Source organism: Amphiura filiformis, chromosome 3 (assembly GCF_039555335.1).
Source record: "Amphiura filiformis chromosome 3, Afil_fr2py, whole genome shotgun sequence".
In the NCBI taxonomy this organism is placed as follows: Eukaryota; Metazoa; Echinodermata; class Ophiuroidea; order Amphilepidida; family Amphiuridae; genus Amphiura; species Amphiura filiformis.
Window position 1 is genome coordinate 62,121,066 of NC_092630.1, and position 72,089 is coordinate 62,193,154.

Here is a 72,089-nt window from a genome sequence, read left to right on the forward strand (position 1 = left end):
TTACAAATCCCGTGGAATTTAATAATAGTCACGTATTTCCTTGTACGGCGATCTTAACGAAAAGCCCGAGACAAATGGAAAAAGCAAAGTCTTGAATATTCCGGATTATTTCTTATCCATTAATGACTTTCATTTCACTTACACACTGGTTAAATGGTTTAAACATAATTCATTTGTCAACATAAAGAAGGCTTCTCGTCGATTGGTCAATTGTCATAACTTACTGTCATTTTTTCACTATGTCTATCTGGTAGCAAAAGCGTTGAACACAAGTTCCCAACCACACAAAAATTCAAGCTTTTTGCGGCTTGGTCTAGCACCATGCCATCACGCGATGTGAACTAATTTAATCAATTAGCTAGAAAACCAATTTATTCAGAGCCACGTAAATGGTTATAGAGCGCAAACTCGTCTCATTCCAAAAATTACAACTAACCTTCAAGCCCATATGCAATTATAATATTCGAGTCATTCCAACTAGAGAAAATTTTAGAGCGCATGTGTTCCTCTATTGCTGTTGCGACGGAGATATTTTCAGGTGTTCACGACGAAGATGCTTCCACAAGTTTTCATATTAAAAAGCAACCATTCAATTTCTGTATTTGGTGGATAAAATCAGCTTTACGATGACAAATTATACAAATGTTTCCATTTATCAAGAGCCTGAAGACTATGGTCCAGTGAAGTTAGCTTTACGTGCTTCGTTTGCTTTTGTAACTGCTATCTTATCCATTGTCAGCAACGCCATCTGTCTTGCAGTATTGCCGCGCGTAACCAGCCTACCCAAAAACAACAGATTGTTTCTTTTGTCTCTGACAGCTTCCGATTTCGGCATTGGTATCGGTGCATTTATTTACATTGTTCCTGCGGCATATGGGCAATGGATATATCCAGATATTTTGTGCGATATTACGAGTTTCTTTATGAGCGTCTTTGGAGCCGTTTCGATCATATCTCTGATATGTTTAACAGTCGATAAGTATATTGCAATCACGAAACCTTTACGCTATCATCAACTGATCACCAGAAAAAGGGTACTGGCAGTAATAGTGTTCACATGGGTCCTTTGCGCTATTGACATTCTTTGTGTATACACGCCTCTTCTTGTAGGACCTCCTGTTTCATATAAGATCAGTAGAGCTGGTTGTGGACCAGAGCTTGACAATTCCGACTCCAATTCAATCATTCTTACCATTGTTATTGGCGTCAGCACTGTATTGCTACCGTTGATATCTATCAGTTTTATATACATACATTTGTATCGTATTACTCGTCAACAGATTCTTGAATTTCACAAAAGACATACTCTGAGTTCAGACGATAGCAAGAAGAAGTCTTCTCTTAGCGGGGAAGGAAAAGCTATTCGTATGTTTGCAACTATAACTGCAACATATGCTATTGTGTGGACACCATACTTTATCGCTCTTACGTACACAAATTTGTCAATGAAGACAGTACCGTGGTTGGACTTTATAGCATTTTGGCTCGTGATATCTGGAAGTTGGTGTGACGCAGCAATTCTGGCGGGAATGAGCTCGGCTTTCAGAAAAACTGCTACAATCTTGTTGAATAAGTGTCTCTTACGTATTGGTATATCTTCCCAATATAAACGAACCGTGCCCTTTGACGATATGAACGCAAGATCTTGCAACACTATTAGTGATACCTTGCAGATAACAGAAGTTGAATCGATAGAAAAATAAAAATGAAACACATAATTCATTCTTTAAAATATGATAAAAAAAATCGAGGATAACTCTGGAGTATATTTCAAATCATGTTACACAATTATGAAGGTTAAAATAATATTGTATTTTTGTTAAGTTGTGGAGGCTTAAGCTATGTTTATTTGTATTAAAGCGTTATACAGAAAACATTTGTGCGTTAAAAATGTCCGGTTATACATAGACATAAACGGTGTATAAAGGGAATAAAACGCTTTAATAACACTCAAAAACATTTTTAAAAACGTAACATTCTAACATGATGTTTTTCAAGTGTTGACGAACTTTGCAAACATATTGTCAAAACATATTCTACAACAACGTTTTGGTAACATTAAAGAAAATATAGGTATACCCATATACACCCCCACACATTCCCACACATATGCACCAGTGCATAACTTATATATCTGCATGTATGTACGACCAAATTATAAAATTTACATTAATGTCCCCGTTTTACTGGATTCACATTGGATAAGTTGCAATTTCCATACGCCGTGATCGTACGCGATAACTATTGAAATCACTCGTAGTGAGGTCCCTTACTATTTTAGCCAGTTTTGAAGATTCGGCACGTGCGCAGACAACGCAGAGAATGAACAAAATTGGTACGTTTTACAAGTATATTGAAAACAGTAAATGGAATTGAACAAGCGAAGGAAAATCCAACTATACTAATAGTATAGTTAGACTTTCCTTCGCATTACTATGATTCATTTTGTTTATTATAATAAAGCAACAGTGAGGTGTGAAAAATTTGACGTGTATTCCATATCGCACAAATTGTCAATTGAAATGCATTGCTTTATTCTTATATTGATGTTATGTTATTTTACTGAATATTAGAGAAGCGAGACCAATCCATAAAGATGTAAATAATCATAGTCGTATTTCAACCTACAAGGAATGTCGTATTTTATACGAAATTATTTTATCTTTGGTTGTCAATATTTTGAATGAATTTGCTTCCGTCCGATAGTCAGTAATTTCCGGTTTGCATGATAATAATTCTAATAATAAAATCAAATAAAAAAAATTATTTGGACCCATCTCATGAACCGCAACACTTTTTGAGCTGAGAATATATGAAATTTTCCTCAATAAGAGCCATTCATATGTTACATTTCATACTGCGAATAATTTGAAATATCTTCAACATTCCAATATTTATGGTAACCCGTAGCTATGATAAACGTCACTATTCGGAGCAGTAGGAGTGACGTAATAATCGGATTAACTACCATAGCAATAGATGAATACAATTTTAGACTATATCGCCATGCACTACAACGTTTACGTGGTACCTATGCATTGAACCATATCATACTGATAACTCGCACATGTAAGATTGCAGACATACACAGGTATGAGTGTAACCTGCTTGTAGTGCAGCGCGATATAGTCACAATTGTATTAATCTATGGTAGTTAGTCCGGTTTATTACGTCACTTCTACAGCAAGTATAAACTATAAGCATAATGTAGCGTCCGGAAATTTCCGGTTGCGCTGCTGGACCGTGGCCGTTCCCGGCAGGGGCTATTTTAACGTGCCTCCTGGCATGTTTCTTGAAAATCTCTATTTTTGCGAGCCGCTAGTATATCGTCAATCCGCCCAATGCTTTGCTCACGACATTGATTACAACCAATACAAGGTCTAATAGCTTTCCGTTTGCCAACGTACGTGTTATGGCATGGGTGTGTAACTGCACCGTCGGGCGATGGTAACAAGGGGGAGAGAGACGGGTTAATAACTGTACATTTGAACCCCGTTATGTTGTTCATATAACTTGGGTATTGGACATGAAGTCCATGGTTATGGCTGGCAATCGTGGGTGCATGCGTTTTTATTATTGTACGAAATATTTAAATTGAGGCGGGCTGGAAACAGGTCGTGGGCGGGGACGAGAAACTAATTAATCTTTTCACTGGGCCTTACAGCAGGCCTTACTAAAACAAGGCGAACCACAAGTCTTGTCTGTTTTCACGATTTGGATAACCAAAGTAAAACAATAGTGGTTCTCAAACCACAAAGCTAGACCCTGGGGCTTTCGGTTTGTAAACAAATATGAACAATTTGGAAAAAAATACTCCTACCCTAGCCATCCACTAACCTCAACATACCCGGCTCACCACTATCCCATCTCAGAATTTCCTCACCCATACCAATTCCACCTCTACTACATATATAAAGGGTTCACAAAAAATAACTCCCCCCTAAAATTACAAGACATTTCTTTGCATAACTTGACATAGATTTCGTTGTTTTGAAAAATCTAAAAACCTGTGAATAAAGAAATCATTTTCCTATCCTCCCAAAGTTCTTTCATTAAAAAATCTTTTTGTTTTGGCCAAAAATAACCACATTTTCCAAAAATGATGCTTTCAGAAAAAGTTGCACTTTTCCACATCCTATACATTTAATGTACAAAAACATTCTCGATATCAATGTTTTGATTTATTTAATGGTGTTTTGGTTTTCTTTAATTTTTATGTATACGATTACCCCTCCCTTGTCTTTTGGTTATGTGATGTTGATTTATTTTGTTAATTTCATTTGATTTCAGGGAAAGGCTAACTTTCAGACCTTTTGGTCTTCCAGCCTTTTCCTCCATATGTACCGTGTTTATATATATTTTTTATGTAATGTCTTTGATTTTTATGGAAATAAAATATGAATGAATGAATGAATGAATGAAAACATGTACGGGTTTTTTTAGAAGATTTTATTGAGCCGGTGTTTCAAAAATAGTAAAATCAATTTTTTTAGTTACAAAACATTTCTTTGCATAACTTAACATTCATTTTGTTGATTTGGACAAATTTAAAAACCTGTGAATAGAGGCATCTTTTTGCTACCCTACCAAAGTTATCCCTTCTCAAAATCTTTTTTGTTTTGGTCAAAAATAATCACATTTTTCAAAAATGATGCTTTAAAAAAAGTTGCGCTCTCAACATATCCCATACGTGTAATGTACAAAACTTTCTGGGTATCAATGTTACGATTGATTTAATTGTTTTTTTTTCCTTCACCTTTTTGTCTCTGAACCCTTAGTCACCCATACAACCATCACGTAGTGCAAAATAATGATTTGTTGACATAAATGAGGATGTTGAAAAGTGCAACTTCTTCTGAAAGCAACATTTTTAGAAAACGTGAAACAAAAAGAATGTCAGACGAAAGAACGTTGGGAGGGTAGAAAAACAATTCCTTTATTCACAGAATTGTTCAAATCCACGAAATGTATGTCAAGTTATGTAAAAAAATGTTTTGTAATTTTAGGGGGGAGTTATTTTTTGTGAACCCTTTATATTACCACACCCTATCCTTACCTCACCTTACCCAGGTCGAGCACCTTTAGCCTTGGTACTCCTTACGGAGTTTTGTCATTGTGGGCCTAAACCCATATTATAAATTCAAAATATTACTTGTACAATGTATCTTTCTACATGTAGTGTGAGAAGAGAGAATGATCATGTACCAGATACGAGAAATGAAAGAGATATGCAAGTGATATCCCCATGGATCCCGAGATATAGAGCTCAGGATGGACACACAGACAGGCAGACAGACAGATAGACAGAAAAGTGGTTACAAAGTCTCATCCTGAACATAGTTTAGACTCATGTGACTCCTTACTGTGCAGCGATTGGTTGAAGGTGCCTTGTGCACTGTTTAGCTATAGCGCGCAATTCAAGCAATCTGATTGGTTGAAACCTTTAAAATACTCAACTCTGTTACCACAATAGCTGTAGTGCCCTGAGTGTTGACATTTGTATCAAAGACAGAAAGAGTCTTTGCAACACTTAATGAGGGACAATTAGATATTCTAAAAATATTTGGTGCCATTCAGCTGCTTGATTATTGGAGAAGTTGACCCAATTAAGTCTTCACAATGCAGTATTTTTGCTACTGAATTCTTCCAGGTTTTAATATATATCTTAGTGAAAACTCTGTTATCACAATAGCTGTAGTGCCCAGAGTGTTGACATTTGTATCAAAGACATCTCATATAACAGGAGGGATGACAGAAAGTGTCTTTGCAACACTTAAGGTTAGCCGAGAGTTTTTCATGCGCTTGATTTCAGAGGGGCGTAAGTTCATAACAGAAACAGCCATGCAGAAACTGAACAAGCGTACCGGGACGTAGGCCTACTTACAATAGAATATCGATCCACGGTCAAGACATGAAAAGGCTATGAAACTTGGCTTAGCTCGTGCCCGGAGCTCGGATGCCGGGGGGGTGGCACAAGCCGTTTTCGGCAATTTTCACAAGGATTTTATAAATTTTAAAATTGATTGGGGCACTTCGTCAAGCTACGCCCTGGAAAATGTGTTGATTTTGAATTTATAGCCTTGATATCTTTGATGAAATCAATGCTGCTATTCCCCTGATTACAATGTAGGCCGAAGGTTAGGCAAAAACAACAATATCAAAAGCAATTATTTGTAAATCGAATTTGGGATTAAAATCAACTATGAATTATATAAAGTGAAAAACAATCCATCACGATTCACTGCACTCAGCGAATCAATCAAATAAAAGTAAAAAGAAAGGAGCAAGAAAGAATAAAGAAATAGTGAAAAAGAGAAAGAAAGAGAGACTAAGAAAATTAACGAAAAAGAAAGAAAGAAAGAAAGAAATGAAAAAAAAAAAAGAAATGAAAAAGAAAGAAAAGAGGAAAGAAAGGAAGTAAAAATGAGAAAAAAGAAAAAAAAGGAAATTCAGCCACACGGAGACTCGAACCCACGAAAAAAATTCATATTAGATTCCCAGTCCGGAACTCTATCCACTCGGCCATATATCACCTCACGCAATTGACTGTTCTCAAAGCGGATGATATTTCTATAATTGGATGCAATTACAATGATTACAATCGCGTCCGCATTATGGCTCTTAGAATAAACACGCATGTCGGCGCTGAAATTTTGAACGAACTGATGGAGGAAAACCTCGTTTTTGCAAAACTAGCTTCAATTTGGAGTGAAAATCAAATGGAATAGCAATTGGCAGAATGTTGAGAAATAATGTAGGTATTCAGATGTCGAAATTAACGTCTCGTAATCAAGATATCGATAATTTCACAAACCAGCTTTTTCTCAAGCAAATTCTCCAAAATTTTCCTCCAAAACGGGCTTTTAAAATTTAATCGGTACTGCATTTGGTTCTTCCCCATGGCAACATTATTTCTTTGATCGATTTGTAATACAATACGAAAAGAAGAAAACAATCGCTCGGTGTGGATTTATACGGAGCGCACATTTGAAAAAAACCTCATGGAACGTGTTTTTGATCTTGTGAACATGGTGGTTAAAAATGCTTTAAACGAAGGATTTTCAAATTTATTCTAATAATTTGTATATAACACACACAAAAATGTTAAGCTACATCCAATGCACCAACATTTCACTCGCTGCGATATCTGATTACTGAGAAAACTCTGTTTTAGAGAACAACTTTATACGTCTTTTATACGTTTTTTATACGTCTCTTTGTGTAACCTTAATGAGGGACAATTAGATATTCTAAAAATAATTGGTGCCATTCAGAAATAATTGGTGCCATTCAGCTGCTTGATTATTGGACAAGTTGACCCAATTAAGTCTTCACAATGCAGTATTTTTGCTACTGAATTCTTCCAGTTATTAATAGCTTAGTGTAAACCACAATTTGGCATGACATTAAAAAAAATTAGTTCAGTACGACTAGGTGAGGTTGTTATTAGAAACCTTATCTATTATTCACAATTTGAGCTCAAAAAGTTTAATCAAAAAGTTCATTCCATAATTCAATAAAACTCTCTTGGTCAAGTATATGCTACTTAATTGCTATTGCACATCATCTTGCAACACTACTTTTTTTAGTTTTTTGCAAAATATGATACTTTTCGCTCACAAGAAAGTGGAATTGCCAGGGATCTGAGACATTTGTCTTTCTTTGTGGGCATGCAGGGAACATTGCCCCCCCTCCCATGACATATCCGTGTTTGTACTCAAATATTGAGACAAATAAACCTGACATACAAGAAGAATGGCATGGGTTCTATGTATAGGAGACCCCATGACTTGATGCAAGGGGTGGTATTTCTGCCCCATGTACATGAATTTTCTTGGGAGGGGAATAATTGCCAACACTTAATATTGGAGTTGTACAACAATTTGCAAATTTTATGTGAAGGGACCTTTTTCATTTACAGCTTATTTTACAAGTTGAACTGAAATTAACTTTGTCCTCAATATGCAGTCGTCAACGTCACCATTACATGAAGAAGCGTCCTACTCTACCCAAATGGCAGTTTTCGAAGGATGCTGTATTTCGTTTGTTCATTTGTTACCATACATGGCAACACTACTTAATGTTAATTGGAAGTAGGCCTATCCAAGTATTGAGCTCTATAGACACAAAATTATTGTTTGTGATTGAGAATACGTGTACTAAGCATAAGTTTCAGCTACAAACCAAGTAAAAACGTTTAAAATCTGATCTGCTTTCTTATCCCTTATGGTCAGGTTCAGAGACCTTTCTATAACACAGTTATCCAGTACGCATTCCGCCAGATGTCCAGCATTTAATTACACAATTCTGATACCACCCACTCCAGATATGGCGAATCACCTACTTACTAATTTACGTATTCAATTAGGTAAGACACTTAGGTTGAATTGTTGTTACTCGGCAAAGGGGCACATTTCCTGTAGTAATGGAAGGCTACAATAAATTACAGTACCTAAATAAGTTTAAGTGCAAGACGGGTGATACGTCGGGTTTTTTCGTCGGTTATATATTGATTATTGTCATTAACCAATCATGGCTATCTTCCGCGACCTTGTACATGATGGCTATCCATTTCTGCCTGTACTCCATTGCATGGGAGATGACACTGGGAGTATAGTCAAATAATATTGACTATTAGTTTCATCAAAAGTGCCCAAATTATAGGACAACAAATACCGAATATTTTCAGACTATTTTTTTAAAACGTTCGTTTAAATTTGCCATATAAAAGCAACACAACTTCCCCATACCATCTGATCCTTTGGGGAACAAATACCATCTTTAATACCATGTTTACACATCCCGTGGAATTTAATATTAATAGTCACGTTTCTCCTTGTACGGCGATCTTAACGAAAAGCCCGAGACAAATGGAAAAAAGCAATGTCTTGAATATTCCGGATTATTTATTATCCATTAATGACTTTCATTTCACTTACACACTGGTTAAATGGTTTAAACATAATTCATTTGTCAACATAAAGCAGGCTTCTCGTCGATTGGTCAATTGTCATAACTTACCGTCATTTTTTCACTGCGCCTATCTAGTCGCAAAAACATTGAACACAATTCTCCAACCACATAAAAAGGCAAGCCTTTGCGGCTTGCTCAGACACCATGCCATCACGCGATGTGAACTAATTTAATCAATAAGCTAGAAACCCAATTTATTCAGAGCCACGTACCGATCTCTATCCGTACATTGTTATAGAGCGCAAACTCGTCTCATTTCAAAATTTACAACTAACCTTCAAGCCCATATTCAATTATTATATTCGAGTGATTCCAACTAGAGACAATTTTAGAGCGCATGTGTTTCTCTATTGCTGTTGCGACGGAGATATTTTCAAGGTGTTCACAACGAAAATGCTTCCTCAAGTTTTCATATTAAAAAGCAAACATTAAATTTCTGTATTTGGTGGATAAAATCAGCTTTACGATGACAAATTATACCAATATTTCCATTTATCAAGAGCCTGAAGACTATGATCCAGTGAAATTAGCTTTACGTGCTTCGTTTGCTTTTGTAACTGCCATCTTATCCATTGTCAGCAACGCCATCTGTCTTGCAGTATTACCGCGTGTAACCAGCCTACCCCAAAACAACAGATTGTTTCTCTTATCTCTGACAGCTTCAGATTTGGGCATTGGTATCGGTGCATTTATTTACATTGTTCCTGCGGCATATGGGCAATGGATATATCCAGATATTCTGTGCGATATTACGAGTTTCTTTATGAGCGTCTTTGGAGCCGTTTCGATCATATCTCTGATATGTTTAACAGTCGATAAGTATATTGCAATCACGAAACCTTTACGCTATCATCAACTGATCACCAGAAGAAGGGTATTGACAGTAATAGTGTTCACATGGGTCCTTTGTGCTATTGACATTCTTTGTGTATACACGCCTCTGCTTGCAGGACCTCCTGTTTCATATCACACCAGTAGAGCTGGCTGTGGACCAGAGCTTGACAATTCTGATTCAAATTCAATCATTCTTACCATTGTTATTGGCGTCACCACTGTATTGCTACCGTTGATATCTATCAGTTTTATATACATACATTTGTATCGTATTACTCGTCAACAGATTCTTGAATTTCACAAGAGACATACTCTGAGTTCAGACGATAGCAAGAAGAAGTCGTCTCTTAGCGGCGAAGGAAAAGCTATTCGTATGTTTGCAACTATAACCGCAACATATGCTATTGTGTGGACACCATATTTTATCGCCCTTACCTATACAAATTTGTCAATGAAGACAGTACCGTGGTTGGACTTTATAGCATTTTGGCTCGTGATATCTGGAAGTTGGTGTGACGCAGCGATTTTGGCGGGAATGAGCTCGGCTTTCAGAAAAACGGCTACAATCTTGTTGAATAATTGTTTTTTACGTATTGGCATTTCTTCCAAACATAAACGAACCGCCCCATTTGATGATATGAACATGAACACAAGATCTTGTAACACTATTAGTGATACCTTGCAGGTAACAGAAGTTGAATCGATAGAAAAATAACAATCAAACACATAATTCATTCTTTAAAATACCGGTCTAAGAAGAAGAAATCGATGATAATTCTGGAGAAGTTTCCAGTCATAGTACAATTATGTAGGTTGAGATAATATTGTATTTTTGTCAAGTTTTGGAGGCTATAAGGGGTGGGGTATGAACGTTTGGACAGTATTTTTTGTGGGACATGAGAGCACATCAGACATATCGAATTGCATTCTGAATACGAAGAATGTCATTCTGATATCAAATAATTTTGATTTTTGAAATTCGCAATTTAATACACATTTTATGGCAAATCATTAAAATTGATATTTTTAATATTTAACAGTACTTGAAGTAAACTTTATAAATCTGATGATTTATACTTAAAGTGTATGTAGGTGGGATGAAAAGCCGACGATCAATTGAAAATTTTGACCTTTCGTATTGAAGATATGGATTTTTTTCCCCAAAACACCAACAAAAATTAGGTCTTTTTGGGAGGAAAATCCATATCTTCAATATGAAAGGTTAAAATTTTCAATTGACCGTCGGCTTTTCATCCCTGCTACATACACTTTAAGAATATATCATTAGATTTATATAATTACTTCGAGGACTGTTATATATCAAAATTCGAAAAATATCAATATTTTATAATTTGTCATAAAATTTGTATTATATTGTGATTTTCAAAAAATGAAAATTATTTGATATCGGAAAGACATGCTTCGTATTCAGAATGCAATTCGATAGGTCTGAGGTGCTCTCATGTCCCACAAAAATACTGTCGAAACGCAATAAACGCTCATTTTAGATCCCTTAATGGAGTATTTCGTGATCCTACCATCTTCTTTGTATTTTTGTGAACTTTTGAAGATTTAATGGATTATTTCGTGATCCTACCATCCTCTTTTCATGACATTTGTCAATCCACGAAAAAAGCATATTCCCAAAATTTCAGTTAATACCGATTTCTCGTTTTCGAGTTATGCATGATTATGTGTTCTTTTTTCCGGGTCTATGGCGTATTACACTACTCCATAGGCCATTGTGTTGAATTACGTTCTGGTACACGTACATGTAATTCAACTTTGGCACTATTTGTTTTTAAACGAATTAATCTGCAGAACATTATTTATACATAAACATTATGTAGTCGGAGGTTTCCAGTGGTATAAAAATATAATTTTTTGTTTGAGAAAAGTGGGGGATTGAGGCTATGGATCACGAAAATGCCCTTTTAAGATTTGTTTATATTATATTATTACATGATAAACTTACACACGCATAGAACACATACATAAACATAAAACGGTGTATGAAGATAATGAAACGCTCCAATAATAGTAATAGTCATCCTTAAAAACTTGCTACTTAACATTCTAGAATGATGTTATTTAAGTGGGGACAAACTATTTTTCAAACATATTGCCAAAACATATTTGCAATAACATTTTGGCAATATTTTGAAAATATTGGTACACCCACATTCAATAAATTTCTTTTTACTTTAAAACCATTGTTTCATGTACCGCATAATAAAATACAGTCATGGACGAAAGTTTGGAATGTTTTTTATTTTTTTGTATAACCGTGTTTTTAAGTTTAGATTTCTTACCATCAGTGACCCGTCAGCCGTTCAAAATGGATCACGTGTGTCTGGCAAGGTGTTAGATACCATTCCATATCGCACATTACCTAATGTAGGACAATTCGCTACTTGCACGGTTCCGCCATTATGCACTATGTGCGGGGAGAGCCTCGAACTGGCAGCATACATGAAAGGAAGAATTATGTAACCTTACACAGAACGTTATGACTAGTTCAATTCCCATTCATGTATGCTGCCAGTTCGAGGCTCTCCCCGCACATAGTGCATAATGGCAGAACCGTGCAAGTAGCGAATGGCTTCTAATGCCTGACCAATAAACCATCGGACATCCCTTTCGCAGTTATTTTAGCGACATGATTAACATGTTTACATTGGCATTTGAATTACTTATTTGAACCAGCTTTATTGTGTTGCAACTGTCTGTTGTATACGGTATTTCTGATCATGGGGTGCGAGTTGAGAGGAGATTTATACGGCTGCGTTATTGACTTATGTACTACAAACAGAAGGATATTGGTGCCACTTAAGGAATTACACAGGGTGCAGTTTCTAAAATTGTGAAGAGACGCCGAGAGACCGGAACTACTACACCTAGATCAAGGTCAGGTCAGCCCCGAATAACAACCGGTAGGGAAGATCGATCTCTCCTGAGACTTTGCCGCAATGGCCGTAGGAAGCCTGCATCTCGGCTACGAACAGAATGGCTGAGGTCCATAAACACGTCTGTTACCAGGAAACTTGTGAACAATAGACTGGTTTTTGCAGATTTTCGCGTAAGACGACCAATAAGAAAGCCGACACTTCTGCAAAGACATCGGCATGCGCGCTTGCGTTGCTCACAGAGTCACAGGAATTTACAGTAGGCCACTGGCGTAATGTGATCTTCAGTAACGAGGCATTTTGGAGCATTTTACAGTAAGTCGAAATCACACCTCTACATGCTGGAAGGACACATGAACCAGGACCAATATCTGCATGTTCTTGACACAGTTATACTTCCGTTTGCAAGAAGAGGCGTTGGGAACAATTTCGTGATTCAAGATGAAAACACTACGTCGCACAGAACCCGACGCTTGAGGGAATTCCTTGAAAATGAGAATGTAGAACACCTGGACAGTCCGGCTTTGAGCCCGGATATGAATCCTATAGAGAACTTATGGGCAGGAGTATCCCGCAGGCTAGGTAACATGGACAATCAACCAATCACCCTGCAGGAACTTAGACACGCCCTCATTGCTTGCTAGCGAGATATTCCACAAGAAACCTTGGAAAATCTGGTCGAGGGAATGCCATGTCGCGTATGTGACCTTGAGCTGGCAAGGGGGAGACACATCAAATATTGAGTTGTATTTTCTGTAGCAAGAGACTTATCGGAAGTTGTCACAGTGAGAGTTTAAGTTTTTGTTTGAACAATAAAGTTTGCTTGTGTTTTTAATCTCATTTTGTGATACAAATAGACCGCCAAAAAGTGTTGCAATTGTGTGATCCTTCCTCAGAATATTCTTTGTTTAATTGACATGTGTGATGTAAACATCAAAAGACATTTGTATCCTTCAATTAAATTCAACTGAGCACTACTCCAGAAGAATAAACCTGTTCCTAATATGATTGAAAACTGCATTTGATACAAAAATTAAAATATTCCAAACTTTTGTCCATGATTCTATGAGCCTGGAGTCTTGTTTTTACAGTTTTTTCCATTAGAAAAAATATTAACGTACCTATTTGCAATATTGATACGGAACGTGCCTTGGTTGGCGACATGGGTAAAAATCAATATACATACTCAGCTTTATTGTGTTTTATATTTTCTAGGCATGTTATAGTAATACACGACATTTATAACGGACGAAACAAGTCTGACTACAAAGCGAGACATTTTAAACACTTTAGCGGAGAATGTGCCTTATGGTGATAAATAAGGTAATTGTATTTTTGTGCTGAAATTGCTTCAGTCCGATGCTCAGTAATTTCCGGTTTGCACAATAACAATTCTTATAATAAAATTAGATTGGTGAAACAGTTCATGAAGAGCTCGGGGAAATCAAATCAATAGAAATTGTTACGGATAATAGTCGTGGCATTTGCAGAGAGAAAGGATCTGCACCTAAATTTGAATTTTGCTTGCTTACTGTCTTAGACTTATTTGCCACCGCTTTCTGTCTTTTCTGTCCGTTGTATCCAGTACACCCTCAAGTACACACAGCCATTGAATGTGAAAACAACTTGTAACTCTGTATTAATAACCTTTATACCCCTTGCCGTGCCAGTGACATTAGTGTGTTGATGCATCGTTTCTACCCAGCAAACACAAAACGTTTTCGAAATCATTCGCAAAATGTTCGAAAGGAAAACGTTTATATGTCGTGATAAAGGGTATAAAACGTTTTCATAACATTCATAACATAACATAACATTTTATAACTTATGGCAAATTGTCTAGCATAATGTTATTTGTTGTCAAAATATTTGGCAAGAATGTTTTCATCAAAATTTTTTATAATAACATTTTGGAAACATTTTGAAAATTTGGTTGTAGTGTGTTTTCATACCATATGTTTTCATGACCTTTATATAACCCGACATTTAATGTTATTATTAAAACGTTTTTACCTACCAAAACAAAACAGAATATAAATGTTCGGTTATATAAAGTGTATAAAACGTTTTCAAATCATTAACATTTTTTGATAACTTACTGCAAATATTCTATCCTGTTTCATATTTTGACACATTTCATGAATCACAAGATTTTTTGAGCTGAGAATATATGACATTTTTTCCAAATAAGAGCCAATCATGTGTTACCTTTCACACTGTAAACATTTGAAAAACATCCCCAAACTTTCCCCAATAACACCAAAACCAGTTAGGTCTTTTTGAGATAAAAATCCATATCTTCGATACGAAAGGTCAAAATTGTCATTCCAGCTTTCATTCCAGCTACATACACTTTAAGTAAATATCATTACATTTACAATGTTTACTGCGAGGATTGTTAAATATCAATTATTAATCATTTGACATAAAATGTGCATAATATCGCGAATTTCAGAAAATCCAAATTATTTGATATTAGAAGGGCATTCTGCATATTCAGAATGCAATTCGATATGTCTGATGTGCTGTCATGTCCCCAAAATCATACTGTCCAAACGTTCATACCCAAGCCCTTAACCCGAAGGTAATCTCCGAATCCTCTGCTATGAGCTGTGCAAGGGAGCTACAAAAAGAGTTGTTAGGTGCCTTAAGGGTTCGCGATGTATTGTTGGTCGAAGCAGCTAAAAAAAAATCGATTTTCATTATCTTTTTCAATATATTATTGAAAAATAACACTTTGATGTTTTGCAAAAGTTCATTCTACAAATCATATACTTTGAAAATGTACGTTTTACAAAAGTGTCGTTGTTTCAGACCTCTCTACAGCATAACTCAAGAGCCACAGAACCTACAAAAGTATATCTGTGATATTTGAATTCTTCTACACACTCGCTATGAAATAATCAATGCAATTTTTGCCAAAGCTCATTACCATTCGCAAGATTATGTGAACTACCAAATCGCAACAGTTTAAAATAGTTGCTAACCTTAATGACCATGTCTATAATGCAGCCACCAAGATAAGCCCGTCCGACCCTGATTCAACGCGATTCTATTTGGATCGACTGCCTAGGACGTTAGTGTCCAATTGCTAAATATCCGGTAATAAAGGAAGTTTTTTCCAACTTCCAGTTCAATGTCACGATAGTTTATCATTCTTTTAAAAGGTTCACATATTAGCTCAGATTGCTGCATTGTAATACCACATACTTATAGGTGTTATATGGAATGTACATATTTCTGTATTTGGTACAATCCCTGTGAAATACATAACAGGTATGTATATCGTTCCTGTATATCTAAAATATAATTGTTGGTATTAAATCATCATATTAACAAAACATATATATTGGTATTAAAATGAAAGTTCACAACCAATATTTTAGGTAAATTCGAGCAGTAAGAATTCGTGTCAAATTCTACAAGTGCAAAATTTGAAGCAAATTTAACCATATTTGACACAATTTCTATTCAAATGTTACTATTAAATTTTTTTTGAAATCTTACATTTAATTAGGAATCTATCGACTAGATCATTTTCAAATGTCCTGTTGGAATTGAACCAGGATAATCTATTCGTAGGACAAAGAAGGGAAGTGCAGTTTAGATAAAACTGTAATTACGTCTGGTGCCAACAAGAAAATACTTCCCCGAATACTATTTTCATATTATTATATTTCATATCTATCACAGATAATCATTGACCCAGACAATGTCAAGTCCACCATAAGATATTCATTTAGCCAGTTCGACTAAAGAGGTACACACGCACAATTATGGAAGACACACGCACAATAATGGAAAACAAACAAGACGATTCTGCTTCAACTGGTTATGCCAGACTAAGAGAAGAATTATCGAAAATATCTGCATCATCTTCTAGTAAACCGCATCGCCAGATTCTAATTGGTTCCGTGTTGGTGATACTCTTTACACTATGCGGACTGTTGGGTGGAATAATAGCACTCAGAGTTCATCTTCAGTTGACGTCGTCGAGCCTTGATCAGACGGAGGGACAGGTTTCTGCGTATAAGAATGTGATCAATAACCTCACGGCGATATTAGCGAGCAACGTGAATCAGGTTGGTGTGATTTTTTTTCGCTTATGAATTGAAACCAAAAGATCGGGATGATTTATACTGCAAACGGCGTTAAAATCAAAATTGGTCAAAACCAGTTTTTCTACACATGTATCTATTAGCGGAACTCTTTGGCCGCAGGAATTATAGACTCCTGGTTCGAACCCCGGTAGGAAACTTCTGCTTTACTCGGTTTTATATTTTTTCTTAATCCTAGGGTTTGTATTTTTGTTTAAGTCATGATATACGATTTCGGACAAATTTCAGTTTAGTTATTCTTTGCCAAAAATTATGAAAATATTTATAATACTAGTAAACAACTGCCATGAAGGTTTTCTGGTCATTTGAAGCAGAAATAATGAGGTAAAATGTAAGAAAAAGAAAACACCATGTCTTTTAAGGAATCAGTCAAATTTGAGAGTCTCTTTGATGTCTTATTAAAATAAGACATTAAAGGGACTGTCAAAGTTGACCGATTCTAAGTTGGTTAAGCCAGATCGAGGTATAAGTTGGGACATGTGTAAAAATATTACAAATATGCCAAAATCATTTAAATCGCATAAAAATTGTAGAGAAGACAGTGGTAAAAAAACCGTGTTGCATTGATATTTCAAAATAATTATGAATTACCGGCCTATGTGTACTTTTTTAGTATATCGAACGTCAGGGTAATTGTTCCTATAAACCATTGACCGTGAAACAAGGACTGGACAGGTCAGGAACTGAATATGCGGACAAAGGTTTGACGCGTTCTGACGGTCAATTTTTAAAACTTTATGAAACAGGGAAAGGCAAACCATCGGCGACACCGACGGTGTTTGGAAGACGATTCAGAAGGTATAAATAGATTAATTGAACTGAAAAAAATCTATCAAACACTAAGGTCATGTGTATAATGAACATCAGGATAATAATCATTTTACTGGTCATTTTGTATTATTGTTCCTAACGCCAATGACCGTGCAAACAAGGACAGATAATTATATTCCTATAAGTGTAGCCTAATATTTGACCGATGCTTTTCTCTCTCACTTTCATATTCTACAACAATCAACTGCTGTTACAAGGACGTGTGCAAGAAGCATCCCACTGATCATGCTCTTCTCGATATCTGCAACAATATTTTCTCCTCTCTTGCGCTTAATGATCACACTATTGAAATATTCCTTGACCTAAATGAGGACAATATTTGTTGTCTAAAACCGAACCAAAGGAAGTTGCACAATACAGCTTTTTTTTCAGTTTAGTCAATGTATTTCGAGCCATATTACTCATCAGTATGAACAAAAAGGCTCACTGACATCTACAAAGGTCAGTGACCAGGTTATTGTCAATAGCCTATAGTCGGATGTCCCTCGGCCCATAATCCCAAAACCATTAAACAGGTCGGAACAATAAATGGCTATGCGCGGCCGTTGAAGAACTGGTGGATTCGACCTACTATCATGGGGATATTTCTGCCATGAAGATATCGGGGCAAGGACAAAATAAAATTTGAAAGTTCCTTTGGGTCCACAACGAGCAGCATGGTATATGTTGCCATCGATCTATAGATTTGACTTAAAACTGTTGACTACTTGCCGTAGAAGGGATGATGTAACTGGATTAAGTACCATAATGGTAATATGTGAATTTTTTTTTTATTATATCGCCCTGCATTTCAAGCAGGTAGCACTCGGCACCTGTGTATGTCTGCAATCATAGATTGAATACAAAACTGATCTTTTCAAAGATACTAATCTTATAGGTGCGAGTGATCACCATGTTATGAAAATTCTATAGAATTACGATCAAGATCTTTATCCTTGTTCTTTGACATATGGTTCAATGGAGAAGTACCGCGTGAACGTACTCGTGCAGTGCGATATATACAAAAATTGTATTCACCTATTGCTATGGTAGTTAATCCTGTTACATCACTGCTACGGGGAATTAATATTCTCTAACATCAGTTGCATGTTTAATTTTATCCAGCATGGCCGTAAGCCTCAGTCTGCGTTTGTCAGTGAGCCAAGTGTGGTGTATATCCATTGGGGAGCCTCAAGCTGCCCGGAACCAGCTGAAGTTATTTATGAAGGTAAATAGCGTTTGGGTATTTCCTTTGCACGTAGATATTTATACCAGTCTCTTCTTAGTATAGCATTGGCAGATATATATTATATTTTTTGCAACTGATTATTCATAAGGGATCAAATCAAAACTCGACCGGTTCCGGGCGGTTTCGTCCGGTTGTCAGAAGTCATTGGTATATGAATGCATGAGTAGCAACCGCCGGTTTGTTCAAGTACATAACTTTTCCGTATACATAATGTTCATTATAAACATCTTCCATTGTCTATTGCAATATAGTTTAAACATGGGCTCATTAAAATGTTCCCCCTATTATCATGCAAATGCCAACTGGCTTTATGTTTCGAAATTGCCATGGGCCTATATTCATTCTTTAAGGCTGATTTGAAGGGGGGAAAACGAGGTCAAATTTTGAGCACAAACGCTCTTAGTCACCCTTCCCCTGGCCAACTGCAGGTCTTGACGGCAACACATGTTATACAGCTTATTCAAATATCGTCTATGTCGTTTTACATAATAAGCTACTATGCTACTTCTTGACTTATAAAATATAATTCAAACTGCATAAAATACCGGAACTGCTTCATATCTCTTCAATTTGCAGGCGTAACAGCATCCGGTAGCACTAATAAGAGCGGCGGAGGCAGTAACTATCTGTGTATGACCTTGAATCCTGATTATCTAGCACCAAAAGGAGGGAGACAAGGCGGTCGATCTTATATCTACGGAGCAGAATACAGAAACGGACACGACTATCAACCTCTAAATAACATTCACGGGCACGACGCACCCTGTGCAGCGTGCCGAGTGCGTCGCCGAAGTACCTTCTTGATGATCCCTGGTGCTACCACCTGTCCGACCAAAGGAAATTGGACCCTAGAGTATTATGGCTATCTTATGAGCTCTAGGACTGACTTTAAGAGATCAGAGTATATTTGCGTAGACTCTTTTGCGGAATCCGTGCCAGGTTCTAATGATGAGTTTCAGGATGGTGCCATTTTGTTTCCGGTTGAAGCTTATTGCAACAACCGTGCAAATGGTGGTCTACCGTGTTCGCCTTATGTTGATGGCTTTGAATTGACCTGTGCAGTTTGTACCGTTTGATAAACCCAAGAATCTTTTAAGTATTGTAACTTTAGATCGTCAATAATATATCTAACAACGTCTGCAAGGTTTGAGCTACTATTTCCATGGTTTGATAATCCAACGCATGTGAATCATGGACTTTTTATTATAATGTTCATGTATATGAGTCAAAATGATAGTCAACTCCATGAGTTTTCATGGTTTTGCTACAATGATCTATTGTTCCGAACTATACTACGTCACAATAATGAATTTTGAAGAAAGACTTTTAAATCATGCTAAATCACGCATCATGCACAAGAACATTATAAACAAATTTTTTATACTTTGATCAGCTCGTAATCGGCGGGAATTGTTAGGCTTTTACCACAGCTTACCACTACGCCGAAAAAATTAAAAGAATTGTATTGTTGACATTTCTGGTCTATATTATGAGTGTTAAATAAAGTAGAAAAAGTATATGACTTCAATCAATAAGTTGAGATGCTTCTAGTGAGATGTCACAAGGAAATTCTCAAAATAAAATATGTTGATATTAATCCGCGATGTTATAAGGCCCGCCGATTACGAGCTGATCAAACTATAATACGCACGTGACCCATGGGCACGATATACCAAGACCAGCAAGCGTGACCAAATCCTCATGCCATTGACCACAATACAGAAGAGGACAGGAACTGTTTAGACAAAATATCATTAAATTTAAGTATTAATTGAATTGCGTAAATATTACACATTTGTAATATTTTACCAAAAACAAAAAATTTGAAAGTATTTTACCGACGGAAAAAATATTTATCGACGGAAACGTTTACAATATAATCACAAAATAGACAATTTTTCTGCACAGTAATCTTGTGTTGTTTACCGCTTCGCGCTTTTGCATTCAAATGTACAGGAAGACCAACCGCTGTGTTGAGCTATATGGCAGCTCGGAGGTGGTCACGTGCATATTTACAAATACGTATTTATAAATGTAATCGAAGCATACTGATAATGTTATGTTCCTTATTGTTGTTCTTGCAATTAGAGTGAAATTAAGCACTCAATATGATTAGTATTGTCCAGGCCAGTGGAAGTAATATTGAAAATGATTGCATCATCATTATCAAATTAGCAAGGTGGTGTCCCTTATTTGGAGACACTTGAGATGATTCTACTCAATACGTTTACGTTTACTTGGGTTTTATTTTATCATCATGTGCATGAATTTTCCTGGGAGGGGAAAATAGCGAAACTTTTTGGCCTATTATGTGTCTTTTTGGCGGAACTTTTTGGCCTATTATGTATCATAGCGCAATACAGGGTGTCCCAAAAAAAGAGGACCCTCATTGCGCCCTCTTTTTCGCCTATTTCTGAAAAGTTGATCAAATATATTTTGTTAGCTTTAATAAACCAAAACAATTATTTCAATCGGCTCACAACTTTTGAAGATATGCCCTTTTAAAGACAAGTACAAACCTGTTTTTCACTCTGTCCACGGATAGCAAACAGGTGGTTGGTATGGGTCATGGTGTGGAGTGGCCTGCAAGATCACCAGACCTCACACCACTTGATTTCTTCATTTGTGGCAAAATCCAAGATCTTTGCAAACGTATTACTTCTATATTCGCAAGTATCCGGCGCACAAGGTTGGTACGCAACGCTGTTGATGCAATGAGGACTAGGGCTGAAACCTGTATTCGTCAAGGAGGCAACCAGGTAGAGGGCAGAGCAGCACAGTAAACTCACTTCAAAAGAACCAAAGACAAACTAAACAGCCCTTTAAAAGGCTATATTTTATTCCAAAAAGAGAAATGACTTATGTTATCAATAAAAAGAAAGCAAGAAACAATAAAGTAAGAAAGTAAGAAACATAATAAAACAAAAAGGCATAAAAAACCGAGAAAAACATAATTGCAAGTATAGCAAAGAAGTCCATCCCACATCAATTTCGCCCAAATTAACAAAATCCATAACCCATAAGCCCACCTGTAAAGCCCATTCCCTAAAATAAAGTTGTTATTTTATAAAGTTATCATCGAGGAATGTTTTATATTCATGCATGGTATATGCACTTTTCGATCTTTGAAGTAGCCAAACCTCCTCCGTGGACAGAGTGAAAAACGGATACATTTCTTTAAAAGGGCATACCTTCAAAAGTTATGAGCCGATTGAAATAATTGCTTCGGTTTATTAAAGCTAACGGGTAAAGGCTTCTTTACATACCAATATATACTTGATCAACTTTTCTGAAATAGGAGAAAAAGAAGGCGCAATGAGGGGCCTCTTTTTTTGGGACACCCTGTACATATGCAATACATGTGGCTTCCTTGACTCATTTCCTACATGATCAACCCTGCAGAAATAATCCGTATTATTTAAGCACATTTCCGAAACTGCAAAAGACGGGTTGAAGGCAAATTGTACAAATTTCCGTATTTTCTGTATTTCATTTCCGGAATGAACTACATACGAATGCTGAAATGCTCTTTCAACAATAATCCAAATAAAAGTAACATGACAAAGTATATATTTTTGTTTATTATGTATAAAAATATCCAGTGGAACCGTTTCTTATTATTTTAACAGGGAGAAATGCGAGAGAATTTTATTTCCTGGAAATCGTCAGTGATGGCTGAGAGGGATTGTCAAAATGGTCGACCTCAGTAGCGTAGCCATGAGACCTGTGAGAAATTTTTCCCCCTGTTGGATGCTGGTAGCCGTAATAATTAGAATTGTTAGGACTTTTTGTGCTTTTTAGCTCATTTTAACCCTGTTCGTCAAAGTCCCCCCCCCCCCCGAAAGTTGCATTGCCCCCCTCTTTGCTCCCCTGCAAAAGTCCTGGCCACGCTAGTGGTCGAACTATATTCCAGATAACCACAGTTGGGTAAGCTATGTCTTGCCTTCTTCTCAGTAAGCAGAAGAGCATCAAGGGTAATTGTCAAAAGTCAAAAGCTGCTCAGGCTCAATTCAGTTCGGGGGCACTGCTAATTCAAAGACGTCTCTGATATCAAAGACTCTTCAGTGCCGAGTCACCTGACAGTATCATATTTCAAAGACGTCTCATAAATCACATACTCCCTAGTCTCAAAACCCAGCCGCAAACGATATTGTGAACGTGAACTGGCGGAACGGGAATAATTTTGCGAGTAGGCCTAATCAGCATGATCAGGGTTGTAGCTAGCCCAAGTGTCTGCTAGCTCCTGCTAATTTTACTATCCAATTTATGAATTAAATCGCGGGCTCGGGATACACTCTTTCTAGTGAACGTGAGAAATCGGAGAATGCTAAAAAAAATTGTTGCTCTTTTTCATAACTTTGAGCTTAAATGCTGCAGAATAACTTTTCTCCCTCGACGACATTTTGCAGACTTTCAATTCTCCGGACACATCAAAATTCAACACGTGGTGATGAATGCACTAAACTTTTACATAGAGTACTCATACTTGAACTGCAACATTATAGGGGAGTAGAAAATTAATTGTTCAGGCTCGACTCATGGAAATAATTTCAACCAATACCAAGAAGAAACTAGAAACATTTTTTGTCACTGTTTCATTAAAACATTTGTATTTCTTAAAATTATTATCATCGTTATTACTAGAATTAGGCCTACTAGGCGTTTCCAGAATCCGGGACCGTTGGGGGGGGCTGAACTAAACAAAATTTCAAAAGGATGAACATCGGCGCGGCAGCCCCGCTAGGGGTGTCTGAGGGGCGATGTGCCCCTCCCCCTCCGAATTAGTCATTTTTTCAATGTGAAAGCCCCAATGGAGCCATTTGGTGTAACATGTTTATTGGTTATTTTCGGAGCATATATTTTTTTACAGATTTCCAACTGAGCCGCGAATTTTAGTTTTAGGCCTATATGAACACTCGTGCTCAATAATTCCTCCAATTCAGCCTAAGTTTAGGCCTTTCTATTTTGACGCAACGGGTGCTTGAGGGGGATGTGCTATAATAGGCCTATAGTCATTATATCTATGAAATATAGACGTATAATTCCTAACAAATTTCCTGCGGACCTGACTTCTGCATGGGTATGAACCTGCTCAATTAGGCCTATATGGATACTTGCAAGTTAGCTTTTTCTTTTTGGACGGAGAAGGGTGCCTGAGGGGGATGTGCTCCCTCAGAAGTTGGAGAATTATTTTAAAAAGTTATGAAAGGCACAATAAAGTCATTTGGTGTAAAAGTTTACACTTATTATTCGTATTATTTTGGGCATAACAGATTTCAACGGACCCGACTTGTGAGGGGGATATTATCCTCAAACTAAAAGCTAATTGGTGCATCATTTTGCATTAGGCCCCTGTTATTAACTTATTTTTCCGACCATCATGATTAAACATAGCCTATAGGCCATATATAACCATGTCATGATAATGCATAATATGTATTTTAGAACGGATTTCCAGTGGATGCGACTTCCGTGTCACAAATTTCAAGCATGAACATAATTATAATGCGCAATGACTCAGAACGTACTCTTCCTCGTTTCTTCCTTGTTTTCTTTCCACTTTTCCCCCTTTCGTTTGCCTACAAATCCCCGGATATTGAAATGAGCCTGGGTGGCTGTGGCAAAACTAAATTTTCAACCCAGTTTTGCTAATATTTTGTCCTGATTTTTCTAACATTTTCGTCCCGTTATTGGCAGTTATTTTATATATATTTTTCAGTTGTCGGGATATTTCTTTCAATTTTTGGGAAATCAGACCGAAAAAGTAGACCTTTTCCTTTTCCCTCCCTTTTCCGCCCTTCAATTTTTTAGGGGGCACTATACTGCCCCACTGGCTATGCCCAGGCCCGTACGCAGAGTGGGCCGTGCGGTGGGGCAAAAGTCCCAAAAAATCCTAATTTGCGACCGTAGCGAGCAAAAAATAGGTTTTTTTTTATGCTTTTTTAGTCAAAAAAAGGTCCAAAGTTTGTGAAGAAGGTCCACTTTTACAAAATCGCCCCTGGAAAAAAAAAAAGAACCACTTTTTCAAAATCAGCACCCCCCCAAAAAAAACGGGCCTGGCTATGCCACTGCACTGTCACTCCTCTTCCTCTCCCTCCCTCTGCCTTCTCTCTTTCTCTCTCTGTCTCCCTCATTTTTTTTAAGACCCGGGGCTGCAGGCCCCAAAGCCCCACTCCCTGGGCAGTGGGCACGCGCCTGGTTTACCGTAATTTGTTGATCTATTTTGAGCCACCTAATCATAACATAACCCTACCCCTATCAATAAAATACAAGTGTCCATATTTCTCCGAATTCATCCCATGCACGTGTGCAAGAGTCAGGCCACGAGGTTAGGCCTGAACGTTTCCGTAGGGGCCTACCCTTTTTCAAGTCATTTTTGAATATATTTTTGAAAAGGTGCCGCCACAATGCGTGTCAAAAATCGCTCCCCTCGCCCCCTCGTTGACTGGCCAAAAATTCATTGTTCCCTCCTTTTTTTGCCTTGCCAAAATATTCACTCCCCCCATGACTTGGGATTTTTTGTTACTTCAAAACGAATGATATCGAAAACGTTTTGTGTTTGCTGGGAATGTGTTGTAATTTCGTTCTGGTGCACCAGAACGAAATTCAAATTTGGTGATATTTTGCTAAACGAATTAATCTGCAAGAAATATTTTGTACATAAACATTATGTAGCCAGAGGTTTCCAGTGATATAAAAATCTCAACTTTTTTTGAGAAAAGTGGGGGATGAGGCTGTGGATCACGAAATGCCCCTTTAATGGTTCATCAACTATATTGATTTTGATTAATGATTCACCCAATCATTTTGGTTTTCCACGTCTACGTGCAAATGTTAGCTCTGAGATAGCGTTACCAGGGAACCTCTATTATTATCGGGAATTGCCTGTCACACATGATCGCACACAAGGTCGTAGGCAATTGGTGGGACCTCATCTGCCCAGAACATATTGACCCAGGTCAGCATACCGCCATATCCTTCCCGACATGCTTAGTAGCCAAGTCCGTAGAAGAGTGGATCCACACACTATGTACACAAATATACATCATTCGCTACTTGCACGGTTCCGCCATTATGCACTATGTGCGGGGAGAGCCTCGAACTGGCAGCATACATGAATGGGAATTGAACTAGTCATAACGTTCTGTGTAAGGTTACATAATTCTTCCTTTCATGTATGCTGCCAGTTCGAGGCTCTCCCGCACATAGTGCATAATGGCGGAACCGTGCAAGTAGCGAATACTGCAGTTACTGTCCGTTTTCCTATACACAATACACAGTGCTCTTTCCCATTGACGCGTGACCCTACAAATAGCCCTACGTTAACAGTATGGGGATATGACTAGTTAACGTCGCTGTGTGAAAAATAACCGGCCAATATTAAAAGTACTCTTCTAAAGTTCTAGAAAATATAGTTTTTAACATGTCCTAAATTTTTAGCTAATTTAGATGTTTGGAAATATTCGTACTTTGGTGTTTTAGTTAATGTTATAGGTAATAGTACATTGCCTAGTTAACGTCACTGTGTGAAAAATAACCGGCCAATATTAAAAGTACTCTTCTAAAATTCTAGACAATATAGTTTTGTAACATGTTCTAAATTTTTAGCTAATTTAGGTGTTTGGAGAGGGTCGTACTTTTGTGTTTTAGGAAGGATTATGTAAACGACAGATAACACCAAAAATATGACGAAATTATTTCCAAACCGTGTTAAGTCAACAATCATTATGTTGCTCATTTTCAAGAATGCTGGTTTACAAAAAGCACGCCATTGTCTCATTTCGTGAACAATGGTACACATACCATTGTTTCCTTTCGTTTTTTTTATAATCGGTTACCCAACTGAAGCTTTAATACAAACTTTATTGCGATATCGCACATGAAAACAGTCACATGTGCACAGCCAGAGAAGATCCGATTTAATCAGTTGAGCTGTTTCAATGAGTGTTATCTTGGTTTAATAGCTTTTAATGGGGTTAAGTCCTGCAAAGGTCGAGATGAATTCTACTGTAGACATGACTGCATCATGTTTGGCCACATTTTATTATACGATTAATACGAATTTATTAAACATGGTAACAAATATTCTCTAGCAAATCGGTAATACGGTGGAACTGGTAGGCATATTATAAATTCGGGATATTAAATATCTTCCTGACCAGCCAGATCTGCGCATGGTCAAAGACGAGGATAGACGAGTATCAGACCGACGCAAACTGGCTTAGTCTCCACATCAGCCAGTTTGGTTCCGCCCCTCCACAGGGAGCGTAACCTGTGTAGGAGACTCGGTCGGACCTGGTGGGATCTCATCTCTCCCAATCGATTGAAAAATTGTGATCTATAATCCCCGACATTGCTCTTATGAACTGACATCCACCTGGCGTTACTTTGGACCATTTTGACAAAGACAAAAACAGCAGTATCTATAATGTTATTTATATCATTTTATAGTTAATTTACACGTGAATTTAGAAGAGTCCGCTAGAATTTTTGCCAGTTTTCAGGATTCTTTGCAACTTGGCCACCAGATGAAGTGGTGACTGATGGAGCCGTCGCATTGTTGTCTTGGTTTCCGGTAACCTGTGTGTTTCCGGGTGCCGATTGATGTGCCGGGTTCGAAACAGGCTGGGTACTGGCTACTATGAATGTCTCCGGTGCTGAGGCATACGCTGGTGGTGAATTTTGAAGGTATGCTTGTGGAGGTGTGGCTACGATGAACATAGGTTTGGAGCCGGCCTGTCCCTGTTGCTGCATACCAGGTACACTCTGTGGCATCATTTGAGGCATATTCATGACTGCAAAGAAAACATTTGTGTACTTTATAAGTTGTTTATATACTCTATTGACAACGAGAACCATCAGAGAAAACAATAAAATAATGTGAACCATGCATTGATTGTGTAAAATGGACGGGCTCGCACTCTGCGGACTATACTACACGCAGTTTATGCATTTATATTTGCTTGTATTTTCCAACATTTTTAGTTCGAACTTTGTTATTAAAATAGCAAAAAGCCATGGCATTTTTTCTCGTGTATATAAAAGTTAATAAATGCGTATCACTTGTTGCTCAAAATAATGCACATGTGCTGGGATGTTGACGCGTCTAATGCACTTCCCCATGCGGGCTCGTGCATTAGATGCATCAACATCTCAGTGCGCGTGCATTATGTCGTTCAATAATCACTCCCAACAAGTAGTACGCATTATTAACATTGTGAGATGAGACTCGCTTGTTTTAACATACATTACTCAGGTCTCGTAATTTAGTTTAAAAAGAAAACATAAAATGTTTACTGCATTTGTATATTATAGCACGTCAAACGTAACATTAAAATATCGTATAAATAATATATAAAACACGGCCTTATTGTACCTTGCAGACCATTACCAGCAACTGGTGTCATAACGATTCCAGTGTGATTGGAATACTGCACCTGAAAATAGAAAGAAAATAAAGTACCATTATTAAAGGAAGGTGACCCGATATATTTGGAGAATCGAATTCTTTAAAACTTATGTATACATAAAATGTTGCTCGTAAATGTTAATAATTTCTTACGGAATTACTGACATTTATGCAGCGTGATACTGGTAGTCTAGAGTGTTTTTATTAATGATAATCATCATGATCCTGTAATAAAATGATATCAATTGAAAGATCATATTTTTCTCATTAACATATTGAAATTTGGAGTTGTATCGGTGTATTTTCGAAGATATCAACAAAAAACTGTTGAAATATGAGCTTTCATCTGATAACAAAATCATTTGGGGTAAAGTGGGGGGGGGGGTGGGTGAGGCTGTCAATCAGGTTACCGGTTACCCAAGCTTAAGGTGACACATTCTTTTCAAAGATGAAAAATTGTTTCAAGTTTTGGTATTAATGAATATATTAATTTTTATATGAAACAATTGGTGATATCAATTAAATAAAGAAAAACCAAAATAATATTTTCTCAGGGTCTCACATCTCTAGGCTAACTCTGTACAGTGTATAGAGACTTTTGGATCAAAGAAATATACAATGGAACCTTGTTAATACAAAAGGACCTCCGATTTTTGTGATATCAGGTCACTTTAATGTATCGTATAAATTATATGCTTCGAATTTGAAAAACATTTTTGTGTTATCAGGAAGTTTGTGTCACAGATTTTATGTTAACGATTTTCCACTGAGAGGTTAATAAACTGCGCATCGGTTATTTGAAGGTATTTTGACAAATCTAAACACTTTGCCTTTGGAACAGAGGAATATCCGAGGGATATTCCAAGGTCCAAAGCAATATTTTAGATTTTTTACAATGCCTAACATATTACCGCTGCAAAGTTATTAACCTCATTCATAACCGTCACTTTAATCTCTTCACTTTACAAAATAATACAAAATTTTCCTCAAAAGTTTGTAAAAATAAACAATTTTTACATTTTACCTTTCACTCAAGCATACAGATATACCGGTCCCTTGCCTTTGTTGATAAACATTGAGGTCAACTCATCTATACGCGATATGTTTAATCAAATCACAGACAATAATGTGATTGGTCGCTAGCGGTATTTCTTTACCAGTCCGGTCCGACTGCCTGATCAGGAAATACTGCCGAGTCAGGCAGGATGTTGCCTGTGCAGGCAACACAGGCTTTGGTAACCCTTCCGAATTTGACAGACTAAGGACTAAATTGTTCATGGTGATTTTATAAAAGATCGGTGGAAATTTTACTTTGACACACATGAGCTACGTGTAAGTTGACAATTTTTCACCGGGCGAAAAAAAATTCCACCGGGAGGAAAATAATTTAAATAACAAAACAATTTCTAACGGTTTTTAAAAATTTGATTTAAATATTATGCAAATTACCTTTATTTTAACTACTAGTAAACTTGATGAAAAAATACTGCCTGACTCGTCAGTATTTCCTGAGCAGGCAGTCGGACCGGACTGTTTACTCGGCTATTCATTTTTTTACAGGGAAAACGAAAGATACAGTTAGAATTGTATCTTTCAAATTTAAAAGATGAAAATGTGACGTAAATGGAATTTAAAAAGTGAAAAGTGACGGTTATGAATGAGGTTAATGACTGCGCATCAGTTGATTTTCGGGTATCGTGAAAATCTAAACATTATCCCTCAGTTCCAAAGAAACAATGTTAAGATATTTCACAATGCCCTCAAAACAACTGATGCGCAGTCATTAACCTCTAAATAAAGGTTGTGAATGTATTATATTACCATTGTAGTTGATTGCGAACCGTCTCTGCAACATTTACAACAGTTGTAGCAGCACGTAAAAGTTCCATATAAAGTAACCGAGCAGGAGATGATACACAGTACCAATGCAGCAAGAGCACAGAAGCCAATTACAACACTAACTGCAACTCGTGCCCCCTGAAAAATAGACGAATTTAACAAAATATAATTTGGTATAATTTAGTTTCTGCTCTCTGTGATTTTTCATACTGATGTTTTATTTTCATGATGCTAGTGAATGTGTTTTTCATATCGTATGAAATAGCAGCTCATATCATATGAGTTAGTAGTTCACATCATATGAGTTGCATTATTCTATTATTTCTATAAAATGTGCAACCAAAATGACACGAGGCTTTTTTTCTTGATGTAGAGGCAAGTCGCTAATTTATTATGATCTGATCATAATATCTAATAATCTATCTAAATCGATATATTATTGAAAAATAACACTTTGATGTTTTGCAAAAGTTCATTCTACAAATCATATTTGAAAACTTGTTTGATTTATTGATGTTAATGAATTATGTACGTTTTACAAAAGTGTTGTTGTTTCAGCTCTCTTTACAATATAACTCAAGAACCATAGAATCTACAAAAGTCTATCTGTGATATTTGAAATCTTCTACACCCTCGCAATCAAATGGCCAATGCAATTTTTGCTAAAGCTCACGAGATGCTGCGGACTACCAAATCGCACAAGTTTAAAAAAGTTGCTAACCTTAGCTGCTCATATATTTTGAAATGGTGGGGTTTTTCTGCAAAATGTTGCTTTGCAAATGCCTATTACAATCCAATAAGAAACTAAAAATTGTATACGACCGATTTCAGACTGATTTTGTTTATCACACCACATATTTTGTTAACGCTTAAATAAAACGAGATAAATAATTTTAAAAAGAGAACCAAAAAGGAAATGAATAAATGTTAAATATTTAAACACATTAACATAAGGAATATCTATCGGAATAAAAAAAAAAAGGGGCCCGCCTCGTTTTTCCTGAAAAAAAACCCAACAAAACTAAATCATAACAACTGCCAACAATGCGATATTTTACATCCAAAGTAACCCTCTCTTCGTCAATTCGAGAACCATATTTTTTTTTGCTCATTTTTTTCATATGACCTCACTTCTTTTATTCGAATAATTTCTTACATATGGAGTGCAGCCATCATAGTATAGGCCTGGACCTGGATGGCATCCCCATGGCCATTCAGCTGCTGCAAATATCCACAAACATTCCATCAGTTGATAGGCAAATATGGATGATATTATGCTCATAACAAGGAAGGCAATATTCTTCATGGTATAAAATGACAAAAAATAAAATAAAAATGAAACAGTTAGAAGAAGTCAGTATAGGTTGTTCATCAAGAAATTTCTGTTTTTAACCATTATTTAAATTGTCTTTCCCACTACCACTATAGCTCATATCATAATTATCCTGCTATATATAGCCCACGTTCCCAGGGCACTTGTTTTTCTTTGTGTGTTTTGTTGTTGTTGTTTTCACATCCGTCCTGGAACACTCACTGTATAAGGCACTATTTAATTTAGTCTTAGTCATCAATACACCATTTTTGGCAGGGCAATAGACGGACACATATCAGATATAAGTGGTAACCTACAATGCTGGCCATAAGTGTTGGACCGATTTTGATAGGGTTATGTAAATAAGCCCCCACTCCCCCGATCAAATTTTTAATCCTACTCTTTTGGTCAGGCGCGCCTAGTGGCACCCAACATTGATTGGTGGGAAAGGAAGAGGATTGGGGTGTTATGAAAATGCATAGGCTTGACACCAAAGAAACCTCCATTTCATGACGTTACAAATTACGGAAATAAGGCCTTAGTGTACGTTTTCCAAAAGTGTCCCAACACATTTTGGCCAGCATTGTAGACGCCTCGGACAAAATATATTTGAATGGTGAATAACAATCCATCCTGGATATGCGTATAACTTTTGAAAATAATTAGCCAACTTTGCGCTGAAACTAAAATGGACGTCAATGAAATTATTGCCTAAAGTCAAAGTAAAGCACACAATCTTAAAGTTATTGAAGAATATTAACTAGAATCGGTAAATTTATAGAATTACTAGGGCAGTTGCATATTCTGTTTGCTGAACAGTTCTGCGGAAAGTCCATGCTGCAGAAAATTACGCACAGTTAAATTTGATGATGAGGCCTTTTCCTATAAAACTTACCATACACAAGTTGTGTCTTTTCTTGTGCACAAACAGCCCAAGAATACCAGTTGTCACCAAAAACTGGGAAAAACAAGCAAAGACTAATTACGTATTTCCTTAATGACGTACATTATGGATATGCTTTACCCAATTTAACGTACAACATGCAACGACGCCTGTAAATACTGCAAGCTACATCTAAAACTTACGGTGTGTATGATTGACATTAATTGAAATTTGGTTTGGGCAACCCTACGCTTTAGTTCGTCTATATGTCATACGTAGTGTTAGTAAAACTATAGTATAACTTAATTTTGATAGATCTGCAAAAGACACCAAAAACTCCTTTTAAAAATGACGCCATAATATATTATTTATATTATCATACATTATAGCTTTAAATAAATTTTACATTTTTGCTAAAACCATTCTGCTTGCCCAAAGGTTATTATCTTTTGGAGCGGCGAACAGTCAAAATCAAGGGTCTTTCTTGGTTTTTTGTTTGAAAATCTCCTGAAAAAAACCCCAGAAATATGAGGAATGAGCAATTTTGTGGGATCTTTTAGAGCTGAAATTATCAAAATCAAGGGTCTTTCGAAGCTCTATTTTGGTCAAATAGGGGTCTTTCGGAGCTGCGATAACCAAAAAAAAAAAAAAGGGGGGGTCTTTCCGGGGAGTCTACCCGTATGGTCATTTGTGTTAAGTGCCCCCACCCCCGGGGTTACTTTTTTATACTGATCTTGATGAAAGGCATTGCCCCAACATGTAAGACTATACATGCCAAACTGCGCTATCAAAATAATGCAATACACTTACCAACAATCCAGTCCAAATTGGATTTGCAATATATGAAGATTGAGCTTTAAGCACTATGGCAACGATACCAAGAATCACCACCACACCTCCAATCACAATAGTTGCAATAGAAAGACATTGAACTCCAGGCACTGGTCGGACAATACGAGTCGTATTCCCCTGTTGAGGCACTGGCATCATATATACATTTTGCTGTTGCGGGGCATATGTATTTTGCATCATTTGTGTATTGCCTGCTGCTGCTCCTGATGCTTGAGGAGTTACAGTTACTGGTGTTGTGGTCGCCATTATTTTACTTCAATTTATTTTGACCGACAGCTAAGTGTCTATCCTAAAGAGAAAAAAAGAAGAGTCTTTAAAAATCACGATAATTATTATTAATATGTAGACATACCAAAAGTTCTTCCCGAATAAGTCCATCCACACACACAAAGCAAGAAACAAAATATAGCTATGCTCCATGTAATGGGAACCAAATATGTCCAGATAATATATTGACCTTTTCTCTCTATCCCACAATGCACTATTCCAGGGGGGGGGGGGGGAAGACGTAGTTCATCAACCTCATAGATCGTGTGCATCCGATGGTCTTGGTAATTATTTTTTCTTAATATGGGCATACTGATTCCATATATGTGGATTTTCGTAAAGGCCATCGATGTCACTAATTATATATCAATAAATACACGAGTGATGCGGTTATAGAGCGATGTAGAACATCTGTGTAAGAGATTGTTGTTTACGGGTTTTTTTCATCTCTGAAAAAATGAAACGGACACCGGCCCTTATATCACTGCGTGTCCAGTCTTTAGTTTTTCACCTCCAGGTCTATAAAATGTGTAAAAAGTTAGGTTTCAATAACAGGAAACTTTTTTCCTGATGACTACATATCAATAACGCATAGAAATGTTGTTTAGGGACCCGAAAGGTAAATCGTGCGCCATGATTCGTGATTCCTGTTTTCCGATGACGGCACCGGTCGAAATGTCCGTATTCCAGAATGTAATGAACAGGCGGAAGTACCCCCTGGAATCGTGCATGATGGGAAATAGGGAAAAAGGTCTATTCATGCAACACGAGTGAATGTTGCCAGCAGGATATTTTGCAAAATATTTGAACGTTTCCGGTCTGTATTCCTAAACTAAAAGGCAAATGTATTCCCGGGATGTGTTTCAACAATATGTCACTAATTAATTAATTAGACAATAATAACTGCGCGCTATCTGTTTTAGGACCTTGCGGTAAATTGGAGGGGTTTGTTTTTTGGTCGAACGATTTCAAGCAATGAGTAACCGTAAAACAGATGGTGCAAAGTTTTTATGTTATCATTGCCGCCATTTTACAAATTAGTTTCACGAAACAACAAAAACACAATATTTTGCATAAAGGACTTTTCATAACCTCATGGATAGACGCGATGTGTTTAATCCAATATCAGATAATAAATTTTAAATACCATGAATATACGGACGAAATGCAGGTTATTGATTAGAGGGTAATGAATGCGCATCATATGCTTTGAAGGTATTGTGAAAAACCTAAACATTGTGTTTGGAATCAAGCGAAATGTTTAGATTTGTCACAATATTCGAAAATAACTGATGCAAAGTCATTACCCTCATTCATAGCCGTTTACAGTCTAAACGCAGGACAACCGTTCTTTTGTTCTGCTTAGTCACGCTAAAAGTCGATCGATACATGTTAAAATCAGCACAATTCCGAGATACACCTTTTTGCTATGAAATTTATTTTCTCGGTCAAATATAAAGCAAAATTTTTTTTTTTTCTTCAGTAATGTCAAATAAAAACATAGTGCTTGGATGAACATTTTTTTTAAATCCTGGTGTTAAAATTAAGCATCAAATTGTGTCTTTTAGTGTGATATTTTTGATTTTTATAGGCCTTTAGTTCGCCCGTGAGCTTTTTACAGAATTCATTTTTAGCGTCTCAAACTAATATAGTTTGCTAAAGAAAGATATTTCCCACCTCTGTAAAGCACATCGTGTGGGTCTATATATTATAGTTTTGTCAGAATTTCCGTTTTATTTTACCCTTTTTCCCTTCATGCTCCGAAATGTCAAACTCAGTACTCTATTTCGAGAGCAACCAGCAGAAATAATCGATATTTCAATTGTTGTCAACCAGGTCCCTTTTCCATTGAAAACCAGGATTGCCTGACCAGCGATTTGGTAGCCCAAATCCCCAATTCTGGTAAATGAGGTGAATTTTGGAAATTTGCTCCCGTGATAGCCTGCAATTTCAATTTATAGGGGCTATGGATTCCATGATTATGAAAACCATTTTGTCTGTTTGTTTATTTCTTTGTTTGTTTATTTACCTAGGATGAGGTCCATGGGAAAATCCAAACCTAACAAAATTCGCGTGTTATTAGAGGGGATTTTAATTTTATGTCCCTCCTATCTCCAGGTGAATTTTGAATGACCCCCCCATCGCGGGTTGGCATTTTCATTACACCCTTCAGACTTGCGTTCGGGTTTGTGTAGGCCTATTTGTCATAATTTAGCGCTATAGGACCTACTTTCTAAATGTATAGCTATAGCCGTGCTATATAAATATTATAAGGTACCGGTATGTAATATTATGTAGGCCTATGGGGGTGGGGTGGGTACTCAACACATTTGAACCATGACTTACAATGCAAGGCTCATTGTTGCCATAAATGATTTTTCCTTTAGGTCATTATAATAGGTTGTTATAAACTTCCATGTTTAACCTTGTATTGTTTTGGCTGCTTCATTATGACTTTCGGTGGCCAGCAATCACAAACAAAAGACACTATACCCAGTCACCTTCATGATAATTGAAACACTAGGTAATTTCTTTGCTATATTGAAGTTCTGGCAACACTGTATCCAGGCCGGGCACCCAGAGATATCGATCCACAATGCTAGTATTTCACGCGTGGATTTGAAAATTTTTCAACTGGTAGTCAAAAATTATGGAATCAAAACGGAAATTCTGACAAAACTATGATATATCGCTCACGGTGATGTGCGTTAGAAAGTTGGGAAAAATCCTTCTTTAGCGAACTATATTACTTTGAAAAGCTAAAAGGTTGATCCAAAAAAGGCTCGCGGGCAGAGTTGAAGCCTATCAAAATCGAAAATCTTACACTAAATGACTGAATTTCACGACTAAGTTTAACACTAAGATTTGAAAAAAATACAGTATCAAGCATTACAGTTTTTCCTGACATTTACTGAAAAAATGAAAATTATTGCTTTTCATTTGGCCGAGAAAAAAAAATTTTACACTGAAAAGGTGTAACTCAAAATTTTGTTCATTTGAATACCAAATTCGATCGTTTGTATTGCCTTATTAAATGACTGAGTGAGCCTTGCAGAACAATAACAATCGGTTGTCCTGCGTTTAGACTGTTTAGTTCCGCATACAATTTTAACTTTATCTTCCGCTTTCCCTTTCCTATGTATCTGATAATCATGGCATTAATACAAGACAAGCTGCAGCTGGTCTACTAGCGTTACCACCTTGCTCTAATGGTAATGATACCGAATATTTTAAATTTTCTTTCTCGTACAGTGGTGTTGAGGTATGGAACAAAATTAATTATGATGTAAGGAACGCCTCAAGTTTACAATGTTTTAAGAATGTGTATAAGTTTAAGCATGGAAGTACTAGAAGTACTTCCATGGTTTAGGCTATAATATGATGTTAGTGGTTTCATATGTATTTAACAGTGTATTTATATATAGAGATGTTCATTTGTTTGTTTGTTTGTTTTTTGTTTTTTGTTTTTTTGTCAAATAATTGTTCCTCTAGTTGGTGCTATATTTTTTTTTTTCATGCTGGTTTGATTTGATAACAATAAGGTTTGATAAGTTAATAATTTTGTTGTACTATATGTAATTTTAAATTTCTGTTGTGCAATTGTTATATGATGCAGGGCCCCGTGTAAGAACAGCATTTTTGCTGATCGGGTTACCCTGGGTAAATATGATGTAATAAATAAATAAGATATAAATTCCCTCCAAAAATCGAACAGCTAGGAACCAATCACATTAGCGCCTAATAATGTGATGTCCAAATACGGCAGCCAGCGCCCGCGTAAATTGTTCGAAACATAACTCATCACGCACCGCGGTCATTGTAACGCGTACCTTATGTACTACGTCACAAGACACGGTCATTATGTATACGTTTTCAAGAAAACCCCATAAAAGACCTATTTACATTTAAAAAAAAATTATGTACGTAACAATTAAGAATTAACAATTAACTATGTAACTAAGCTAACCTAAGGATTCTTCCGGCCAGGCACAAACACCCTCAACATTTGATAATTAGCTAGATCTTACAGAAATGAGTTTTTCAGGCGCTGCACCACCAACAAACCTATGCTGACCCTCTATATATAATCTGTGACTCCAAACGTGAAGTGCCAAATTCACCGCCTAGGCGACGAAAAAGACCCTGTTCTACGGGCGGACGGACCTTTCAAGTAGGGTCGGTCGGTCGGGCTTTTTTTTTTTTTTTTGAAATGACCCCCCAAAAATCACCCAAATCTGAAAATATTTGCAATTTGGGAAAAAATAAATTCATTTGTACAGGAAATATTTGTTTCTAAATTTTTTCAAAATCTGTGTCAGTCGGGCCCGTAGAACTGGGTTTTTTTTTTGTCGCCCTATCGGTACAAAACCTTGTTTTAAAAAAGGGGGTCATTGTTTTGAGAAATAATTTGAAATAATTCTACTGGTGAGTTGCCTCGGCTTCTCATAATGTTCAAATCCACATATACATGTATAAATACTAATTGACGAAGTACATGGTACAGGTGGTGGGGGGGCACATGAGGCGGTAGGCTATACTAGTATTTCAGCGTAACTAGAAGACTGATCATTGGTAGCTATTGGTGAACTTGGGGCGTAAAGCTCAACTTACGAAATAGCAACCATTTATATCACACGTAAACTTGTCTATCATTCATGCAATCTTGATGTAGTCTACATTACAAGTTGGTCTACGCCAGCAGCCTATTCAATTTGTGATTGTGCATGCACATGCATGGAAGTTGTTGTTGCACTTATTATTAACAGTTTGAATCCTACTATTCATTGCATTACGGGGTATCAATTATGTATGTATATTAATTAGGCATAAGGTTATATACCACTAATAGCTACTAATAGGCCTGGGCTGAAAAGACTGCATTAAAATCACTGAAATTGATCAAGTTATATAGCCCAAAAAAGTACTTTTTATGGTTTGATGTTTCAAAAGGGTATATTTTCTCTCATTATATGAGATGTTTGTTGGAATAGTACCAAATTTCATACGCACGGCTTCGGTGTTTAGTAAATATTCGCCCGCCCTACCATATTGTAATTTTCAGCTTCGAGGGCGCACTGCCATTTTTATAGGTGTTTACGGTTCAGTGCGTTAAAACAAGAAAAGTCTCAGGCCAACCTAGCTATGTTGAGTATTTTATCATTTGGCATCTAAATTATATAGTTTCACCGGACATTAGTGGCATTTAACTGTGAGAGTTCTGAATATGAGAAAATTCCACCCGAAATTAGTCAGTTTCCCATTAAAACCCGTGGAATACATAAATAGTGGTATTTAACCATAATTGCAGTTCTTTGTGCACGGAGTGCTATTTGTGTTGAACATAATATAGACTTGCAGTTGGACAAATGAGCGTTTTGAGCGTTTCGACAGTATTTTTTTGTGGGACATGAGAGCACATCAGACATAGCGAATTGCATTCTGAATACGAAGCATGTCTTTCTTATATCAAATAATTTTTATTTTTTTGAAATTCACAATATAATACAAATTTTATGACAAATTATTAAAATTTGATATTTTTCAAATTTTTGATATATAACAGTCCTTGAAGTAAACTTTATAAATCTAATGATTTATACTTAAAGTGTATGTAGGTGGGATAAAAAGCCGACGATCAATTGAAAATTGTGACCTTTCATATTGAAGATATGGATTTTTTCCCAAAAAGACCTATTTTTTCTGGTGTTTTGGGGAACAAAATCCATATCTTCAATACGAAAGGTCAAAATTGTCAATTGATGGTTGGCTTTTCATCCCACCTACATACACTTTAAGTATAAATCATCAGATTTATAAAGTTTACTTCGAGTACTGTTAAATATCAAAAATATCAATTTTTAATCATTTGCCATCATAGTAAAATGTGTATTACATTGCGAAATTCAAAAAATCTAAATTATTTGATATCAGAAGGACATTCTTCGTATTCAGAATGTAATTCGATATGTCTGATGTGCTCCAATGTCCCACAATAAATACTGTTCAAACGTTCATACCCCATCCCTTAAGGCTAGTTGAATTGTATCTTAAATAATTTATCAACATGTCTCTCCAATTTAGAGAAACCCGCCTCAGAAAAAGAGTAAACGTATTTTGGAATACCGCCTCATGTACACCCCTGTACCACGCACTTCGTCAATTAGTATTACATGTATCTGAAATTGAACATAAATGAGAAGCCGAGGCAATTCATCAGTAGAATTATTTTCTAATTATTTCTCATGCATGTAAATATTGACAATGTGCTATACCAGCTTTAATGAAATACATTATATATAGTACCTATAAGAACATATTATATTATATATATGTACTATACTGTATGCCAAGACATTTGAATCTGTTCATGTACACCACTAACACCAGTATCGATAGCCACTTGACCAAGCAGTATTAATCAAGTTGCAGTGTAATAATAATAATATCAATGTTTCGGAGAAATGCAGGAATGTTAAATACAATTAAATAAAAAGCATTTTACGTACCCTTTAATATTTGAAGTACGATTAGCTGATATTTATACAGGAAACGTACCAGAAATATTGAATATGTAGGTGCAGATAGTGAGGCGTCATATGAGGTCATACATTACACTCTCGATTTATGGCAGTGCAGTGTGTATATTGTATAGCGTACGTACATAGAAAAATATACAGATGACGATCCTGCATGCGTGATTTTGTATAATAGGTACATGCTGATTGCACGTCACGCCAGTATGACAGGCCATTCAAGTAGACCTATATAAATAAACCTAATGTTATATATATGTGCAGTAAACAATATTAGATATTTCAGGAATAGTTCCTCCTCAGCCCACAAATCAAACAGTAATTATGGGCTGCTATGTTATGCAAAAGAAAAAGAAAAAGAAGGAGAACAACAAAAAACAAACAAAAAACAACATTAAAAACAAAAAAAAAAAACAAACAAACAAACAAACAACAACAACAACAACAACAAAACAACAACAACAACAAATAAACAACAAAAAATCCAAGAAAGAAAAACAGCTTTATGTAGGGTCTGCACTTTATTCATTTTAATACCAAAGTACAGACTTAACATTTAATATGGAATATTTTTTCGCAAAATTCCAACACTGGCCTGGAAGGGGTCTGTATGAACCACGCGGGCTAAATATTATTTGGGGTGTGTCGGGAGATGGTGTAAAATAATAGTTTGACAGAAAATGCGTTTTCCATAAGTTTACATTATGGAGCTCATAATGTAGTGAATTAGCCTAAAATGACGGATTTAAGGAGACTGAATTTGATTTTTGTGGGGGTAAAATTTCTGAACAACCTTATTCTGATATTATCAAATTGATTGAGGTTTGAGGTGATATTACTGAACCTAAATACCAGTAAGTGTTCATCAGAACTGAAATGCACTTGTAATCTGCAAGTTTTGAAAGTGGGAGGAGCTTTAAAAATATTGTTCTTAAAAGTGGTACGCACTCAGAAAGTTTGAATGGCCCCCTGGCGCCAAATGTTATAAACCTACTGTACATAAAGAAACATCATGAGTTCATTGGACAACCAGGAATCCGCGCAGTTGTTTATAACATTTGACCCCAGGGGCCATTCAAACTTTCTGAGTACGTAACACTTTTAAGAGCCATATTTTAAGCTCCCATGTTAAAAAAATTGGTACTTTGCAAGTGTATTTCAGCTGTGATGAATGCCAATTGCTGACGAAGTTTAGGAAATATCACCTCAGACCCCTATAAATATGATAATAACAGAACAATGTTGCATAAATTCCGAAATTGTGTCCCCCACAAAGTTCAAATTCAGCCTCCCCAAATCCGCCATTTTAGGCAAATTTGCTACATTATGAGCACCATAATTTAAACTTATAGAAAACACGCTTTCTATCAAACAATTATTTTACACCATCTTCCGACACACCCCAATTAATATTTAGCCCGTGCGGTTTATGCAGACTCCGTCCAGACCAGTCGTGGAATTTTGTGAAAAAATATTCCATATTAAATGTCAAGTCTGTATTTTAAACAATTTAAGTTCCTTATAATAATTGTTTTCTTTTCAAGTTCCTCACTGTATTTTATTTCTTAACATCGATCTTTGATTAGTAAAATTAAAAAACAAAACTGGTATTTCGTATCCAATTAGGTGAAGTTAAAATACAAGAAGGGCCAGACAAGAAGCATGTGGGGCATTTGGGGTTTGCTACCAAAGAACAGGTACCAATTGAATACTTTTTGAAAAGGTACATGCATTAGGCGGAGCCGCCGTATTTTATATTATCGTTAGGTTTGAATATTCAATTATTGTCTTTGTTAAAGAATAATTAAATAGGCCTAGCCAAACCTAACGCTAAATATGGCGCCTCCTCCATTACAACAAGTTGCAATAGACCGAATGACAAACTCTAATGAGCTGTGACATCACCACCCAATTTACATCTCGACGTGATTTAATAGTGTATTAATTGCAAATAACCACTTTCCTTGCTCCAGTATATCGGGAACTAACCCTTTATTATGTTAAATAGCCTTCCCAATTTTATGTGATGAAGGCCACACTCGACATACCTCAGTAAACATCAAAAGAGGAGCTAGATGTTTTCCGTGTCAAAAAATTCCGAATTTCTAGCGCACTTGTGTATTGTATAATATTTGTGTAATGGTTTGCCAAATATGGGCATTATAGTGGTATATTTATGAATATTGCATGGTACATAAAGGGAAAATACCCGAATTATGTCCAAATTTGGCTCGAATATACCCTATGATTCATACTATCGAGTGAGTTTGATATTTTTATGAATGAACTGTAGTATGAATGGCAGCACACAGCCTTCTGTACATGTCAGCACTGTTTGCGTGGTACCATGTATTGTCAATGGTATTATTGGGCCTGCGAAAAAGTGAAATGCTTGGTTGAAATTACATCGGTACCTGAGTCGGTTTTTCAAGTTTGCATGAAATATTAAGATAGCATATTCAAATCAATATTGATTGTGATATTTTGGCCTAAATACATTTGTTTAGTAATTAAGATACTGCGTTCGAAAGGAGTGGATACCGATGAGTGTGTGATTGTTACGTAGTCAATTCACCACATACGGGTGAATGGGAGATGTCCTCGAACTTTTGCTAATGCTATTCGTCTGCAGAAAATGACATATACCTAGTTATATAACACCTAAGTAGATCCTTGTCATTTGATTGGTTGATTGTTGGTCACATGTCATTCAATAAATAAACTATTTTACGGCCTACGTCACTACCGTGGAATTTGGTTATATGCGCCGTGCATTTTCGTTATATGCACCGTGCATTTTCGTTATATTCCGTACGTTCTATTGCACGGCTAGATTACATGGTGTGTTTTTTTTCAGTCCGATCGGCGAACAGTATGCATAGCATAGGCCCTACCGTGTTACGGGATATTTAAAACAACAAACTTAATTTGCGGCAATTCTGGATGAATATTTATTGAAGAACTATAATCCACATCTACAAGGAATGCCGCGAATAGCCATATTCCGATTTTTTTCCTTTGGGGAAAGAAAAAGTAGAAAACAAGAAAAGTGAAAAGGTAAGCTTACAATACACATTGGATAGGCCCGGTGGCTAGGTAAGCTTAAATTCTATTTTACTGCGTAGCAAATGCTTGGTATAAATAATAATAGACCCTTAAAATAATACTTTTGACTGGCTTATTTTTGGGTGATACAAGAATGTATTGCTAAAAAAAAGCCATATTTGTCTACGATTCGTACAATATTTTAACTCCTGCAAGGCCATTACAATCAACAAATCAAATAACAAAGATCTATTTAGATGTTATATAAAACAAATAATGAATGTTTTTCATTCGTGCAATGGAAAGAATATTTTCATTCGTTGAAAAATGGAATGTTCCATTCAACTCAGCTTCGCTTCGTTGAATGGAACATTCCATTTTTCAACTCATGAAAATATTCTTTCCATTGCACTCATAAACATTCATTATTTGTATACTATGCCAGTAAATTATCTGGAGGTCAGTTTATATCCGGGGCATTAGGGGGCATTAGCGTCAATCCGTTTTGAAATATGGGGAACAGTCGGCCTGAATTGTCAAAAACTTGCTGAAAAGAGTCGTTTTGCCGAAAGGTGTGGGACATCTGGGGGCACTCACATTGGTAGTGTACGTGTCATGTGCCTGTCAATAGACCCACTCTTTTTCTGCAACTCTTTCTTCAACTCTTTTTCGGACATTCCGTCATTTCAAATTATAAGTTTTGTTCAGAAACGGATTAAAAAGTAGAGCAGATGTGGTCTGCAATCATAACACTATTGTGCTGGGAGGACACAGTATAGAGTATATAAGCATAATTAAATAATGGCCTATTGTCCTAAAATAATCGGATATCTGTCACCGCGGACAGTGCTTGCTTGCTTTCCGTATACAGCCACTATAAACACGCTCTTTGAAATCTGATTTAGTCATACTTCAGATAAGCCTGTCGTAGGTGGCATATTTTCATTCACCGTATAATTACACCCCGAGTTCTATGTCTAGAAATCATGCGCGTATTTTGAGGGGGGGGGGGCTTTGTTTGTTTGTATGAAACATAAACGTTGCATGATGATGGAGATGATTTTGATTACGAATTAGTTTATTGTCCCCGGTAAGCACAACCCCATCTCTTACCTTGGGTCCTCTCCCCCACCTATATTATACAAATATTGAATGTTTATGAGTTCAATGGGAAGAATATTTTCATGAGGTGAAATCTGGACGGTTCCATTCAACGAGGCTTTGCCGAGTTGAATGGAACGGTTCATATTTCACCGAATGGAAATATTCTTTCCATTGAACGAATAAAAACATTCAATATTTGTTTTATATAACTCATAAATAACTTCCCTTGCTTCCACTTAATTTTATAAATCACCAGGAAAACAAAATAAATTAAAAGATATATAAATGCATATTTATTTTAAGTAACACCCGCACCTATAATTGGCGAGTCGGGGTGGAAACCACGCGCTATACGCTCGCGCGTCTGTCAGCGTTGCTAAGGTAGCTCCGCGTCCATGCAATGGAAAAATAACTATTGCACAGACGCGGAGTGCAATAGTTATTTTGCAGCTGGCCGTTAAGAATAGCAGAAATAATGAATAGTAGTTGGCCAATCAAATGACAAGAAGCTTTGTATGAGCAAAACCTCCTCTTCCCTTGGTGTCTCCTTCTCCCTCCTCCTCGCCTCCCCCAACATTCGATATCTCCTCTATCGCGAGCTCTCCTCCCCCTTACCTTTACACTTCCAATGCTTTCTCCCATCTGTTGCTCTTTCTCCCTCCCCTTGCCTCCCCCATACACACTCTCTCTTTCCCCCTCTTTCATCTCATTTTTTCCCATCAAAATTTCAGTAAAAGTCACTATAGCTTATATTTGAAGTCATATAATGGCCTTCCATCGATTATCCTACATGTGATAAGGAAATGAATCGGTTTGTTTATATCACTTGAGTCTCTCCTTTTGTAATGTCGAATGCAATTATTTCGATGATCTATATTTTTTCACAGCTAAAATAGCCATTGCTTATTGGATTTTCAAAACCACGTTTTTCAGTATAACATGCTCGATTTCTCTGCTCGTGAATATTACACTGCGAAATTTAAACATCTCTTTTGGATAGATCCTTAACTTCAAACCAAGTGATTATCTTCTTCACACCATTATATAAGAAACTGAAATGAAAAACGAATCTCCTTACTACAAATTTTAAGTTTTAATAACAAAGGGTAGAAACAAATATATCGGTCATCATGTTAGTCAAGAGCTTAGGAATGATAATAGGAAACCACGTGACCAAAACCAAAACTAAAACTCAATATTTGAAATGAGGGATTGTATTGAGGTCACATAAAGGTGTCATTAGTGTATAGCGAATTTTATCTGTTACGTGCCCTCTAGCAAGGTCACGGGATACCAAACGGGTCAACCAATATCATCCCGTCAGACAGTAGTGCTTTGTTTTTCAAAGATAGCCTACTAATTTGACGGGAGTGACTTTTTGTTGTTAATGTCGATATTTGGACATGCTGTCAGTAATCATGATAATACGAAGAAAATGCGTGACAGGCATCAGATATAATAGTATAGACCCTATGCAATAAACCAACCGGAACGATATGACAATTGAAATTACATCCATGCTGGAGGACAGTTCCAAGATGACAGAGGGACAAGTTAGCACTTGTTCAGTGCCTATATGGGACCATGACAACCCCTCTATGACATTACAAAATTCATTGGTCCTATACTTGAATTTTAACCAGGTTCGGGAAAGTTTCCCCTGAAAGTTGCATTGCCCCCTTCCACCCTGCAAAAGTCCTGGCTACACTACTGGTCGAACTAATCCAGATGAAACCACAGTTGGGTATCAGGGGGTAATTGTCAAAAGTCAAAAGCTACTCAGGCTCAATTGCTATTGCTCAATTTTTTAGCCCCCACGAAGTCAACTACATTTGGCATCAGTGCAAGTAAGTGGAAACTTAATTGCTCATCCACTGCATTGATTCTGAACTAGATAATCCACCCAATGAAATTGGTTTTCCACGTCCGTCCACGTGAAAAGATTAGACGAGATAGCGTAGGCTTCATGTTACTTTGGTCCATTTTGATGAATGCAGTAGTGTACTATTTATATCATTCTATAGTTAATTTACACGTGAATTTAAAAGAGTCCGCTAGAATTTTTGCCAATTCTCAGGATTCTTTGCAACTTGGCCACCAGATGAAGTGGTGACTGATGGAGCCGTCGGATTGTTGTCTTGGTTTCCGGTAACCTGTATGTTTCCAGTTGCCGACTGAGGTGCCGGGTTGGATACAGGCTGGGTACTGGCTACTATGAACGTCTCCGGTGCTGAGGCATACGCTGGTGGTGAATTTTGAGGGTATGCTTGAGGTGTGGCTACGATGAACATAGGTTTGGAGCCGGCCTGTCCCTGTTGCTGCATACCAGGTACACTCTGTGGTATCATTTGAGGCATATTCATGACTGCAAAGAAAACGTTTGTGTACTTTATAACGTGTTTATACGCTCTATTAACAACGAGAACCAATCAGAGCAAACGATAATAAATGTGAACCATGCATTGATTGTTTATAACGGACGGGCGCGCACTCTGCGGACTATACTACGCGCAGTTGATGAATTAATATTTGCATGTATTTTCCTATATTTTTAGTTATAAATTAAAATAGGAAAAAACATGACATTTTGCCTCGTGTATAAATAGGTTAATAAATGCGTATCACTTGTTGTTCGAGAAATTGTAAAAAATAATAATAACACGTCTAATGCACTCCCCTGCGGGGCTTGTACATTAGATGAATCAACAACTCGGTACGCGTGCATTATTTTGTTCAATTTCACCCCCAACAAGTAGTACGCATTTATTAACCTCAAATTGTGAGATGAGATTCGCTTGTTTTAATATACATTATTACTTATATCTCGTAAGTTAGTTAAAAAAACCAGAGAATGTTTTATACTGCATTTGCAGTCTAACGTGACATTAAAATATCGTATACATGATATATAAGACATGACCTGAATGTACCTTGCATACCGTTACCAGCAACAGGTGTCATAACGATTCCAGTGTGATTGGAATACTGCACCTGAAAATGGAAAGAAAATAAAGTAATATAATACTCAAAGCTTAAGTTGACCCGATATTTGAAAAAACCGAATTCTTTAAAACTTATGTATAACATAAAATGTTATCCCTTTCAATCATTCATGAAAAAAGAAAAGTAAATGTGACTAATTCCTTATGGAATTACTGACATTTATACAGCGTGATACTGGTAGTCTAGAGTGTTTTTATTAATTGATAACCATCATGTCACTATACCTGTCAGTATACAAATATTGAATGTTTATAAGTTCAATGGTAAGAATATTTTCATGAGGTGAAATATGGACTTTTCAAAGCCTCGTTGAATGGAACAGTTCATATAAATAAATTCCCTTTCGCCCACGTAATGTATAAATCACCAGGAAAACAAAACAAACTAAAAGATATCTAAATGCATACAGTATTTATTTTAGAAGCAACACCCGCACCTATAATTGGCGAGTCGAGGTGGAAACCTCATGCTGTACGCTCGCGCTCCTGTCAGTGTTGCTATGGTAGCTCCGCGTTAGTGCAATGGAAAATGAATATAAGCACGGACGCGGAGTACATTAGTCCTTTTGCAGCTGGCCGCTAAAAATAGCAGAAATGACAAGAAACTTTGTATAACTCATACAAAGATTCTTATCATTTGATTGGTCAATTAGGCCTACTATTGACTATTTTTGCTATTTATAGAAATAGACTATTGCACTCCGCGCCCGTGCAATAGTCCCATTTTCCATTGCGCTCACCCGCAGCTACCATGACAACGCTGACAGACGCGAGCGTATATCGCGCACGGTGAGCACCTCGACTCGCCAATTATAAGTGTGGGTGTTGCACCTAAAATAGATACAGTTTGTAATATTTTTTTTAATGTATTTTGTTTTCCTGATGATTTATAGCCTCGTTGAATGGAACAGTCCTTATTTCACCTCATGAAAATATTCTTACCATTGTACTCATAAACATTCAATATTTGTATAATATCAAATGAAAGATCCTATTTTTCTTATTAACATATAGGAGTGTATTTCCGAAGATATCATCACAAAACTGTTGACATATATGATTTCAGCTGATACCAAAATCATATATCAGGAATTTTGTGTTCACATATTTCAAGTTAATGAGTGTGCACTGTATTATATTACCATTGTAGTTGATTGTGAACCGTTTCTGCAACATTTACAACAGTTGTAGCAGCACGTAAAGGTTCCATATAGGGTCACCGAGCAGGAGATGATACACAGTACCAATGCAGCAAGAGCACAGAAGCCAATTACAACACTAACTGCAATTCGTGCCCCCTGAAAATAGACGTATTTAACAAAAAATAATAATAAATGTGTTTTCCATATCGTATTAGCAGCTCATATCATATGAGTTAGTAGCTCACATCAAACAAAGGAAATGTTACCTTTTGTTTTGGAAACTCTTTAACTTGTATCTTTTGAAATGGTGAGGATTTCTACAAAAAGTTTTATCACACCACATATTTTGTTAACGGCTAAATAAAACGTGATAAATAATTTCATAAGAGAACCAAAAAAGGAAATGAATAAATGAAGAGCTTTGTTGCAAACCCCTTACATCCACTTGCGCAATTTTGAGAGCACGTCAAAAAAGCATAAAGAAATCACTGATATAAGGGGGTTTTCAACAAAAGCAGTTTTTGGCGGGATGCTAGTCTTACCCAAGTATCCCGCCAAAAACGGCTTTTGTTGCAAACCCCTACATATCAGTACTTTTTTGATGATTATTTGATGTTTTCTCAAAATTGCTCAAGTGGATGTAAGGGTTTTTGCAACAAAAGCTCTTCAAATGTTAAACATTTAAGTACATTAACATAAGGAATATCTCTAGCCCACCTCGTTTTTTCCTGAAAAAAACTCATAGCAACTGCCAAAAATGTGATATTTACATTAAAAAGTAACCCTCTTTTCGTCAATTCGAGAACCAATTTTATTTTCATATGATTTTACTTCTTTTTATTCGAATAGTTTCTTACATATGGACTGCAATAATCATAGTCATAGTATACTCCTGGACCTGGATGGCATCCCCACGACCATTCGCCTGTGGCAAACATCCACATACATTCCATCAGTTGATATGCAAATATCGATGATATTATGCTCATAACAAGGAAGGCAATATTCTGCATGGTATAATATGAAAACAACAGTTCTAGGAAATCGGTATTAGTCGGATAGAACTTGCTTATGAGTATAAAGTTGGGTATGACAAACATGTTTTGATTTAATATTGACATCTGAGGTATATTGAATAAGAATATTACGGGTGCACATTGAGCATTCCGTGAAATTCAGGGTCAAAGTTTAAACAGGGGTAAAAACTCATTGTTCCAACTTTGTTCCAACATAATTGAAAAATATTCCCCATATTACAAGGATTACAAGGATTCAGAAAATATATAGTTTGACCTACATATGACCAATCAGTCTAGATATATTGGCGAAAGGGTCAAAGTTTGGAATTGAGGCTCCATAGGGGTCAAACACAGAAAAGTTACCGAATTTTTGATGAAAAATGTCTCAAAATGTTTGTCAAGATTGTTATAATCATTCTTGGTAACATGCAAAACGGAGTTACTGTCCGTTGAGTTCAATTGATGTTGACGTATTTTCCCGCGTTAATCGTACATAGGGAAAACTATTCTTTTCTGAATTATTATAACCAGACATTTTGAGACCATTTACTTTATGTGTTTGACCCCCTATGGAGCCCAAATTTCAGCATTTGACCTTTTCGCCAATAACTCCAGACTGATTTGTGGTAGGTAGGTCAAACTATTATATTTTCGGCATCCTTGTGACCTGAGGAATATTTTAGTATACTAGCTTTTAACCAGATCAGAGCAAGTTTGAGTTTTGACCCCTGTATAACATTTGACGTCATATTTCTTTTCTTGCTCAAGGGTGCCCATTGGGCAATTGTCGTTTTTGACCTCTCAGCGTGTTATACATTAAATTTAAACAAGAAAATGTTAGTCATACGCAACTTTACACGAAAGGGAAATGAACACAAGGCATCTACTACACTATAATAATAATTGTGACATGATCAAGGGGAATGAGTCACATGTCGGCCCTGGTCGAAAATGAGTTGTGCACATGTTTCTAAGGAGGACATTTAGAGCTTTCAGAAACTGAAATCCCCATGTTGATACGACATTTCTTTGCGAAGTTACGTCAATTTATCAATCGCTGAAAACAATATAAACAAAAAAATTTTAACACTTTCTTTGCCATTATCTTAAAATCAATATATTTGCGACATCCAATTCATTTCCCTTCATCGTATTATAGGTTGTTCATCAAGAAATGTCTATCATTGTAATCATTATTTGAATAATATTGCAATCGGACTTTCCCAATACCATTTAGCTCACATCTTAATTATAACCTATTTCACCACGTTCACAGGCAACTTGTTTTTCCTTTGTGTGTTTTTCTGTTGTTGTTGTCATATTCGTCCTAGAAAACTCACTGTATATGGCAGACGATTGCTTAAGAAAATGTAAACAATGATGGCACTATTTGTCTCAACTCTTGTTTGCATGACTGTTTAGAAGGGGTAGACACTTGAAGACCTGAGCGCAAGAAGACCGTTCTAAAGTTGCGTATAGTTTCGTATAGTTTCGTATAGTTTGTTAATGTTTTATACATGTTCAGGGGCCAAAACAAATCTTTCACAACCTTTCATGATGTTTTCACCCTGGAACATGTATTAAACATTATAAAACCCTAAGAAACTATACGTAACTTTGGTGTATATGTATTGAGGGGCCAAGTGGACTTACGGTCTTCTTGCGCTCAGGTCTTCACTTGTAAAATGGCAATAGAACATCAGCAAAAAGACATAAGTGGCAAGAAAAAAAATGTAAGGAATAACTCATATCATTTCTTATTCATTTGGCTTTTAATTTAAAATGTATGTAAATGGCGCCATCAATTTACACACAAATGTGCACTTTATAGAATATAATTTACCACAAAAATGCAGAAAACTATGAATAGTTTGATAATGATATAAAAACGAGAATCTATGTTTAAAATAGTTATAAAATAGTGTATATTAGTGTGATAACTGTTGGTATTGTCCAGGTCTATAATTTAACATTATAACAGTGTTATGATGTTTTGTTAGAAAAATTAATAAACGATCACATCAAACAAACGTGAGCACTATAGTCTCAACCATCAATGTTTGGCAGTGGTCATAGACGGACACGTATCTGCTAATGGCAATCTAGATGCCTCGGACAAAATTTAATATTGAATGACAAAAGTCAAAGTAAAGGACGCAATCTTAAAGTTATCTTTAAGATCTTTAAAAACATTAACTAGAATCGGTACATATAATTAGGACAGTTGCATAGTCTATTTGCTGAACAGTTCTGCGGAAATTCCATGCTGCAAACTAATTTTAAAGCCTATTCTTATAAAACTTACCATACACAAGTTGCTTCTTTTCTTGTGCACAAATACTCCAAGAATACCCGTTGTCACCAAAAACTGGGGAAAAAACAAGCAAAGACTAATAACGTATTTCCTTAATGACGTACATTATGGATATGGTATACTCATTTAAACGTACAACATGCATACAACGAGCCCTGAAAGTATGCAGGCTGCATCTAAAACATATGGTGCATGATTGGCATTAGAGATTTGGTTTGGGCAAACCTACGCTTTAATTCGTCTCTGAGGCATAGATAGTGGTAGTAAACATGATTTGCAAAAAACATTTCTTTAAAATAGCATATTTTCAAAAGTTGTGAGCCGATTGAAATATTCCTTTCGGTTTATTAAAGCTAACGAATAATGGGTTCTTTACATATCAAATTATATTTGATTAATTTTTCAGAAAAAGGAGTAATAGAGGGCGCAATGAGGGTTCTGTTTTTATTGGGACACCCTGTATATCATACATTATAGCTTTAAATCAATTTTACATTTTGCTAAAACCATTCTGTTTGCCCAAAGGTTATTATACTGATCTTGATGAAAGGCATTGCCCCAACATGTAAGACTATACATGCCAAACTGCGCTATCAAAAAATGCAATACACTTACCAACAATCCAGTCCAAATTGGATTTGCAATATATGAATATTGCGCCTTAAGCACTATAGCAACGATACCAAGAATCACTACCACACCTCCAATTACTATAGTTGCAATAGAAAGACATCTAACTCCAGGCACTGGTCTGACAATACGAGTCGTATTCCCCTGTTGAGGCACTGGCATCATGTATACATTTTGCTGTTGGGGTGCGTATGTATTTTGCATCATTTGTGTATTGCCTGCTGCTGCTCCTGATGCTTGAGGAGTTGCAGATGCTGGTATTGTGGTCGCCATTGTTTTATTTTGACCGACAGCTGAGTACGTATCCTAAAGTGAAAAAAAAAGAGTCTTTAAAAATCACGATAATTATTATTAATACTAGCGGTCACTCGTCTTTCGCGGTCAGAGTCTTTCCATAGTGCAATTATGTCCACGACAAATTCACCGTGACCTTTCCAGCCATAAACCCGCTTAGTGAAGATTAAACCGAGATATGCAGTACTAAACCATTATAGTAATCGATTGTCCAATACAAATTTATTACCACGTGATAATATTAATCCAATGAGCGATCGAATTGTCCGCTACGGTCGACTAATCCAATCGATAATGACGCTATTGACATGTACGGGCGGAGCTCCACTGACTGAGTTTTGGGGTATTTTTCACTGGTTTGCTGTCATTTACTCATCAAGGCGGTCCCCCATTATTATAAGGACTATGCTAATGATCTAAAGATTGAGATGTAGAGAATAAACCATACTTGATTGAAAGAAAGTACTAAATTTGTACATATTACGGTTTCGTGACACCCCTGTTGCAAATGCGACCAAGCCAGGGCGGCCCGGTGAAGCAAAATGTGCATTTGAATATCACGGCAGTTTGGATATAGATGGTACATTTCTTTCTCATACAAATGTATGGTCCCCCGTTATTAAAGCTTGTACCGGGTTGAAAATTCAGATATTTTGAAAAGTAATTGAAACATAGAGCAAGTACTAAAATCATAGCTTTTATACGTTTCCATATATGACGCTAAGTAGTTAATCTCCTATATCTATAACACAGCACTACCAGTAGGGGTCAATTGCCTATTGTGAGTGCCCCTGTGTTGTGTGCATAAATGTAGTTAACAATAACTGCATGATGCGCGGTTGGTAAATTGTGTGTACATGTAAATGTTTTATTTATTAAATGTGATTAATGGTATGAGAGGAAATTATCATTTAGAAATATAACATTTAGTATCTTTTCCATATAAATCATATAATATAATTTCAGTTGGATGCACCATTACAAAGCAGACAATGGATGGATGCACAGTAACAATACTGTGTGAAGCCTTTGATTCCCAAATGTGAACAATTAGTCTGCATATTATTATGCAGCATTGTTATGGTAAATAATCAAGATAATGGCTTGTTGATGGTACAACTCATTGTTGCTAATGTCAAACTTGTCAAAGTAATTGTGATTGTATATATGTGAAGTAAATGAGACACATGTGGTTGTGGACCTAACACGGTTTGGAAATAAGCTCTTCATAACTATACAGGCAACACGAGTGAATGTTGCCAGCAGAATATTTGAACGTTTCCGGTCTATATTTCTTAACTAAAAGGCAATGTGTTCCATCAATATGTCCCTATTTAATTAGACAATAATAAATGCGGGCTATCTGCATGTTTTTAGGACCTTGCAGGATATCGGAGGGTTTTCTTTTAGGCCGATGAAAAATACCGAGGCCCACAAATCCTGACGATTTCACGTAATGGCCGCAAAACATATGGTGCAAAGTTATTATGTCATCATTACCGCCATTTTACAAATTTGTTTCATGAGAGAGAAAAAAATTATTGATTAGGTTATTGATTAGCGGTTAATGAATGCGCATCATTTGCTTTGCGAAAAACCCAAACATTTTGGAACTAAGGAATGTACCGAGGTACGTGGTGCTACCTCGACGGATATTCCGAGGTCCAAAATGTTCATATTTTCACAATATCCGAAAATAACTGATGCAAAGTCATTAACCTCATCCGTCGATGCGTCAATATTGACTTCATTAGTTCCGCATACAATTTTAACTTTATCTTCCGTTTTCCCTGTGAAAAATTGAACAGCCGAAGGAAATACCGCTAGTAGTCGTAAAATGCTTTAATCTAAGTATAAAATAGCAGAATTTTTCTTTGGGTCCTAAGGAGTAAAGAAGTAAATGGTCATGCCTGTTCAATGATATATAGGTCAAAATAAGTCAAAGGGTACAAACAAAATGTACATGGGTAAATTTTTCAAAATGCTCCAATTACAATGAAAATGGTCTCATATAGACGAATCCAACGAGCCAAGTCATGGTCAGGATTTGGTCGGCCATCTTTGGTTACCAACCTGGTGCTTTGAGCGCCCGATTGTGCAAATTAAAGCCGCCTAACACCTAGAGAAGATGCAAAGACGAGGAGGGTTAATAGAATAATATATACAATAGAGGTAATCCTGTCGCATCTATTCATACGTAGTCCTTTTGTTCATCCATTTGTACATCTATGAATAGATGCGACGGGATTACCTGTGGAATTATCTCTATTGTATTATTCTATTAACCTTCCTCGACCTTCTCTAGGTGTAAGGCGGCTACGGCTTTTATTTGCACAACTGTTGGAACTGTATTGTGTTGTAAATCATTCTGTTGTCTACCTGTGTTTTCGCGGAAGGTGTAAAACGGGTGATGGAATGCAGTTTAAAATTTCCGCCAAGGCCGAATCATTTCACATTTTGGATGCATTGTAGCCGACGGGGACCCAACTAAAGGCTGCTAGTCAGGTGTAGGAATGCGTGGATTTGGATTCCTCTATACGTCTTGACAAAATAAAACACAAAATATACTGACAGTGTATAAATTAGCTACATGTATTTGAATGGGGCCTGATCTTTGTCAATACTGCTGTTTTCCTAATTTTTTGCCAAATTCTTTCGTTTCAAAAATACCTAATTTTAATGACTTGCTAGCAAACATAAAACGTTTTCGACATTATTCGCCGCAAAAAGTTGGAAAGGTTGCTAGAAAACGTTTAAATGTCGGATTATATAAAGGACATATAAAGGGTATAAAACATATTCATAACATTCAAAAATATTTGTTGATAACCTACTGCAAATAATGTTATTTAAGTGTTGACAAAACATGTGGCAAAAAATGTTTGCAAAAATGTTTTGCAATAACATTATTGAAAATACTTGAAAATATTGTTGCAGTGTGTTTTCATACAAAACGTTTTAAAACGTTTATTGACTTTTATATAACCCAACATTTAATGTTATTAAAACGGTTTTTTCAAACCAAAACCCAAAACATAACAGGTTTTAAACGTTATAAAAACTTTTTGTGTTTGCTGGGTTATCCTTGACATTTAGGCAATTTATAAACAATTTTTTTTTGCACTTCTGCTGGGATCATTGAAAGGACCTTTAACTGTGTATTTATTAAAGCTAACCTAATAATTCTTCCGGCCAAGCACAAACATCCAGGCGCGGAAAGAGGAAAGGAGAAAAGAGAAGGGAAAATTACTGCGGGCCCGCCGATAAGCAGGGCCCGTCACATTTTGTCACCAAAGTCAGTATTAAGACGGACTCCATGCTGACTTCAACATCGATCCATGCATGCTTTAATTGTGAATCTAAGGCCTATAAAATGGCTTCAATTGGACCATAATTTTGCAAAATGTCCAAACTTCTGAGGGGAACATCCCCTCAGTGACCCCCCCCCCCCCCCCACCGCGTATAAACAACTGCCCGTTTTCGTTTCTGTATTACACGCCCAGCACTTGATATTTAAACCAATTATGTATACAATAACACTGAAAAAAGTGGCTTCAATCATGTCAATTGGCCTGTCATTTCGACAATTTTATTTTTTTCGGCCTTTTCAAACTAAAATATTACACAATAATAGTGACAAAATGGTCCACCAAATGGCTTCAATTGGGTTTTTATTTTCCAAAAGTTTCTAATTCTGAGGGGACCATATCCCTCCTCAGACACCGCGCGATGCGATGGCCATTTTTTTCATTTTATATATTTTTCGAAAATTGGGCCCCTCCCCATGACTGCTCTAGATCCAAACATCCCAACATTTGATTGACCAGATCATACAGAAGTGGGTATTGCGGGCGCTGCAGCACAAAACCTTTTTTTTTTTGAGAAAAAAAATATATAAAAGAATTTGAAAGTTTCAGCATTATTTTGTGGCATTTTGTATACGCATGCAGTCTTTGGTTATATATTTTGTTGTTCAATTTGCGAATAAGCTTGAGGCACTAAAGGTTATTGCACTTATTGTTAACAGTTTCAATCTTCAACTACTATTCATTGTAACATATATTTCTTAGACTTGCAGGTGGACAAACTGTTTTGACCATATTTCTTTAAACCACCGCCACTTCTTAAGGCTAGTTGTGGAATATAATTAAATAATTTCAACATGCCTCTCCAATTTAGAGAAACTCGCCTGAGAAAAAGAGTAAATGTATTTTTGGAATACCGCCACATGCATGTGTACACACCCCTGTACCATGTATTTCGTCAATACATGTATCTGGAATTGAACATGATGAGAATTAAGCAGAGGCAATTAACCAGTAGAATTATTTTCTAATTATTTCACATGCAGTAAATATTGACAATGTGCATATCAGCTGGCCAATGTGAAATATATATTCACTACATGTACTATGTATACGCCAAGACATTAGAATACCAATAGCTTGATCAGTATCCGTTGCCATGCAGTATTAATCAAGTTGCATGTAATAATAAATTAATATTTCGGAGAAATGCAGGAATGTTAAATACTAGTAAATTAAAAGCAATTTACTTACCCTTAATATTTGAAATACGACTAGCTGATATATACACAGGAAACGTACTAGAAATATTGAATATGTAGGTGCAAATAGTGATGCGTCATATGAGAGTCATACATTACACTCTCGTTATGGTAGTGCAGTATTGTATAGCGTACGTACATAGAAAAATATATAAAAAGACCCGGATGACGACCCTGCATGCGTGATTTTGTATAATAGGTACATGCTGATTGCACGTCACGCCAGCGCCAAGCCATGCAATAGCTTGCAATTAAGTAGACCTATATAAATACTATATTTAATTTACGTGCAGAAAACAATATTTTTGTGGGATACTTCCTCTTCACAGATCAAACAGGTACTGTAATTATGGGCTAGCTGCTATGTTATGCATGGTTATGCCAAAAAAACACAAAAAAAACAAAAAACAAACACGTTTTTATATAGCTGTGCTCTGGTCATTTTAATGCCAATGTATTTTAAACAATTTAAAAGTTTTAATAATTTTTTCTTTTCATGTTCCTTATTGTATTTTATTTAATAATATCGATCATTGATTAGTAAAATTAAAATAACGAAACTGGTATTCAATCAGGTGAAGTTAAAATACATGAAATAAGAGCCATCCCAGTGGGCACATATTTACGAGCGACGTAAATACAGCCCAATTTCAACTTCATCATTGGTTATATTTTGGTTGTCCAGATAACCAACCAACGTACAACATTAATATTACGTTTGTTTTCTGACGGTAAGCATACCAACCAAACTGTAACTTAAAACAAACACAAAGTTCGGTTAGTTTGGAAACGTTAAAAGTTGTTACGAGTCGTACTGACTCAAGGCCAAAATCACCTTTTACCCAAATTCACACGAATGCACAACACAAATACACTGTTTGATTAAGCTAATAAAATCTCAAGTCTTTAATTGAAAGCAAAACATGATTGATACAATATATGACAACAAATGCACATACAAAAATAATCAAGTATAATTATTCTTCAAACTATTCAGTACTTAGCTAGAATTCTTTTTCTTGAAGATAACAGAGTTCTTGCAATGTTCTGGACGGCTGATGTAAATATCCTTAATCACCAGGGATTCCCCTGATGGTGCAACTATGCACTGAAATTGAGTAATATGGAAATTCCCCTATGATATTAATAACTCTGATGCAGTGTGTTTACAGCATTTAAGGTTTTCCCTAAAACATGTCGTAATAAACACACAAACTCTTGCATGATCACTTCCAAGGTGCTTCCCCTGGTCTCATATTTCTCATGACATACTTTCAGCTTGTAAATAAAGTTAAATAATTAAATCAAAATTACTCAGGGCACATCACAATGTGACCAACAATAATTCAACGCATATCTAACATTTGTATTTGTCATTTTGTATCGTATATGATTATGTGCACGGTGATTTTCTTCACTTCAAGTGTTCTAGTGCACTTTCGTATTCCCATTGATTCATATTGTTTCTACAGGTTTTAGCACTTCTGTGGACCTTGGAACTGGTAATTTTTGGCTATCGAACTTTACCTTTTTCTAATGCCTACATTTGCTGTTTTTGTTCCCCCTCTACGTATTTTACTTGTTTCCCCACGTCAAGTTGGTGTACCTTCCTCTCTTTCTTTCTTTCCTGTTTTTAATAACTTGTCATAAAATTTGTATTATCGCGAATTTCAAAAAACAGAATGCAATTTGATGTGTCTGATGTGCTATCAGGTCCCACAAAAATACTGTGCAAACGTCTATGGCAAGCCAATGGGGCCAAAAGCGTGGAACAGCTACGCGTAGCTTCTTTCTCGTTACGAGCAGCTGTTTGACCAATCAAAATAGTCAAATTTAATCACGTGGTTGGGTCGTTAGCTGCGCGTAGTATAGTTATAGGTATCCTCTTTCACAATTATTATCTTGTAATTAATTTACGGAATTAGCATATATAACGAACGGGTAAAGGAGGCCAAATCACAGCACGTGTCAAGAGAACATGTTGCTAATGCCTGGCTAAAATGACACAAAGCATATTTATTTAGTGTTTCCAAGTTTACACCGTGTTTAATATAATAGCAAGTAACTTTATACTCGGGCTGTATTAGCGGTGCAGGGGATATGAAGGTCAAACAACAACTACTGCTGATGTAAAGCGCTGTGTAAAGATATTGCAGGGAAAGCGATATCACATGCCACTGTGTAAATATGGAGAGAGTAAAATGGGTCATCATTTTTTTTCGGAACGGGTGGGGGGGGTCCTAAATTTACAAAACGTCGGCGTCAATAAATTGCGGCCCTCACTATTTCGGCATCAAAATGTTATGACCCCCGACTCCCACCACCGATACACCTTACCCCCTAGACAGGCTAAAATTGTATTGAAATCAGTCTTTTTTAATACAATAAACACACTATCTGTAGTCATCTTGTGACTCTCTACATTTTGTCATTATCAATTTATGACCCCCCCCCCTTATTTTTCTTTCCAAAAAGTATGACCCCCTATATTTGGGATCCCCTTCCGAAGAAAATGATAGCCCCCTAAATATAGAACAATCATCATTCTGTTCAGATATTACTTTCATAGCACCTATACCATTTTTTGCTGATATAGGCCCCCTACTACAGATATTTTCATTTACAAAAATTAACAACGTAATATTATTTTGTGAGAGAGGATGTTTACATCAGCTCCACGTGTTTAAAACCGCGAATCTGATTGGTTAATAAGCTGCACGTAACGAGAAAGAAGCTGCGCGTAGCTAGTCCCACGTTCTGAGCCGCTTAGCTTGCCATAAACGTCGCTATCCGATCTCTTAAATTAACATTAGGATAGTGTTGAAAAGTGTTTTCTCAATATTTCTCATCTCATAGGCCATCTTCACTTTTGTTCTCGTTTTGTTTAAGTTGTTTAATAGTTCTCGCTTCATTTGACTTTCATTTATAGTCAAATTATATTAGATTTGGTGGCATTTTATCATTTCTGGCATAGTCATAGCTATAAACAAAATCTAATTCTTTGTTTTTTTTTGTTCCTCTTTCGGGAAAGAAGAGAAAATCAGATGCATTGAACTGCCAACCAAATGCAGAATAACTTTTAATAAAAATCAGCATAATTAACTTCCCGATTGCCTCTGCAACCAAATCACTTTCATTGTGGCCCGTGTCAGTGTCACTATGTTGTCTTACAAATCTAATTTCAGTAGCGTTTTACACATGATAACCCACATAATAGGCATACATGTTAAAATGAATTAGTGTTAAACTTTCATTAAAATGGTACCTCCGAAAAATACTTAGTTGGTTGTTACTCTTTGTTTCCTTACAGGTTGTAACAAAAAAAATTATACAATTTAGAAAATAGTTTTAGGCAAATATGTCATTGTATTAAATTTTACTTGGACGTTAAGGGTATTTCTTAAGCTACTACATTAGTTATGTTTAAATAAAATCGGTGGTCTACAAGCAAAGAAATGGCCAATTGTGTAAAGTAGTCCTAAAACAGCTCGGGCCACTTTCGCGTCTTTGTATAGCAAAAGTGACTGAATTGGGTTGACTCATGAACCATCTGGTCGGTGCTCTTAAAATGGGTAATTTTAAACAATTTGCAGTGGTATTTTGATTTATGATTGTGAAATAAATATCATATTATCTAATGTCAATTAAGTTAAAAGAAAGACATGAAAAATGCTTTTTTCTGATATTATTGACGATATGCATGAGTTTACGCGGTACAAACTTGATGTGCGAAATTAGCAAAAAGTGGCTCAACTTAGGTGATTTAGTAAAATCGGCCACAGCGTTTGAACCTATAAGTTTTTCTGTTATCCAAGATATTACTGATTCTACTGCATATTACATTTACGCCATGGCCCCTTTCATTCTATTATGAAAAGCAAAAAAGCAATTGCTAATCATGATAGTCGATTTTATGCAATGCAAGCTTGATATCCGCGAAAATGTCAAAAGTGGCCCAATTCGTTTTCTGGACGATTAAGTTAACGTTTGAGCCCGAACTAGTAAAGAAACCAAATAAAGTTTTTTCTGTTATGTTACTGATTCCACTGCATATTACTTTGTTGTCATGATATATTTTATTTTTTATCTGAGAAGCAAAATTGCAATTGTATAATTTGTATTGTTACAGTTTGCAGTGTTAAATGTGCAATGAAAATATCGTAATACAGTACATGCACTTGATGCCAATGCAACTTCTTGACATACACATTACCACAAAAGCGTTCGCACGCACACACCTCACCTACACGAATTCTCCACCCTCTCATACACACAGACCCCACCACCACACCTACACAATACGATGGATCAATTATTTTCACCTTATATTAATAGTTCAGCTGACAGCAAAGACAGCATCAAGACAGACTTTTCTGTATATGGATGTCCTAAAAAACAAATCAAAGCCATCATTATCATACACATCTATCTCAGCACAGACCATCGCAGATAAACACAAACACATCCCCACATCCCTAAACACCCCACCCATACACCCTTTCACATACACCCCAACATCCCAGCCATCTCTACGAGCGGGCACCTATGAATGCATCCCAACACACCCCTACAGACACACATGCTCGCAAACTACACCAACAATAAGAAGCGTCTTGTCCATTTTTAAAGTCTGGAATCACATTGTCAAAAAAGAAATACGTAGTATGTATAACTTGATGATAGTGATATGTTATTGATAAACCTAATGTGGATTGTTTATTTCTTGTCATCCGTCTGTAACTTTAACTTAATTCAATTTGATAAATACGAAATTGGAACCAATTTCATTATCATTTTGGTTAATCACATCTTCGCTTCCGGTATGACGATACAATCAAGCGCACTGATTTCTTCGAAAAAAATTTACTTGGCTTTTGCTAGTATTAATTGACGGTAGTTTAAGCACTGCGCTATTTGTATGCATGTAGTGATGGTTTATTATTAATAAGGAAAACATTTTAACCAGCAGATTTGACTTTTTTCACCTAAATGAAGAAATTAGTTTCTCCATGGATGATTAATTTCTCCATGGATGAATTCATGATCGAAATGTAATGTGGCAACAGTTAGGTCATCCATTAATATTCGTTATACGACTAATTTCCACTTCATAACTTTTAATATATATCCTTTATTAGTATAATAGTGAGACTTTTGTCCGGGACTTATTATTGAGAAGCATTAAAATCTTTTACGCATTGCATACGAATGGGAGTGTTGTTCACGTATATAAATTTGCGTTTCATGTTAGTAGCGAGTTCATTTTCTTCTTCAAATACTACGCTGTGTTTACCATTCGATTTCATTCCATGATGGAGTTTCGTGAAAATAACAGCCTGCTGTCGAACATCACCAATGACGATAGCTTCTTTTTGCTATGGGGGACACCAGAAGCTATATACCGATCTACGCTTATATTACTTACTTCTATTTTAAGTATATCAGGAAATGCATTGTGCGTCTGGGTTTTACCACGAACCAAAAACATTCCTGAAAACAATCGCTTGTTTCTTATCTCCCTGTCTGTTGCCGATTTTGGAATAGGAGTGGGTGCTTTTATCTACGTTGCACCAGCTATTGCAGGACAATGGATATACAACCATGGCATGTGTGTAGCACTCTGTTGTGCCATCAGTATCTTCAGTGGTGTGTCAAAGAACAGTCTCCTATGTCTTAGCGCAGATCGCTATCTTGCCATCATGAAACCTCTTCAGTACCCAATGTGGGTAACACGAAAACGCGTCCTATTTCTCATAAGCTATATTTGGTTTCTCGACATTGTTATCGTTTCTGTGCTTTTTACGCCAGTACTAGGACCTCCAATTGTGTACCGACCGTATGCTGCGGTCTGTGTCCCCAATCTTTCAGATCCTCATTTCAGCATCCAAGCCTTCTGTACTGGACTGTTTGCCTTCATTATCCCTCTAATCATCATCATATTCATTTACTTTAGACTGTATCGTATAACGGTGGAGCAGCTTCGATCTATCCAATCACGTCAGGTATATTCTGAAGAGGATAAGAAACAGAAGAAGTCTCTGCGCGGAGAAGGTAAGGCCATTCGGATGTTTATGGCTGTAACGTTGACTTTCGCAATTGCCTGGATGCCATACGCCATCGCTTTACCCGCAGTTGCATTTGCTAACCTACCGCTACCTCCAAATTTAGAATTCTTCGTGTATTGGCTTGCCCTTTCAGGAAGCTGGTTCGATGCGGTCACATTGGCTTTAATGAATACAGGATTCAGAAAAACCACACGGAAAGAGCTTGAGAAACTGACAGCGTCTTGTGGATGTAGCAAACTGGCGTCTAAAGTTGCGCCACTGGAAGAAACAGTAGATAACGCCTCTAGTCATGGTAGAGGTAGAACGCTTGACACAAATGTGCCATGATGTTGGTACTGATCGAAGATTGAACAAGTGCAAAGGAAATCAAAATAGGGTTGGATAGTTAAGATCTAATTCATACTGTAACTATTGTTCCTTTTACATTTTGAACACCAACAGACTATAACTAACAGTAAGGTTGATGTATGTAGAGTACTGTATCTCTCTTTCAATTGTTGATAATCTCTTCGATATCATGGCCGTGTGTAAAGCAAGAACAGTATATCTGTAATTCAATTGTTGATGATCTCTTCGATATCATGGCCGTGAGTAAAGCAAGAACAGTATATCTGTAATTCAATTGTTGATAATCTCTTCTTTATCATGGGCGCATGTAAAGCTAGAATGGTACCTGTAATTCAATTGTCAATGTTGTTCGTTCGTTGTAACTGTTCGTTATCATGGCCGTATATAAATCAAGTATAGACTAGTGTACATGTAATTCAATTGTTGATAATCTCTTCGATATCATGGCCGTGTGTAAAACAAGAACAGTGTATTTGTAATTCAATTGTTGATGATCTCATCGTGATCATGGTCGGATGTAAAGTTAGAATAGTACCTGTAATTCAATTGTTAATGGTGTCCTATTGTCATGGTCACATTGACCGGTTATAGCACGGACATTACGTCGCACACACCGACATCGCCCGGTTAGTTAATAATTAAATTATACAGCAGAGACAAATGAATACCCGGGATTGATACACGTGAATGTGCTATGCACGATTTGATATTATTAGACGATAAATCTTTGGATACCGGGTAGAAAATGATGAATATCTCCCGTAATTGATTTAGTCTAAAGAAGCCAGATTTGGTTCCTTGCACTTGAATATACGTGTTCAATGGATATGATAGTCGTTAGCTAGCGTCTTGAGAAAGAAGCGTGCGTCTTGAACTCAAAAACTGACAAAAATATTCTGATTTTATATGTGCCGAACTATAGTGCAGCGTAGGCTAGCTGCACTCTCTCGTGCAAGCAGTCTAAAAGCATATGACCATTGACCTCATAATGGCGTATACATGCTCACTCACACACAGAGAGGTCAATTACCAGGCTATTGTCAGTAGCCTTAGTCGGAGTCCCTCGGCTCATTATGCGTCTCAAAGGTCGGAACAAAATGGCCATGCGACGTGGCTGTGGATTCAACCTATCATGGCGATTTCTGCCATGAAGATATCGGGGCGATGACACTGTGCGTCGTTACCAGATAAATCTCCAGTGCAGCAAAGAAAAAAAATATTATTATATATTATAGTAATCACATGAAGAAAAATTACATTACGAAAAGTTACTATTACAAGAATCATTCCTATAGATTGTCCTTAAAAGTCACTAATGTCTGATGCGACCATAATAGTTGACCCGTTTTTTGGGTATCCTATGACCTTGCTAGAGAGTGTTTTACTCTTTTCAACAGGTAAGACTACACTAACGACACCTTTATGTGGTGATCTCAATACAAAGACCGATTAAAGCTGAATGTATACTCAATCGCCGAGCGATTCCGATCGATGCAACACTTTTGGAAAGTGATGGGCAATCGCCAAATTTTGCGATGCATCGCTCGTAGCTTTATACTTATCACGGCAATAGCGATTGCAGACGACAATTAAAATGTTCTAAATGTCACAAAATACATTTTTAGAACATCCGTTGTCGTCAATATAATTATTGCTTTAAATTAATTCTGTACCGAAAGTTGATTATCGAGAAAGGTAAATTAAATAGCAAAATAATAGATCCAGTTGGTTGAAAATGATTGGTTGATGCATTCACGTGCAAGCGATATCGTTCGAAAGTTGAGAATTCTTCAACTCGCAAAAGCGACGTCGTTTTTGCCTCGGCGATTTGTATCGATTGATCGGCTTGACGCTCTGAAAACGGAAGTAAACATTGAGCATACGTGAGAATCGCTTTTCTGCAAAAGCGATCGAGTATAAATTCAGCTTTAGAGTTCAGATCGAATTATTCAGAACCGATCGATAGATTGCCGCACTTTGTAGATAGAAACCAGAAGGATTCGTTAAGAGAACAACCGTGCATTTAGTGTGCTAAGTGCGCGCGAAGCTAGGAGGGGCACATAATCGATGCTGAATTGGTCAAATCGGCGCCTTCTAAGGGTGGCGACCAGGGCACGTGCCCCCATCTGCCCCCGTCGCTACGCCACTAGCGTCTGGTCCATTTTAAAGTCTGAAATCATATTGTCAGAAAAACGTTATATAGTATGTCTAACTTGATGATAGTGATATGCTATTGATACAATAATGTGAATTGTCCATTTCTTGCCATTTTCCACCGTCTATAATTTAAACAAAATTTAATTAGATAAATACGAAATTGAAACCAATTGCATTATTATTGTGTTTAATCACGTCTTCGCTTCCGGACGATGCAATCAAGCGCATTGACGATACAATCAAACGCAAAAATTTACTTGACTGCCACTAGTATTATTTTACGTTCCAGCTACGGTGATACCTAGTGACGTCAAGCTGGACACATTCCATTCACTGTTTGAGGAGGTTCGTGGGTGTGAATGCAATGGATCAGATAAATCTGAAATCAATACAGCATTAATTTGCTTAGAATTGAACAGGGCACCTGTCTCATCAAATCCCTCTGAAAGTGACAGAGGTGTCATCAAAGATAATAATTGACGGTAGTGTGAGACTACGTTATTTGCATGCATGTAGTGCTGGTTTATTATTAACAAAGTAGGAAAACATTTTAACCAGTAGATTTGATTTTGTTTCACACAAGTGAAGAAATTAATTTCAATTTTTCCATGGATGAATTCATGATCGAAATTGGATATGTAAGGTGGCAACGGCAATGTCATCCAATAGGGTTCGTTAAATATATATCCTTTATTGATTATGACACTTTTGTTCGGGACCTCTGTATTGAGAAGCATTAAGGGCTGGGGTATGAGCGACCTTGAAGTTCCGGTATCTGGAGAGGGGAAGCAATGAGTTACCCCAAATCACAGCGGCAGGTAGTGACTGGGCCGCCGAGTGCTAATATATATTTATTTTGGAAGGTTCGTGTTTGTTTTAAATTTGGGGCGTTTTTCCAAAATTTGATATTTTTGGTCATATTTCAAAAAAGCGACATGCCAAAGACAACTTTTGGGCACATAGTTTGTTATTGTTATTGCAGTTCTTTTCCACATACCTACGTTAACATTCGATTGGGTGATTTACTAATATTATATATTTTATGACTGCAATTTGGCGTTTTCAATGCGTTTTACACGTATCATGAAATTAACGCAAATATCTAGTCACGCTGCTTTTAGAATTTTTACCTGATCGTCGGCTTTTGCAGGCAACAGAATGCAGATTGGCTCACGATAGATGTCGTATTCCTCTATGTGGTTCACTCATTGATAAAATGAGTTTGCGTTCCTTGTAACAACACACACATTGCCGTCTGGAAACCGGGTCTGGTACTGATTTTGGGACAGCCAATAGACTTCAGCGCCGTATCAAATCTCATAAAAACCACACGACTGACGACTATGTGTTTATGTTTCCCGCACGAAAGCTTGTGTCTACATCTATTACTATACTTCTTTGGAAACGTTGACCTTTGACCATTCTTTGTATAACGCCCTGATATGACCTTGATATGTTCGCTTGATTGGGTACGTTATAGCATCCATTTCATTGAGGTGTTAGGACTTGGTCAGTATAGATAATACTTGCAGGGATACAATAGTTTAACATGGTGTGTGAGCATGGTGAAAGACTCATTATTGATTAGGCGCGGACATATTAAAGGCACAGGTCCTTTGCGTGTATAGCAGAAAATTATAATAGAATGTGTGAATAGAATGTTTGGAATTTTGTAACTAAAATACTAACTGCATTCTGCATTATGTATTTATTTATTTATTTAGGCCTATGCCTATTTATTTATTTACTGACTTATTTATTTATTTTATTTATTTGGTATATTACTAGTTAGTAGGCCTAGTTAGTAATATTCCATGATAGGCCTACGTCGGTTTATTATTGATTGTTGATAACTTGACAACTTGATTGATTGATCGATTGATAGTCATTTCACATTATATTCCTAGTTTATAGGCCAATTTGAATAACATCGTACATTAGATAAATAGACCTATCAGTATTGATTTATTATATTCAGTAATATCAAGGATTACTATCAAACTTCTCATAGCTGATTGTCAGTTGGCTCAGTGGTAACGCAGTAGGTTTTACAACACCGAGGTCCCGGGTTCGATTCCCACCTCTGCCTATTTTTTGCAAGGCTGAGAAAAAATGAAATTTCTGGACTGCAAACTTATTTGGCGCGCGATCTGAGCTGGTCCTTTTCTGGTGGCTGTGTCTGTTACAGGCACACTCCCTCTGCATCCAAACCAGGTTCACGCTCATTACACCTCCCTTAAGTCTTTTACGTATTTCATACGTATTGGAGTGTTCGATCACGTACACTTGCGTTTCATGTAAGTAGCGAGTTCGTCTAGTTCATCGAATTCTACGCTGTGCTTACCATTCGATATCATTCCATGATGGAGTTTCATGAAAATAACAGCCTGCTGTCGAACATCACCAATGACGATAGCTTCCTTTCATTATGGGGTACACCAGGAGCTATATACCGATCTACGCTTATGTTACTTACTGCCATTTTAAGTATACTAGGAAATGCATTGTGCGTCTGGGTTTTACCACGTACCAAAAACATTCCTGAAAACAATCGCCTGTTTCTAATCTCCCTGTCTGTCGCCGATTTTGGAATAGGAGTGGGTACTTTGATCTACGTTGCACCAGCTATTGCAGGACAATGGATATACAACCATGGTATGTGTGTAGCACTCTGTTGTGCCATCAGTATCTTCAGTGGTGTGTCAAAGAACAGTCTCCTATCTCTTAGCGCAGATCGCTATCTTGCCATCATGAAACCTTTTCAGTACCCAATGTGCATGATGTGGATAACACGAAAACGCGTCTTATTTCTCATAGGCTATATTTGGTTTCTAGACACTGTCATCGTTTCTGTGCTTTTTACTCCGGTATTAGGACCACCAATTGTGTACCGACCGTATGCTGCGGTCTGTGTACCCGCTCTCTCAGATCCTCATTTCAGCATCCAATCCTTCTGTACGGGACTGTTTGTCTTCATTATCCCTCTAATCATCATCGTTTTCATTTACTTTAGACTGTATCGTATCACTGTTGAGCAGCTTCGCTCTATCCAATCACATCAGGTATATTCTGAAGAGGATAAGAAACAGAAGAAGTCTCTACGCGGAGAAGGTAAGGCCATTCGGATGTTCACGGCTGTAACGTTGACTTTCGCAATTGCCTGGATGCCATACGCCATCGCTTTACCCGCAGTTGCATTCGCTAAGCTACCGCTACCTCCAAATTTAGAATTCTTCGTGTATTGGCTTGCACTTTCAGGAAGCTGGTTTGATGCGGTCACTTTGGCTTTAATGAATACGGGATTCAGAAAAACCACACGGAAAGAGCTTGAGAAACTGACAGCGTCTTGTGGATGCAGCAAACTTGCCTCTAATGTTGCGCCACCGGAAGAAACAGTAAATAATTCCTCTAGTAATGGTGGAGGTAGAACACTAGACACAAATGTGCCATGATACTTGTACTGATCGGGGCGCTTTAACAAATGGAAGGGAAATCAAAATGAGTTTTAGGTAATTAATTAAAGATATTCGTACATCTCCATCACACGAGAGCATGAAGAAAATCAGTGGACATAATGCACTGTTATATTAAATGCCCCTGTAACATTCTAAACACCATCAGACTATAACTAATAGTTAGGTTTGTGTATGTAAATCAAATATAGTGTACATGTAATTCAATTGTTGATGATCCCTTCATTATCATGGCCGTGTGTAAAGCAAGAATAGTGTGTCTGTAATTCAATTGTTGATGATCTTGTCGTTATCTTGACCGTGTGCCAATCAAGATCAAGAATAGTGTACCTGTAATTTAATTGTTGATAATCTCTTCGTTATCATGGCAGCAGGTAAAGCAAGAATAGTGTACTTGTAATTCAATTGTTGATAACCTCTTAGTTCAGTTACCACTGGATAGAGTATATTCATAGAACATCATATGGGTTTTGATATAGAATTTCAGAGTGGAATGTTGTATAAAATTAATACAAGGGTTTTTATACATTTATACAGTGCATCCACTGCACATCCATTCCCGTGCATAACCTTTTTTATTTTTGCTGACAAATGAAGATAAATGACTCTCCTGACTGATATGTTTTGAGATCCGATTGTAATTATGGATTTAGATTAATGACAGAATAGTGCATGGCGCTATGAGTTTGGGATTTTATTTTCCTACATTAGTGGAACCAATGTTTTTAGTATCCTTAAACCTAAAATGATGAAAATTCGATTGGTTCCAATTTTTTTCTATGCCTCCTGTGGCTCCCACGAGGGGTCGAAGGTCACAGTGGGGTCAAAATTAAAAATAGTCATATCATGCTGTAAGGTATCTCAAATGGGCGCTTCCCGATATTTTTGGCCCTACCCCTATTAAAGAAGACAAATTTGACACATCTGACCTCGTAAATCATAAAACAAATGAAATAAGGAAAAACAAAGGAACGAACATAGCCAGCAGTACATAGATTATCATGTCTACGGATTTCATCACAGTCTTACCTTAGCACGCTGGTAAGCAGCGTTTGAGATGGTGTTAATCGATAGTCGATAACCGATAGTCAATGATCAATCAGCTATGAATATTTAATTGAATTCTAAAAACAATGATCACGGACTCTCATGTTTAAAAGTGTGTGGGTGGGGGTGTGTGTGTGTGGAGGGGGGGGGGGTGGGGGTGTATATATATAGCATGTTAGTGCTCGCAATTGCCGACGACGGCTTTTTACCCCTAAAGAAGACATGGGAAACTCGAAGGTTTTTGGGAAAACTCTTTGTTGGGATTCCCATGTCTTCTTTAGGGTAGGTGCCGTTAATTTCTGGACTAGCCCAATAATGTTCCTCTCATCATTCACAGGGAAGAAAAAAAAACAATAGCCATATTTTTCTACGGCGTTTAGTTCAGGAGTTATAAGGTCGAGTAGGTCAAATGTCAACAATTTCATACACAGAGGTCAAAAATTAAAAAGTGGTTCGATTTCGTCGAAACTGGTCTCACATTACTCCCTTTAACATAAGATCTCTCAAATTAATTTAGTGCAATTTCATATTGTCATGTCCTCTTCAGAGTTCATGCAGCCAAAGTCCAATAGAATAATTTTGATCGAATCGGTGCATTTTGAAAATTTGGCTTCTTTGTGCATGAGATGTTTGACATTTTGACCTTATTTACTCTATAACTCCTGAACTAAGCACCCTAGTGCAATATATGATCATTGACTTTTTTAATAACAATGCGAGAAACAATTTGAGGTATATAACGTCATGATTGAACGAATTTTAATTTTTTGCCCTATTATGACCTTCGACCTCTCACGAGAAGCATAGGAGGCATAGAAGAAAATGGAACCAATTCTAGTCTTATCCTTTCAGGTGTAAGGATACCAAACATTGTTTCCACTAAAGTAGGAAAGCTAGATGCTAACTCAAAAATCTCCCAATAGCTCCATGCACTAGAATGTCTAGAGTTTATTATCGGTATTCCACGGACTAAAACGGTTTATTAATGCCATCATTGCACTCTATAACAAACGATATTATTGGTTGCTATGTGTTTGAAATTTCTGTCCATTCTGACCAAAGTGTAAATACGTGGCTTAAACGATGGTTAATACATACACCTTAAAGTAATTTGTAAAAAGCAAACAAATTATAATGGTAGTAGTACCAAGTTTGTGATTATTCCAATTGACATCAAATATAGAGAAACAGAAATAAATTTACATAATAACCCACAAATGATTTTGTTGCACACTAAAACAGTTCTGCTTTTCGGTCAAGTGCTAACTCAGATAACCTGTAAGGTAGTTCTCCATAAGGTACAACAAAAACCTGAAAATAAACGGTTGCGAGCCCTAGATGTACATGCTTTGGGTCAGAAAATTACGGATTCGCTAGGGTTGGGGGTATGTTTCATCGTTTGCATTATTCTAATTATTGTAACGGCACGCACTTTATTCGTTTTTACTCACCATAATAGGCCTACATGTCTTCAATACGAAATGTCAAAATTTGTATTTGATGGGCGGCTTTTCATCCCAGCTGCATACACTTTAAGTACATATCTAAGATTTACAAAGGTTATAACGGTTACTGTAAAATGTAAATTTTTAATAATTTGCCATAAAATTTGTATTATATCGCGAATGTCACACAATCAAATTTGGTGTGTCTAATGTGCTCCCAGGTCCCACAACAATACTGTGCAAAGGTGGGTAACCGACCCCTTAACAGCTCCTCTGAAAATTTCCTTTGAGATGGTCCTTTTAAATTAGTCGATTCCAGCAAGAAACTAATCCCCCAAATTGCCCACAACCAAAAATCTAATAAAAACACACAATTCATGCAAAACACACCCACCCACACCTCCTCTCCATACATGATACTCCAATCCACTACACCATATCACACCACATCA

At 36.7% G+C, this 72,089-nt stretch overlaps 5 protein-coding genes and 1 long non-coding RNA gene across 9 annotated transcripts; 4 read left to right on the plus strand and 2 right to left on the minus strand.

The window, feature by feature from the left end:
* Positions 1-15,884: 15,884 nt before the first annotated feature.
* Positions 15,885-21,020, plus strand: LOC140148898 (uncharacterized). The gene is made up of 4 exons (XM_072170999.1): positions 15,885-15,989; positions 16,407-16,795; positions 18,767-18,869; positions 19,467-21,020. The coding sequence occupies exons 2-4, from the start codon at positions 16,490-16,492 to the stop codon at positions 19,964-19,966; spliced, it is 909 nt and encodes a 302-aa protein (XP_072027100.1). The 5' UTR covers positions 15,885-15,989; positions 16,407-16,489; the 3' UTR covers positions 19,967-21,020.
* A 108-nt stretch (positions 21,021-21,128) lies between these two features.
* Positions 21,129-22,458, plus strand: LOC140148900 (uncharacterized). Its single transcript, XR_011858534.1, has 2 exons — positions 21,129-21,977; positions 22,025-22,458. It is a non-coding gene; the product is annotated as an uncharacterized lncRNA (long non-coding RNA).
* A 4,503-nt stretch (positions 22,459-26,961) lies between these two features.
* On the minus strand, positions 26,962-40,137 carry LOC140148897 (uncharacterized). 4 transcript variants are annotated; one of them, XM_072170996.1, is made up of 7 exons: positions 40,008-40,137; positions 33,144-33,474; positions 32,346-32,408; positions 31,295-31,438; positions 30,121-30,276; positions 28,267-28,327; positions 26,962-27,685 (listed from the first exon to the last, which is right to left on the minus strand). In XM_072170996.1, the coding sequence occupies exons 2-7, from the start codon at positions 33,429-33,431 to the stop codon at positions 27,372-27,374; spliced, it is 1,026 nt and encodes a 341-aa protein (XP_072027097.1). In that variant the 5' UTR covers positions 33,432-33,474; positions 40,008-40,137; the 3' UTR covers positions 26,962-27,371. The 4 variants fall into 4 exon arrangements, with proteins under 4 accessions (XP_072027097.1, XP_072027096.1, XP_072027098.1 ...); XM_072170995.1 differs by having other exon boundaries at positions 39,959-40,115; XM_072170997.1 differs by having other exon boundaries at positions 33,144-33,469; positions 39,959-40,111.
* A 5,066-nt stretch (positions 40,138-45,203) lies between these two features.
* On the minus strand, positions 45,204-57,247 carry LOC140148899 (uncharacterized). Its single transcript, XM_072171000.1, has 7 exons — positions 57,095-57,247; positions 52,227-52,547; positions 51,603-51,665; positions 49,136-49,285; positions 48,279-48,434; positions 47,065-47,125; positions 45,204-46,499 (listed from the first exon to the last, which is right to left on the minus strand). The coding sequence occupies exons 2-7, from the start codon at positions 52,512-52,514 to the stop codon at positions 46,189-46,191; spliced, it is 1,029 nt and encodes a 342-aa protein (XP_072027101.1). The 5' UTR covers positions 52,515-52,547; positions 57,095-57,247; the 3' UTR covers positions 45,204-46,188.
* A 5,167-nt stretch (positions 57,248-62,414) lies between these two features.
* LOC140147388 (G-protein coupled receptor 52-like) lies at positions 62,415-63,494 on the plus strand. The gene has a single exon (XM_072169166.1). It carries the CDS (start codon positions 62,415-62,417, stop codon positions 63,492-63,494), a length of 1,080 nt encoding a protein of 359 aa, XP_072025267.1.
* A 4,541-nt stretch (positions 63,495-68,035) lies between these two features.
* LOC140147389 (beta-1 adrenergic receptor-like) lies at positions 68,036-69,124 on the plus strand. The gene has a single exon (XM_072169167.1). It carries the CDS (start codon positions 68,036-68,038, stop codon positions 69,122-69,124), a length of 1,089 nt encoding a protein of 362 aa, XP_072025268.1.
* Positions 69,125-72,089: the final 2,965 nt, after the last annotated feature.

Coding starts and splice junctions, on each gene's coding strand:
- LOC140148898 (XM_072170999.1), top strand. CDS start 16,490: ATGGAAGACACACGCACAATAATGGAAAACAAACAAGACGATTCTGCT. Junction 16,796..18,766: donor TAGCGAGCAACGTGAATCAG/GTTGGTGTGATT, acceptor AATTTTATCCAG/CATGGCCGTAAGCCTCAGTC. Junction 18,870..19,466: donor AGCTGAAGTTATTTATGAAG/GTAAATAGCGTT, acceptor TTCAATTTGCAG/GCGTAACAGCATCCGGTAGC.
- LOC140148897 (XM_072170996.1), bottom strand. CDS start 33,431: ATGGCGACCACAACACCAGTAACTGTAACTCCTCAAGCATCAGGAGCA. Junction 31,439..32,345: donor AAAGACACAACTTGTGTATG/GTAAGTTTTATA, acceptor TATACCATGAAG/AATATTGCCTTCCTTGTTAT. Junction 30,277..31,294: donor ATGATGGCTGCACTCCATAT/GTAAGAAATTAT, acceptor TCTATTTTTCAG/GGGGCACGAGTTGCAGTTAG.
- LOC140148899 (XM_072171000.1), bottom strand. CDS start 52,514: ATGGCGACCACAATACCAGCATCTGCAACTCCTCAAGCATCAGGAGCA. Junction 48,435..49,135: donor ATGATTATTGCAGTCCATAT/GTAAGAAACTAT, acceptor GTCTATTTTCAG/GGGGCACGAATTGCAGTTAG. Junction 46,500..47,064: donor TGCTGGTAACGGTATGCAAG/GTACATTCAGGT, acceptor TTTTCTTTGCAG/TCATGAATATGCCTCAAATG.
- LOC140147388 (XM_072169166.1), top strand. CDS start 62,415: ATGGAGTTTCGTGAAAATAACAGCCTGCTGTCGAACATCACCAATGAC.
- LOC140147389 (XM_072169167.1), top strand. CDS start 68,036: ATGGAGTTTCATGAAAATAACAGCCTGCTGTCGAACATCACCAATGAC.